Raw genomic sequence first — 61,516 nt, forward strand, 5'->3', positions numbered from 1 at the left:
TTTACGTGTTTTTGAACATGCTGTAACCGATTTAGAGGGTTACGGCTATAAATTTCCGAAATTCATTTTTTGTGGACAACCCTAAGCGACGTAAATTTGACAGCCGCAGTTTTTCACAGGGCCCTTACACTCGCACACAGCGTGTCACAGTGAGGTTGACATCCCGACGGAACTGATGGGAGAGCCCAGGGATGAAGCAGTTCATTTCTGGCAGCCCTGCCCGTAGCCAGCGAGTGCAAGGAGCGGCAGGGTGTGTGTCAAGATTCCCTCTGTCAAATAACCCCCGTCAGCACAAATCCATGATGGGTTGAGGTCAGTGGCGTGGTGTGAATGATCGATTATCGATATTTCCCCATATAAAGCTGTGGTAGAGAATCCATTATTAAGGTGTTGGTTGCGAACACCCTGTTTGTCGATCCTTTTCCATAGGTTCAAATTTATAGCAGATCAATCGATGAATTGAAAAACACGCCACGCCACTAGTTGAGGTGGTGACGAGACACGAGATTATGTTAACCGGAGCTTGCCACACTTAGACCGCGTTCAGCAGAAAGGAACCAAACCATATCGGCTATTGCCATATTCAACTGGGCTATTTAATTTTTTAGTCGAGTCGGGCATACTCTCGTGCGTTCGCGATCATGAATAATTGGACTGCGTTTAGCAGGAAGGACCCAAGCCTCATCAGTTATTGCCAAATTTAACGATGCATTTAATTTTTTACAAGAGAACGTTTGTGCGGATTCTTTTGGAAATTTTAAGGAATTTGCTCCGCACAATGCAGAAAATTCACTGAAATTTACACAAAAATCCGCACAACCGTTTTCATGTACAAAATTACATTGCCTCATTAAATTTGGCAAGAACTGATGTGACTTGATTCCTTTCTGTTTGATTCGGTCCTTTTGATCAATGGCTTTCGAAAGGTGAGGGTGTTGGCAAAGCAGCTCGTCCAATTTACTCCCAATTACCGTCCTCTACTTTGAGGATTTTCAAAAAAGAATCTCTCACGTGTGATGAGAAAACCAATGCTTCTTTCATACGGGTGAAGGGGAAAACTTTGGTGGACGTATTTTACATTGTATTTTTAAAACCCAGCAACACTGAATTTCAGCTACATTAGGTGGCTTAGATTTGAGCTTCATGGTCCGGTGCAGCCCAAATTAGTAGACAATAAATTATGAAATTGAGGAGCTATTGGAGGGGTTCAATCATAACACATTTCTCTCATGGCTCGCCGTTTACTACGGAGAAAGGGGCTAAAGGAATTTTTTCCTTCGGTTTTTCTTTTCATTCGCCGGAAAAAAACCGTCAGGGTCCTTTTATAAATGAAGTTAGGCCGAAGTTCGGAATTATTTAACACCCCTTTTCTCCTTAGTCGCGGACCCCTCCTCCTCTGATAAAATTACTTTTCTGTGTCTCCTTACAGACCACTTTAAAACTTTCGATATTTCGTCGATAAAATATTAAACATTATTTTATTTGGAGCACTGCACACACATATACAACCCCCCCCACTCCATTTCCCCTATCCATCACTTTGGATTGGGCCGGACTCCTTCCTTCAGTCGACAGCAAGACGTATTTGAACACCATATTATCCAATAGGGAACTCCTATCTCTGGCTTATCCATGAGGGAACCTATTTGCATAGGGAAACGAATTTCACTTGTGCTGTTTCTAGAACGAGCCAGAGATAGTAGTTCCTTATTGCAAAATGGTAATCTCACATTGATGGCCCTTAATTTAATGTATTTACGCAAAAGGGGGTAATTGTTGGTTACATCATTAAAAATAAACTTACATTATTTTTTGTGAGCAAAAAGGGTTGATTAGTATAAACATTTTAGTTTTCTAAAATTTGGTTATCTATTAAAATATGCAAGCAATTATTCTATCAGGTACCTCGATAAAAATCAATTATTATATTAAGAAGTCATGATGGGGCACTTTTTAAAGTCTTGAAGCGGTTATTTCTTGTTTTTAAATCGTTCAGATAATGCTTGGGTCCCATAGGCCTATAATAGCTCCTTAAATAGACTCTATCCTGAATTTTGAAAGCAAGGGCAGACACGCAGGAATAAGAATAAATAACTATATTTAATCTACAAAAAATAGTAACAACTTGAAACGAAACAAAACTTAGGATAGAAAAATATTTACAAAAGTGAAATTCATAGCATATTGAAGCTCACAACGTTTGGTAAAGTATGAGAAGAAATGCAATTTATAAAATCTTGCCAGTTATATTGTTACTTAATTGCGTTTGTAAAACTTGATTTGAAATGAGCCTCACTTTGCTCGATGAAGAAAAGCAAAAGCTTACAACTCACAAACTGTTTTTCATTTGTGTTTTTAAGCCTAGTCGAACACGAATATAGATTTTGAAGGATTTTCAGGATGGTGGAATAAAAGCGACGGCTATTCTACTATGTTCTAGATGAAACTGTTTCTATAGAAAAAGTTTACTTTCTAAAATCAGTCTAAATAGTGGCCTCTGGTAAAACAAGCCAAGCTATTATTAATGTAAATTTGTAGGTTTTCACTTCGAAAAATTTAAGAAGATGATAAATAATAAAAAAAAAAAATACATTAGCAAATGAGAATACTATTCTACTTGAGAAAAAAAATATAATACAACTTTTCTAGTTACGCACAGGTATTTCACCAGTATTGCACAAATCAAATGTATGAAAAGATTTGAAGGAGCGTATTCCCTTACTCTCTTTCTCTGGTTCATTTTCAATGCATCACTGCACAAAAATAAATTAACTTTAGCTTGCAATTGTAAAATTCACTACTTACAATAGCATTATCACTTAGTCCGTCTTTTCTTGCACTGAGTGTTGCAGCCAAAGATTTGAAGGGAAATTTGACGTCCTCGTGTCCGGTTTCATACTTAAAATAATTGAATAGTCTGTGTCTCATTTTCAATCAAGCTTAAACAACTTTAAACACACAGACTCAGATTCTTTGCGAAAACACAAGGACTTGTTTCAATCTTGACTGGTTAATTAACTCATACATAAAATCAAAAAATAACTCTTTATTCATTGTTAAAAAACGACTAAAATGGTTTCCGCAAAAGAGAAAAGGGAAAATCATACTGCCAGTGGCAATTATCACAAGTTGCAACACTGGGGCAATCCCCTTTAAATTAACGTAAAACAGTTCTACCAATCAACATAAGTGTCCCCTTCTCTCTATGCTAGTCACAAGAAAGGAAGGCTATTGCTTTATATTTACCCAAATAGCGTAAGTAAATGTGAAATAATGATATACTCTCTCAGATATATTATCTGGTGATACCGAATTTTCCTTTTCATTGATCAGAAGAGGAATTCTGTTTGAAAGTTTTTTTCTCCGTAGATTCCCTTTAAAAGTGCAATTTTTAAAAAAAAGATCACAGTGTACAATTTTAAATAATTTTACCACAAATTTTAGTTTACAGGGACTTAAAAGGCTTTCGTGCTTCCAGCAGAAATCAACCTTCGAAGGAGGAAGAGGAACATCAAATTCATTCTCGGTAACAAGAGAATATCTGCTTGAAAACTCACCTTACAAAATCCACTGCTTGAATCTAGACTGATATTATTACCTTCTAATTAGAAAAAATAGAGTTACTAAGAAAAACATGGTTTCATCCACTTCAAAAATTTCCAGCATTTTCAAGCAGACCATTCTCTGAATACCAAGATATTTTAACTCATTTTGTGAATTAAAAAACACCATGCTTAAACTTTAAAAAGATGAAAAGTATGATGTATAGCATATACAGTATGGAACTGATGTTCATGATTTAACATTTCCAGCCAGTAGAGCTGAACCGATCAGCAGCTTTGTGCGTATACAGGGTGTCTCACGAAAAACGAGCCACCTTGAATATCTGCCGAACGCGTCGGAATTTCGAAAAATGGTAAAAGACGTGTTCGTTTATATCGAAGGGGACACCTTCTGGCGTATTCGACATTTTCCCAAACCGCGGGAGGGGCGCGGGGCGGGGGGTGCCCCACCCGTAAGTCGAACTTTTCAAATGGCACCCCTACTTTTTTATTTCAGAAATCAATTTTACGCAAAAAAACAAGCCACCCTGTCCAAACCGAATGTAAATCGGACAATTTTTCAGTGATTGACAGAGTTTGAAACATTTTTTTCATGCTCTTTTCAAAAATTTCCCACGCCCAATGGAATTGCCGTATCAAACCAAACTCTCCGCCAAAAAAATTCTTAAACATGGCACTTTCGATAAAAAAATAAAAAAATCTGCTGCACTCGAAATCTGGAGCACGCGGAGCCCTTCTTTACGACATTAAAATTCGTTATACCGAACATTTCCGAGGGGCGCTCATCGGGAGGGAGTAGTAAGTTTTAGACAAGAATTATTAATCTTTTTTCTGAAGCATAAGAAACCGTGTCCATGAAGAAGCAGTTAAGTAGAAAAACAAATGGATTAGCTTTTTGGGGGGGGGGGGGAGGGGGGGGGGTCAATGACATGAGCCGGACCTTGATACTTCTGAGGACGCTATTTTTCCGCGGTGCGTTGTTTTTCTACTTAACTGCTTCTTCATGGACACGGTTTCTTATGCTTCAGAAAAAAGATTAATAATTCTTGTCTAAAACTTACTACTCCCTCCCGATGAGCGCCCCTCGGAAATGTTCGGTATAACGAATTTTAATGTCGTAAAGAAGGGCTCCGCGTGCTCCAGATTTCGAGTGCAGCAGATTTTTTTATTTTTTTATCGAAAGTGCCATGTTTAAGAATTTTTTTGGCGGAGAGTTTGGTTTGATACGGCAATTCCATTGGGCGTGGGAAATTTTTGAAAAGAGCATGAAAAAAATGTTTCAAACTCTGTCAATCACTGAAAAATTGTCCGATTTACATTCGGTTTGGACAGGGTGGCTTGTTTTTTTGCGTAAAATTGATTTCTGAAATAAAAAAGTAGGGGTGCCATTTGAAAAGTTCGACTTACGGGTGGGGCACCCCCCGCCCCGCGCCCCTCCCGCGGTTTGGGAAAATGCCGAATACGCCAAAAGGTGTCCCCCTCGATATAAACGAACACGTCTTTTACCGTTTTTCGAAATTCCGACGCGTTCGGCAGATATTCAAGGTGGCTCGTTTTTCGTGAGACACCCTGTATAAAGTGACCCACGCAGTTTCGCTGGTATGCAGACAGTACGTCACCATATATCTTCACCGATGTTCCCCCTTTATCTTACAACGAACAATTTCCTACAAACTTAAAGTTAGCGATATAACTTTTGAGACAGAGCCTTGCTCTTAAGAGGTTGCAAAAATTAACCACCAAAAATAAGAAACTCATGCCAGATTAATATTGCCGGTTTTGCAAGCTTTAAGGCGGGTCTATATATACTTACCTTGAAGCGCGTTAAAACAGTGGAATTTTAGTATACGTGTCTCAGTTTTCGTGATGACAAAAAGTTGTTATTCATTCTAAGGATAGATCTCTAAAGTTTTACCTTGACTTTACTCGAAGCTGGTAAATTTGTCCTTTTTGAGAAGCTGTAATAAAGGTTTTTGAAAATCTATTCTGATCACGATAATTCTTTCTGCCTTAAGGGCTTTTTCAAATGAAATAAGTTGAATAGAGGAACGATAATAAATACAACCTAAGGTAGAGAATCCAAGGAGAGAAAATACAAAAGGTGATGGCGAAGCTACCATCTTGAGATTTAGTTACGACAAAGAAACCTACATCAGTTCTTCAGCCACTAAAAAGAGCTAAACGAAGGCGCAAACACTGCTTCACGCCGCACGTGACCCTCTTAGATATACTTTAATGATTGTGTACATACCAGCAATTATCCGACGACTACACGTAAAAGCCAACCAAGATGTTGGTCCATTCTACCCTTGTCTTGCCTTGTCCAGTCAACAAAAACAAAATTCCCGTAATCGATCCGCAGGCATTGCTCCCCGTGGCGTATGAATGTATGTTTCTCTGCTGTTCCCACTTTCTGTATCTCCTCTATAAACAGCTGTCTCCAATACGGATGCAAAAACGCCTCAGTACTAGCGCATAGAGAAAAAAAAGGAGGTGTTTGTACGAGGTCTGTTAGATTAGAAACCGGATTTTGGTCATAACTAGCTCACAATGTGTCCGAATTAGGTTTTCTTGAGCTTTCCTGATAGCTGGAAATTTATTTAAGAACGCTACGTTCACAGATTTTGTTTATTTTGATCAGTGTTTATTCTGTGTCATCTTGAATACGAGTAAGTCAGGTGCGTTTTGCGATTTTCATCATGCGATCACTGATAGAGCAAAGATACAACATTAAATTTTGTTTTAAACTCGGTATACCTTGTACCCAAACTTTTGGTGTGTGCTACGTAAAGTTTACCACGATCATTGTATGAGATGTTCCCACTATTTTGAATGGGTTAAACGATTCTAAACTGGTCAGGAGTTCGTCAAAGATGAAGAGCATGGGAATCGACCCTCAACGGCAACTGACATTTGTCACGTGGAAGATGTGCGGGCAAAAGTGCTCGAAAATGGTCGTTTCGAGCTTGTTGAACAAAGTAATATTTCTGAAGGCTCTGTACATACAATTTTGATAGAATATGTAGACACGCATCGCATTTCAGGTACACTTGCCCTTGATTGTTGTCCATTGAACGAAAATCCAACCAAATGTCAATTTCCCTTTAGCTGCTTGAACGTTCTAACAATGATCCTACATTTTTGGATAGGATAATTTTCGGTGACAATACTTTAGTGTACGGCTACGATATGGAGACGAAACTCCAATCGTCCTTGTGGGTTGAAAAATGTAGTGCAAGACCGAAAAAAGAGAGACAAGTTCAGTGAAACATAAAAATCGCAAAACACCCTTGAGGTTGCCTTACTTCAAGCCACATACCAACGAAGCTAATTAGGATTTTTCAAATTTGTGAACGTTGCGTTCTTAAATATATTTTCAGCTATCAGAAAAGCTCAAGAAAACGTAATTTGGACGCATTGTGGGCTAGTTATGACCAAAATCCGGTTTCTAATCTAACAGACCTCGTATTTCGGGCATCTTGAAATTTTTCATAGAGTATCTATAGCTTTGATGACGTCATTGGGTACAGCGACGTTTTTATCCTGTCGATTTTCTTGGAAATGGTGTAATTTAAGGGAAAAAGTCATTCTATAAAAAGTGCTTGAAATTATATAAAGAGTTGATTTAAGTAAAAAAATCGGACATTATGGTCCGTTTTTACAGCGTCAACATAACCCTCAACGAGCGTCTTGTTTACATTGATGACGTAGGTGGGTACAAATCCTCAAGATGCAAACACCTCCTTTTTTTTCTCTATGGTACTAGCGTCATCTATTGTTTGAAAAACATAACAGCCGACACAACGCCCTCAGAGTTATCCAGCTTGCTGATGTTTCCGTTCCCGTTGCTGCTTCGCTCTCCTCCTTTGTAAGGCTTTCCGATGATTGGCCGAGAATCCTCGATCATCTTGATTCGGCTGTTGTAGTCCAGCTCCAGCGACTCTGACGTCACGATGCCGGCCCGCTTGTTGGAGCTCTCGGAATTGCTGCAGACAACAAAATTCCAATTTTACTATCTTAGAAGTAAATCTCCCTAGCTGTTAATGCATTCTTTACAAGTTAAAAATATTCATTTATTTTAGTGGATTCGGATTCAGCTTGCAATCCTGATGATAAAAGTATGTGATTGTGGGTCCATGCTTGAGTAATTAATTATTTATGAATAATTGGATTACATTTTGCAATAAGGAACCACTATTTTTGACCCATTTTAGAAACATGATACATGCTATTAGTTTCCCTATCCAGATATGTACTTTCGTGGGAGTCAGAGATAGTGGTTCCTCATTGCAAAATGTAATCCAATTAGAGTGACGCATTTTGCGTGTGATTAATAGGTAATAAATAATAGAAAAATCCTGCCTTTACACGCTTTGTATGAAAACAAAAACCGCAAGTGTGTAAAGACAATACTTTTTCCTTAAGGTTTCCTTTTTCCTCCGTCTCGGATTTGTTACGTAACGCTGGGCTTGACCTCCCCCCCCTTGTAACGCACCGTAACGCTGACTCAACCGCCCCTCCCCCCCAAGAGCGTTACGCTCTACTTGAACGGCCCCTAAGCAGCTGATCGCTTATATACTTAAGATACAAATATTTCCTTCTTTCAATATGCAGCTCTTATCACTATACCTGGTCGACGCGCTGCCCGAAGACGTCAGGTGTGGTGCCTGGATGAGATAGGAGCGGCTGTTGGCAGAGGGAGCGTTGATCGGCGTCCAGTTGGACACGGAGCTGGAGGCCGGCTTGTAGCTGAGCACGGGGGCCGGCGAAGGCGAACTCTCCTCGGGAAGTTCCTCCATGTCACGGTACTCGCGATCGCGCAGGGTTTTGAAGCCGATAACGCGCGGCTTCGTGATGGAGACGTAACTGGTGGCTGTCCCGTACTTCTGGCTGTCGTCGTCGACGAACGGATTCACCGGGCCGCTGTAGTCTTCCTCGTAGGGGTGCTCCAGCCGGTAGCTCGTCTCGTAGTTGCCGGCGGTGTACTCTAGCGGAGGGTCCTCGTAAACAGCCGGTCGCCGCTTGTGCGCCTTCGCCGGTTTCTCGTAGAACTCCTTGTCGCTGTCATAGCTCGTTTTGTACGGCTTTTCGTTGCTGGAAAAAGAGAGGAGGACCTCCTGTTACTCTGAATATTCTTTCGGGAGGTTTTCCTAAATTGGACGTATTTCTACACTGGAAAAAAAACACATTGGATCTAGAGTCCAGACTCTTAAAAACATCGACAAGATAACATACTCTTGATTCAATCAGATTTAAGCTTAAATCAAGAATCAAGCCTCTTAATTTGAGCGGATTTCCTTTTGATTTAAGCTTAACTCTGATTGAATCAAGAGTCCTTTTTCTTGCCAATGTTTTCAAGAGTCTGGACTCTAGATCCAATGTGGTTTTTTTTTTCAAAGTATAAAACAGAACTATGTGCAGGTGGGAAAGATGGGGTGCACTCGTTAGTTCTCGGGCGGTAATATTGAATGGGAATTAAGAAGGGTCATGTGACGGCAGCGGCGATGATGGAGACTGCGAGCAGTCATGAGCCTTGTGGGCCGATTATTGACATTTATGGACAAAGCTATAGACAAAGAAGGCACAAGGTGTATAGAGCGATCCTATTGGTTGAAATGGGTGGTTCTTACAGACTAAGGGGGTAAATGATGGTCTAACTATCGGGTATCTCGTGGGTTGCCGTTAGTTAGTCTATTACCTACGTCCTTTGTCTATTGCAACCACCCGCTTCCACCAACAGGATCCCTCCATGTCCTCTTTGTCTTCTTTGTCTATTGCTTTGTCTACCAATTTCAATAATCAGCCCGATGTCTGCAAAGCTTTAGACACATGCCCACGGCTCATGAGCCCCGCATACAACTGGCACATAGTTCCGTTTGCTGAATTGGAAAAGCGTGATTTTACATCCTGTCAAACCCGTTGCCAAACTTCAAATTCAAATGTCAAACCAAAAAGGGCTAGAAATGTTAAAAGATGAGCATTTTTTTGCAAAACTGAGGTTTACGTAAAAAGAAAAATCTGATGCGTGCGTTAAAATTGTAACGCGGGCGAGTGGTATTAATTGAAATAAAATATGATATTCTGTATAGTTTAAGTTCAAAGGATGATTGTTCTTTTGGGCCTTAAGAAGACCTTGTCAAACCTAACTTGGATACTACTGACATGTCCGCATTCTCCTTGCGGGCTGATTGTTGAAATCGATAGACAAAGCTATAGACAAAGAAGACAAAAAGGATATGGAGGGATCCTACTGGTGGAAGCGGATGGTTGCAATGGACAAAGGTGGATAGACTAACTGACAGAAACTCACGAGAGTCGTTTAGTCAGTCCATAATTTTCTCCCTTATCACGGAAAAAATTAAATTCCTGGTTTAAGGTTTCAGGACATTTGGTCAACGATTTTTTGTCCGCGCACCTTTTTTGTCCAGTAGTTTACGCCCACACGTAAAATAAGCAACGGTGACTTGGTTCAAGCGTTATATTTTAGTCGGTATGTAAAATTATATTGACAATATGAAAATGAGAAATTGAGAGAGACGGAGGTATTGTTATGGTTGCTCATTTTCTAAATGACATGTTATTACTTTCTCCTTTTGAATCATATTTTTAAATTGTCATTGGTGAATATTTGGTTTTATTTCTATCCTTAAAATATTCGATGTACAATATACCTTATATGTGTATAGGTGCTTTTTTGATTTTTTTCTTTTTTTCTTTACGAAATTATTACTTCATTTTGAAAACATTTATATTTTTAAAACGTGACAAATATTTGTGAAACCTTTTCCAAGCGATATTAATCTCAATAAGCCGCAGTTGTGTCGACAGAAACTGTGAAAATGAATAAAAGAGGAAAAAAAACCAAGAAGCACGCAATCTTCAGTTTGAACCCATTTGTACATCGATCTTTTAGAATCAAATACGTCAAGTTTTGAGCGTTCGGTTGCGCGCACACCTCGCTGCAGCACAATAAAAGCACAAATGTAAAAGAAAAAATGAAGGTGCTTTGGAAATCATTAAATCTGACACGGAACCACCAATATTTAAAAAAACACACATTACATTATTATTCTCCTTTGATAAATTAATACGAATTTTTTCCCCATCAATTTAAATGAGAATAATCAATGCAGAGTGTGCAAACATTTCAAAATCATGAGTTAAAAAACGCTGACTATGCGAGGATAAATATTAAAGCCTAACAGAGCGGAGCGGCGTGCTGCCAGCGCTAGAGGCTGACTGGCGCCTACAAACCTAAGTGGATACTTCACGCATTGCACAATGCTTGAAGTATCCACTTAGGTTTGGAGGCGCCAATGCGCGTTTAGCGCTGGAGCAACTATTTCACAATAGAGGTGCTTCACACTATTATACGAAATTGAACTTATAAAGAATGACAAGCATCCTTTAAAAGTACAGATCTTTCCTCGCAAAATAAATCAAGATACTTATCGTACACTGGAAAAATCTAAGAGCCTTTAGCTGAGGCAAATATGAAAGTTTATCCGGCTCAGGTATAACAAGGTGGAAAAATCTTGAAAGATAATTAAGTCCTGTTACACCAAAGAGGTCTACAGAGTTTTCTTAGTGAATTTTGTCTCATGGAATTGACGCTCCCCCATTTTTACCAAAATTCTCAACTATACATTATTCTCCGTTGGACCGAACAGACAAAACAAAAAAACAAGCAAACTCTCATTCTTCCAGGACATTTTACATTTTCATCCAAAAACGTCGTGAGCAATTTTTGTTTGTATTTTCATGTAGGCCAATTAACTTTGGGTCTCAACTGGCACGTGGACCAAAACTCCCGTACCGAAAAAACGCGTGAACGTAAATTACTGGAAAAAACAGGTGCGCCGACAAAAAATCGTTGACGAAATGTCCTATAACCTGGTTTAACAATAGTCAAAAAGGCGATTGCAATGTTTCAATGCAGATTTCACAAGAATAAAAATGCTACTTTAACCACCCCCCTGGTTAAATTAGCTTTCCACTATTACAAAATGTACATTTGAAACATTGCAGTCACTTTTCCTAACAATTGAATTGTTCAATCAGCAATCCATTTTTTTCCGTGTAGTCTAATAGAACCATCCAAATTTACCAATATGATCGCTCTACGATCCTTCCTTCTTCTTCGTCTCTATCGCTTTGTCTATCAATTTCAACAATCAGCCCGTTGCGGGCCGATAACTGAACTTTGTAGACAAAGAAGACAAAAGTTATGTAGAGGGCGCCTATTGGTGGAAGTTGGTGGTTGCACTGGAAAAAAGACTAAAAAGAGGTATGCAATAAACTAACTGACGGCGACTCACTAAAGACCTCGTGGTTAGTCCATCACATTCTCCCTTAGCCTTTAGGAGCCACCAATTTCAACCAATGGGATCGCTCCATACTTCGTATATCTTCTTCACTGAAAAAAAATTCTCGGCGTTTTTACCAAGGTCGATTGGTATCTTTACCATCTCACTTTTTTTACCAATTGTTGGTAATTTTACCAAGACAGACTGGTAAGCTTACCTAAAAACCGGTATTTTTACTGTTTTTGTCAGGTAAGAATACTACTTTTATTGGTAATAAATTCCCGATAACTTTGCCATTTTATCTCGGTAATTCTACCACAGTCGATAAAAAAATTGGCGTTTTCACCAAGGTCCAGTAAAATTACTGAGAAAGTTCAATAATTTTACCGAGATTTCTCGGTAAAATTACCAATTCCATAAATGGTACTTTTACCGAGAAAAAACTGGGATCAAATTGAACCCTGAATTCTTGGTAATTTTACCCTTTTCTTAGTAAATACACCGAGATTTTTTTTTCAGTATTTGTTTATAGCTTTATCTATGACTTTCAATAATGAGCCCGCTGTGCAAGTACCTCTCCTAACTCACCCGTAATAGTTTGTCCGATGAGCGCTCTGCTGTTTCTCGGTGTCGTACTCGTATCCCTTCTTGTGTCGCTCCCTGTCGGTGAGGAGCTGTCCCTCGAGGTCGAGCTCGATGCTGGGCTGGATCTCGAAGTTGGGGTCGAGGGAGTGCTGCGGGTGCTGCGGGTGCTTCTTCTTGGGGCGGCGCACGAGCGTCGGCTCCTCGTACATCTGCAGCTCCTCCTCCTGCTCGATCGGGAGCCGCTGCTTGTAGTACTTGCTCTTGAACGGCGACGTGATGAGCGCGTTGTTGATCACGTCCGGGTTCGGGATCTCCTTCATCGGGTACTTGCCGTGGTGCAGCTTCTTGAACGGCGGCATCAAGTAGTACGGCGCCGCGCCTGGGTACCTGAAAAAATGTGTCTTTATTTTAGTCATTACGCCCATATGGACGTATTTCTACCAAACAGACCTATGTGCAAGTGAGAAATGGACGTATTTCTACCAAACAGACCTATGTGCAAGTGAGTAATATGGGGTGTGCTCGTTAGTTCTCTGGGGGTAAGAGTGAATGAGAATAATAAAGCGCCGGTGACGTCAGCGGCAACGAGGCCCCTCTCCGCGGTCGTCGCCGTCCGCCCGCCTCCGCATAAACTCATGAGCCCTGTCCACAACGCTCTCTTGCCATGCCCGCGGCTCATGAGTTCCGCATTCAGTTCGCACATAGGTCTGTTTGATAGAATGCAATATCCCGCTTTTCAAATTCTTCAAAAGGAACCACGCTCTCTTTTACATTGCTTCATAGGCAGCTTTCTAGAGCACACCCCATGTTTCTCGCCTCCACATAGGTCTGTTTGATAGAAATACGTCCAAATATGGGGTGTGCTCGTTAGTTCTCTTTGCGTAAGAGTGAATGAGAATAATAAAGCGCCAGTGACGACAGCGGCAACGAACGAGAGCCGCCACGACGGGGAGATCGTTGGAGGGAGTCTTTAACTCATGAGCCCTGTCCACAAGGCTCTCTTGCCATGCCCGCGGCTCATGACTCCCGCATTCAGTGGCCACATAGGTCTGTTTGATAGAATGCAATATCCCGCTTTTCCAATTCTAGAAAAGGAATCACGCCCACTTTTACATTGCTTCTTATGCAGCTCCGACGAGCACACCCCTTATTTCTCACCTCCACATAGGTCTGTTCGGTAGAAATACGTCCATATAAAGATTAAATAACACACATCACTGAAAACAAAATTGGTCTTGTGAACCGAATGTGGGGTGTTCCATATCGTCTCAAATATTCGATTTATCAAACTAAATTTTCGGTTCGCGTAACCGAGCGTTCGGCATAAGACCAAACTTTGTTCGTCGGTTCGGTTACACTGAACGAAAGTTCAATTTGACGAACCGAAAATTCAGTTTGACGAACAGAATTAGTTGAGATGATATAGAACATCGAACTTCGGTACATACGACCGAACTTTTTTTCTGAGAGAGAAGAAAGGGTCAGTTCATGGTGATTTAAATCGTATTTTGGTTCAGCTGACCGGAATTTGGTCCTCAGGCATTGCCGAGGACTTCGATTTTCTGAACCTAAGAACTTTGATGTGCGATATTAAGTTAAGTTCAGTGCCTGGAACTGAAGGATTTTTTACTCAGTGCAGGAACCGTTACGCGTAAAATAAGTTCTTTAATGTATGTACAGTATTGTAACATTATGAAATCTCGAATGCCATGTGTTCTTGAAACATGTATACGGATAAAAGAAAAATTAATCGGGATCATAGGATGGCTCGTGTTGGAGGACATTTATCATTACAGTCCAAAACTTTCTGTTAATATGTACTTCACGACGGTATTTTTAAACGTTTTCCTGTTCAAATGTATGATTTGTTTCCAAAATGAAAGTATTGAGTTTTAATTGAGACTATAATAGTACGTTACAAAAAACCTCAAATTTTCTGAACTTATGATTTATTTTTGTGTGAGCCATTAAGCCGTATAACAGGGTTTCGACAGTCAGGAAAAACCGGAAGTTGTCAGGGAATTTAAAAAATTCAAGGAAAAGCTGGAAATCTAAAAGAGAATGACAAAAATTTCAGGGAAAAATCGTTCAGTCACGGTTATTTCCTTTCAGAATGGGTTTGACGTTTCAAACAAAAAATTTTACCTATTAATTATTTTAAATCATGTCTTTTTAAGCATCTGCCATACCCTCAGTTGTCAGGAAATTTTACCAAAACGTGACACAGAAATCAATGAGGTGTCAAGGAATTTCATTTTATAAAGAGCCTCCCAAAATAAGGGCTGACTTTCGCCCCATTTTCGGTATTCGATTCGACCATCGAACCAAGGTTTAAGTGGAAGCTTATAATAACAGAAAACTCAGGAAAAAATTTCAAGATAAGTAAAGGAACCGTTTTCGAGTTCCGGAGGGGCAAAGGGGTCAAACTCCGGCATTATATTTCGCAATTTTCTTGTTGAATAAATGTGTCTACGGGTTTGCTAACGTTGTTTACACGTGTGATTCACACCAGTTCCGACGAATTTCTACACGCAAAATCGAGCTTTAATGTTGAACAGTCCATATATCTATCGATTATATATTTTTTTAAGATTCTTTCGACAATTATTTGGGATTAAAATTGTGCTTTTTTGATTCATGGGTGACTAAAGGCACCCAATATGTCTGTAGTTGTACACCAACAACTACGTATTGTTTCTTAGAGAATCGATTTTTAATGTTAACGAGTCGATATATCAATCACAAATATCGAATTTTTGCGATTTGTTAGGAGAATCAATGATATTTTGGTATTGAAATTTGGTTATCTCCATCCGAGAACAATCAAATTTTGGGTAGGAACACATTTCCGGTCAGGTCGATTTCCACTTGAGTCAAGTTTTCGATTTTCCGCACATTTCCGGTCGAGTAGAAATTAAGATTTTCGATTTCCGGTCGAGTGAAATTTCGAGTGCATAACGAATCCCGTTGATTGTGGTTTCCGGTCGGTCAAAATTACAGGTAAAGGTGCGTAGCCCAAGGCTGTGACTCCTTAGGGGCCGGGTGGGCGGCTTTGGCATTGGCCCAGCTTTGGCTTCTTAATTGCCAGAAAGACGGCCCCCGGCTTTGGATCCTTCGGGTTCAGGTGGTCGGCCCCCAGCTTTAGCTTCTTAGGGTTCAGGGGGCTGGCCCATCGGCTTATCCTCCTTAGGGGTCAAAGGACTGGCCCCCTGCTTTGGCTCCATAGGGGTCAGGGGGCTGGCCTCCGGTTTTGGCTCCTTAGCTGTCAGAAGGCTGGCCCCCGGCTTTGGTACCTTAGAGTTCAGGGGGATGGCCCCCGGGTTTGGCTCCTTAGGGTTCAGGGGGCTGGCCCCCGGCTTTGGCTTTTTAGGGGTCAGGGGGCTGACCCCCGGGTTTGGCTCCTTAGGGTTCAGGGGCTGACCCCCGCGATCGGCTTCTTAGGGGTCGGGGGGCTGGCCCCCGGGTTTGGCTCCTTAGGAGTCAGGGGGCTGGCCCCCGGGTTTGGATCCTTAGGGGTCAGGGGGCTGGCCCCCGGGTTTGGCTCCTTAGGGGTCAGGGGCTGGCCCCCGGGTTTGGCTCCTTAGGGTTCAGGAGGCTGGCCCCGGGTTTGGCTCCTTTGGGGTCAGGGGGCTGGCCCCCGGGTTTGGCTCCTTAGTGGTCAGGGGGCTGGCCCCAGGATTTGGCTTCTTAGGGGTCAGGGTGCTGGCCCCGGGTTTGGCTCCTTAGTGGTCAGGGGGCTGGCCCCAGGATTTGGCTTCTTAGGGGTCAGGGGGCTGGCCCCCGGGTTTGGCACCTTAGGGTTCAGGGGGCTGACCCCCGCGATCGGCTCCTTAGGGGTCAGGGGGCTGGCCCCCGGGTTTGGCTCCTTAGGGTTCAGGGGCTGGCCCCCGGCTTTGGCTTTTTAGGGGTCAGGGGGCTGGCCCCCGGGTTTGGCTTTTTAGGGGTCAGGGAGCTGGCCCCCAGGTTTGGCTCCTTAGGGGTCAGGGGGCTGGCCCCCGGGTTTGGCTTTTTAGGGGTCAGGGGGCTGGCCCCTCGGCTTAGCCTCCTTAGGGGTCAAAGGACTGGCCCCCTGCTTTGGCTCCATAGGGGTCAGGGGGCTGGCCTCCGGTTTTGGCTACTTAGCTGTCAGGGGGCTGGCCCCCGGCTTTGGTACCTTAGAGTTCAGGGGGATGGCCCCCGGTTTTGGCTCCTTAGGGTTCAGGGGGCTGGCCCCCGGCTTTGGCTTTTTATGGGTCAGGGGGCTGGCCCCCGGGTTTGGCTCCTTAGGGTTCAGGGGGCTGACCCCCGCGATTGGCTTCTTAGGGGTCGGGGGGCTGGCCCCGGGTTTGGCTCCTTAGGAGTCAGGGGGCTGGCCCCCGGGTTTGGCTACTTAGGGGTCAGGGGGCTGGCCCCCGGGTTTGGCTCCTTAGGGGTCAGGGGGCTGGCCCCCGGGTTTGGCTCCTTAAGGTTCAGGGGGCTGGCCCCCGGGTTTGGCTCCTTAGGGGTCGGGGGGCTGGCCCCCGGGTTTGGCTCCTTAGGGGTCAGGGGGCTGGCCCCCGGGTTTGGCTCCTTAGTGGTCAGGGGGCTGGCCCCAGGATTTGGCTTCTTAGGGGTCAGGGGGCTGGCCCCCGGGTTTGGCTCCTTAGGGGTCAGGGGGCTGGCCCCCGGGTTTGGCTCCTTAGGGGTCAGGGGGCTGGCCCCCGGGTTTGGCTCCTTAGGGGTCAGGGGGCTGGCCCCCGGGTTTGGCTCCTTAGGGTTCAGGGGGCTGGCCCCCGGCTTTGGCTTTTTAGGGGTTAGGGGGCTGGCCCCCGGGTTTGGCTCCTTAGGGTTCAGGGGCTGGCCCCCGGCTTTGGCTCCTTAGGGGTCAGGGGGCTGGCCCCCGGGTTTGGCTCCTTAGGGGTCTGGGGGCTGGCCCCAGGGTTTGGCTCCTTAGTGGTCAGCGGGCTGGCCCCAGGATTTGGCTTCTTAGGGGTCAGGGGGCTGGCCCCCGGGTTTGGCTCCTTAGGGGTCAGGGGGCTGGCCCCCGGGTTTGGCTCCTCAGGGGTCAGGGGGCTGGCCCCCGGGTTTGGCTCCTTAGGGTTCAGGGGGCTGACCCCCGCGATCGGCTTCTTAGGGGTCGGGGGGCTGGCCCCCGGGTTTGGCTCCTTAGGGGTCAGGGGGCTGGCCCCCGGTTTGGCTCCTTAGGGTTCAGGGGGCTGACCCCCACGATCGGCTTCTTAGGGGTCGGGGGGCTGGCCCCCGGGTTTGGCTCCTTAGGGTTCAGGGGGCTGGCCCCCGGGTTTGGCACCTTAGGGGTCACGGGGCTGGCCCCCGGGTTTGGCTCCTTAGGGTTCAGGGGGCTAACCCCCGCGATCGGCTTCTTAGGGGTCGGGGGGCTGGCCCCGGGTTTGGCTCCTTAGTGGTCAGGGGGCTGGTCCCCGGGTTCGGCTCCTTAGGGGTCAGGGGGCTAGCCCCCGGGTTTGGCTCCTTAGGGTTCAGGGGGCTGACCCCCGCGATCGGCTTCTTAGGGGTCGGGGGGCTGGCCCCCGGGTTTGGCTCCTTAGTGGTCAGGGGGTTGGTCCCCGGGTTCGGCTCCTTAGGGGTCAGGGGGCTGGCCCCCGGGTTTGGCTCCTTAGGGTTCAGGGGGCTGACCCCCGCGATCGGCTTCTTAGGGGTCGGGGGGCTGGCCCCCGGGTTTGGCTCCTTAGGGTTGGGGGGGCTGGCCCCCGGCTTTGGCTTTTTACGGGTCAGAGGGCTGGTTCCTGGGTTTGGCTCCTTAGGGTTCAGGGGGCTGACCCCCGTGATCGGCTTCTTAGGGGTCGGGGGGCTGGCCCCCGGCTTTGGCTTTTTACGGGTCAGAGGGCTGGTTCCTGGGTTTGGCTCCTTAGGGTTCAGGGGGCTGACCCCCGTGATCGGCTTCTTAGGGGTCGGGGGGCTGGCCCCCGGGTTTGGCCCCCGCGTTTGGCTCCTTAGCGGTCAGGGGGCTGACCCCCAGGTTTGGCTCCTTAGGTGCTGAGGGTGCAGGCCCTTGTTTTGCTGCAATCCGTAACCCGTTGCTTGAAGTCAACGAGACGCCTTTAAATGGCCGGGTATGCAAAATGACTGCCGTGACGCACGAATAGTGGTATCAGAAATTTACATTAAGTTTACGGATTGATTTGAAGGCGCTCTTCTGTATCCATAATGAGTGGCCTTGTACAATGAAATTGACCAAAAAGTTTATTATTTTGGCTGTTTAAATCGAGTTGCATATTGGGAAAATGCCGAGGAATATTATTTTGAAATAATATTAAGATTGTTTTTGGTATCTACGTCCTTTTTAAATGAAGAGAGCGCAGGCGGCTGGATCAGATTGTCTATTTTAAGTCCCTTGGTTCGGTCATCTTATTCTGAAGTGAAACTGAAAGAGTCGCCGTTTACAAGATCGCAACTCACGCAAAAACGGTCGTGAATTTATACAGTTTCGCACGGATAAAATGAGTTTTCTTTGATTAACCGTGAATAATCATAATTGAAGAAAAAGTTCTTTGTCCACTGGTCCATTAGGAAAGCGTAAAGCATGGATTAATGGAGCATCGCTGACCAACTAAATCTTATCTGATAAGGAAATTTAAGTGTGAAATTCTTTTTTCCGTCTTTAAATGATCCAAATCCACCAACAAGTTTAAAACACTAAGTGCAAAAATGCGAATCTACTGATGAAGAGTCGATTCTTAGTGCCAAAAACGCGAATCTCGGCATTTCTGCCGTAATTTCTAACAGTTCGAGAAATTATTGAAACTGCTGATGGAGTTTGAAAAAACATCTTATTCTTGCCATCCTCAAGAATTATTAATAAGAAGGGTAGAAGGATAATCCCTTTTACCGACAATAAAGAGGAATGCAGACAGTTTTTTTACTCTCCTGGAATATCGTGTTTTCCGAGATTCGCACTTCTACACTTTCACCATCGAAAAGGTGCTTTAGTATCGTTTAATTAACATTTCCACAGGCAGTGATTATGATTATTCAGTCAGTAATTTTTTTTTCTCAATAATTTCTTCACAAAAATTCCACAGCCCTGCGTTTTTTTTGGTCATGACTTGTTGCATGGAATAACTGGATTGTTTCCTATGTAATTTTTAGCGCTGAGTTCGGGAAAAATATCCAAAAAATTCCATCACGTCAGGATTTTCTGCAAATTCAAAATTTTGGTTTTTATGGGGCAACAATTTCCAAAAAATTGAATTTTTATTTCTTTTTCAATTCAACCATTGATTTTGGTCTGTAGTATCTCTACTAAGTATAAAATAACCATTGCACGTCAAAAAGAAGCCTCAAAGAGTGATACTTGTCCGAATTTCGTCAAATTTTATGCATTTTTAGATGATTTTTATCCCCCAAAAATTGTTTTCCGGTCAGAACTTTAAAAGATACAACTCGAAAAAAATGTATTCCCCTATAATTTACTTCTGTTAGTACCCACTAATCACCAGAAAAAGTAAACACAAGTTTCTAAAACATTGGGAAGAGGGGGGCGGCGCCAAGATGTCATGAGAGCTTCACGCGGCTCGCGGCTTCTTCCCACCCCGCACCGCCACACCGTGTTGCAGGTTCCAAGTTATCTAAGTTTCACACACTTTTTTGATACCTCGATACATTTTCACAGGTTTCAACTTGTCTAGCGTTCTATCACGAGTTCAGTGAGCTTTTATCCTGACTTATTAGTGCTAAAATGTCAGACAAAGCGGTACGTTGTTTGAGATTTGGTTCACTTTTGAGCCAAAAATTCGTAATTTTGGCCAAATGGCTTCCAGAAAGTGCGAAAAGTGCGGCTTCTTCCCGCCACGCGCCGCCGCGTCGCAAGTTTCCTCAAAAACTCTGTAATATCACGTCGCTTATTTTGCACCATCGGCTCACCACTAATGTAACAAAACACATCTGGTGACTTTTCGCACTTTCTGGAAGCCATTTGGCCAAAATTACGAATTTTTGGCTCAAAAGTGAACCAAATCTCAAACAACGTACCGCTTTGTCTGACATTTTAGCACTAATAAGTCAGGATAAAAGCTCACTGAACTCGTGATAGAACGCTAGACAAGTTGAAACCTGTGAAAATGTGTCGAGGTATCAAAAAAGTGTGTGGAACTTAGATAACTTGGAACCTGCAACACGGTGTGGCGGTGCGGGGTGGGAAGAAGCCGCGAGCCGCGTAAAGCTCTCATGACATCTTGGCGCCGCCCCCCTCTTCCCAATGTTTTAGAAACTTGTGTTTACTTTTTCTGGTGATTAGTGGGTACTAACAGAAGTAAATTATAGGGGAATACATTTTTTTCGAGTTGTATCTTTTAAAGTTCTGACCGGAAAACGATTTTTGGGGGATAAAAATCATCTAAAAATGCATAAAATTTGACGAAATTCGGACAAGTATCACTCTTTGAGGCTTCTTTTTGACGTGCAATGGTTATTTTATACTTAGTAGAGATACTACTGATCAAAATCAATGGTTGAATTGAAAAAGAAATAAAAATTCAATTTTTTGGAAATTGTTGCCCCATAAAAACCAAAATTTTGAATTTGCAGAAAATCCTGACGTGATGGAATTTTTTGGATATTTTTCCCGAACTCATTGCTAAAAAATACATAGGAATCAATCAAGTTATTCCATGCAACAAGACATGACCAAAAAAAACGCAGGGCTGTGTTCTCAGGTATATATGTTGCAGGCAATTAGCAATCGCCGGCATATTGTAATCTATTCGTGTTTAATCAACAAAGTAAATAGTTTCAAAGTGAAAAAACGAGATTGGAAGTAGGGATTATTATGCTTTGAATTCAAACATACGTTAGCCCCTTCTTCTTGGATACATGGTGCCAGCTAGCACACTCGCGAGTTCGTGAAATGCCAACAATAATCTGTGTTAGGTTCGGTTAAGCAACTAAACTAACTCCTTGGCAAAGCGGAGAGTATCGCTGGATTTGAAGGCGTAAAGAAATCTTTACCATATCGATGTTATCGTAATTACAATTTGACGAACTGACAAGTATGGAGCTTGCAAATTGCCGGCGATTGCTGACTCCCTGCGACTTACACACTGATAAAGATTTCAGAGATATTTATTTCCATCTTTAAGTTTACATGTGCTCTCTCTACTCTCTTCTAATCAGCGTGTTTGTTTTTTTTATTTTTCTGGTGCACCCCTCGGAATTCTTGGATTCAAAAATCGATGATCTTCCTGGACAACGCAAATCGTCAATTAAAAAATTGGTATCGTTCAAATAAATGGGACACTTGATTCACTTAATTGAATCCGTAACTTAACTTGAAACTCAAATTTACCTTAAATCCTACTCAACCGAAAATCTGATCTAACCGTGCTAACCAAAACTTTACTCAATCGGTGATCTTACCCACCAGAAACTCAAATCAATCGACCAATTGTCCGGCCGAATTTTACTTAACCGGAAATCGACAAACGTAAACTCTGCTCGACCGGAAACGTGCTCCAATCGAAAACTTGACCCAACTGGAAATTCAATCCAACCTGAAGTCTGACCCATCCCAAAATTCCAATTCACTGGAACCGTCGTCCATCCATATATGACGTGACCGGAAATTAACCCAACTGGAAACTGTTTCCAACCGGTAACGTGTTCCTGTCGAAAATTTGACTCGACTGAAAATTTGATTCGATCGGAAATCTGACCGACCAGAAACCACAATCAACGGGATTCGTTATCCACCCGAAATTTCACTTGACCGGAAATCGAAAATCTTAATTTCTACTCGACCGGAAATGTGCCCCAATCGAAAACTTGACTCAACTGGAAATCGACCCGACCGGAAATGTGTTCCTACCCAAAATTTGATTGTTCTCGGATGGAGAAAACCCAATTTCAATACCAAAATATCATTAATTTTCCTAAAAAATCGCAAATTCGATATAAACGATTGATATATCGACTCGTTAACATTAAAAATCGATTCTACAAGAAACAATACGTAGGTGTCGGTGTACTCCAGACATATTGGGTGCTTTTAGTCACCCATGAATCAAAAATGAACAATTTCAATCCCAAAAAATCGTCGATTTTCCGTAAAGAATCTTAAAAAATCGATATAATCGATAGATATATAGACTGTTCAACATTAAAACTCGATTTTGCGTGTAGAAATAAGTCGGAACTGGTGTGTATCACACGTGTAAACAACGTTGGTAACCCCGTAGACACATCAATTCAACAAGGAAAATTGCGAAATATAAATCCGGAGTTTGACCCCTTTGCCCCTCCGTAACTCGAAAACGGTTCCTTTACTTATCTTGAAATTTTTTCCTGAGTTTTCTGTTATTATAAGCTTCCACTTAAACCTTGGTTCGATTGTCGAATCGAATACCGAAAATGGGGCGAAATCTTGGAGGCTCTTTCGGCAACGTTGATGTACCAAGATTGTATTTTGCAAAAAGAACCAAGAACATTGCAATGTTGCTAAGATTACGCATATCATCCTTTTCTTTAAGAGTAACAAAATCGTGTAAGAATGTGAAATGTACATTGTAATTTTTGTCTTAAATTTACAGTTTTTAGATTGTAAAATAGAAACTGTTTATAGACGGTCAGGTTTTTTTTCCCGACAAAGGACTTTGCACAATCTTAGCATAGCAACATTCCAATGCTCTTGGTTCCTCTTTGCAAAATGCAGTCTAAAGGAGAATTTGCATGCACATTTTTGCTTCATCTAGAAGTGCTTTAAGAGTCAGCTCTTACACAGTATTTTTTATACTTTTTTCCGATATGGGAAATAGTATAAAAATAGATTTAAAAGTGAGAAAATTCACCGCCTAGGGACGTCATGGCATTTCTCATTTAAACACACGTCTTGTAGCAGAGTAGATCATTTTGTTGTATCATCTCCAATAATTGTATAATTCATGAACCACGAGTATTCTTGTGTTCAGTTCACTCAGTAGTTTCCACTTAAAAACGAATTCGTCAAATTTTAGACACCTGGAAATTCTCTATGATTGCATACCTGTTCCGATAGTAGGGTTTCCTCAAGCGGTTGATGCTATTGGCGACGGCGGGATGGAGGCCGTAGTTGGCTGGCGTGGATTCGTAGCTGGGTTTGTACGTCTCGCGCATGTAGACGGGCTTCATGGAGGCGTAGGCAGGCCGGTAGCCGGGAGGGTACTCTGCGTAGCTCGGACTCGGCATCTTCGGGCCCCCCGGGGGCGGGTCCGCGTAGTAGACGTACGGGCTGTGCGAGGCCGCTGAGCCCATTATAATCTCCTCCTGAAATTTTACCAAGACTCCTGTCATTGGGCGAGGAAATCGTACACGAAAAGAACATCGCTTCAAATAAAGCCCTCAAGTTTTAATCCGGGCTCTACTGCCGTGTTAAGGAAGAACGTCGTATGAACATTCGAGAGTTGCTAAATTTCCTTCGATAAAATGTTTATTTTCTAGGAAAGTTATGAATATTTTTCCTTGCAATTTTCAGAATCTTTAAGTAAAATTGCGAACTAAATTATCTAAAAAGTTGGGAGGAAAATATTTATAAATTTACCAGAAAATTCGTGTTTTGTCGAAGGAAATTTGGCACCGCCTGAAGGGTTATACGGCGTTTTTCCTTAGCACGGCAGTCTAGTTAGATTACAGGGGCTCAACTTCAGTTTAGACACCTAAAGTTTTTATAAAGCGTTCTATGGTGCAAATTTCTTGATGGAAGACGTGGGTAATGTGAGATCATACACTCAAGTTTTTTCGAACGCTAACTTAGGTGTTCCATACTATCTAAAATCTGTCTCTTGTGGCCGAGGATGAGAATAAGGAAGGGAAAGAAAATAGATAAGAAAAGAACGAAGTAACGGGAGATGAATAAGAGGGATCGGAAGTAGAGGTGAAGGAAGAAAAAGAAGAGGAAAAAGCAGAAAGGAGGAAAAATGAGGGGAAAGGAAGGAGGAGAAACATGAAGAGAAAAAAAGAAAGCGAAAATAAGAAAAAGAAAAAGAAGAAGGAGAAGAAAAAGAGGATGAATATGAATATTAGGATGAAAATAATTAAGATGAATAAAGACCAAGCAAAAATATGAAAAATAAGGGGAAAAAGAAGATAATGCGGGGAGGAGGGAGAAGCAGAATGAGAATTGGACCACATTTTGCAATAAGGAACTATTATTTCTAGCTCATTTTAGTAACGACATATATGCCATTCGTTTCCCTACGCAGGAAGGGGCTTTTGCGGAAGAGCCAGAAATGGTAATTCCTTATAAAAAAATGTAATATAACTCACATTTCTTCCTTTTTTTCCTCCTCTTCTTCGCTTCTGTTCCTTGCGCCTGAGAAGTCCTTTCCACAAGGCTATTTGGATCTGCCTCATTAAATTAAGTCCGGTCTAAAAGATCTGAACCTGTTAGACCAAGGATAAATCAAATCTACCGAAATTTAAGCACCTGCACATACTCCATTGTACATAATTTAATGAATGGAGTGACAAACCTGTGGGAATATGTATCTGGTGCCGGCCGGGGACGATTCAGCGGGACTAGGGCTGGGGCCGAGACTCAAGCTTTGGGAGCTGTAGCTGCTGCCTCCTCCGAACATTCCTGAGAAGGAAGGTGGTTCTGATGAGAACAGCGATGGAGGGGCCGCAGATCCATAGTACGAACTACCCTGTTCAACATGAAAAAAGAAAAATGAACATGGAACCCGGATCAACATTGAGTATGACAGTGACACAAGATCAGTTGGATTACATTTTGCATTAAGGAACCACTAAATCTGGCCCATTTGAGAAACAACATACATGCTATTGGTTTCCCTAAGCAGATATGTACTTTTATGAGAGAGCCAAAGATAGTGGTTCCTTATTGCAAAATGTAATCCAGTTGCCACTATTTTTTGATTGTCGAGGTCGATATCGTTATGGCTCAGACGAAAAAACATGACTTCAAAAATTAAACGTTGAACAATGTCCACCCGTAATTTGCATTTTCAACAGAAAACCGTTTACAATTCTGATTAAAAATGTCAACGGTTATGCTTCTAACCAAGAATGAAGGAAAATTTTGGAAGAAAATTGCCAGGGCATAATTTTGTTAAACTTATAATCGGACACCCTTTGCACATGCCCATACCGGACGAGCTGTTTCGTGAAAATTTGGCACTAAGTTGTTTTCGACGCCCATAATTTCGCGTATCCTTCATTTCTAACTTGATCCATCCGTCATACTCCTAAGGATCTACGCTCATTATATTCACTACGCTCTGTCTACAATTTTGCTAATGCTCGTAAGCAATCAGCAGGCTGATTATCAAAATCGATAGACACAGCTGTATACAAATTAAAAGACTATAAGAAAATCGAGCGGTCCTATTGGTAAAAGCGGATGGTGCAGGACAAAGGAGGTAAAGTCAGAGACTAATGGACCGCGTTAAACAGAAAGGAACCAAGCCACATCAGTTATTGCCAAATATAATCGGGCAATTTAATTTTTTACATGAAAACGGTTGTGCGGATTTTTGTGCGAATTTGAATGAATTTTCTCCATGATACAAAGCAAATTCCCTAAAATTTTCCAAAAAATCCGCACAACCCAGATAAGACATAATATTTTTACAATATTGGGCAAATATTGTCAGTACTGTCGCAATATTTACACAATACTGACAATATTTTGATAATATTATAATCAAAATTATTTTTTTAGAAAATATTTAAAGAATCATCATTTAGTATTTTTAAAAATAATATGTTTACCCAAAACATCATAAAAATTTTTCAAAATATTTGTATTTCAATACTGTAAAAATTTATATCGTGAGAGTATTTTTAAAATATCAGTACATATAATATTTATATTCAAAATATTTATTATATATTTTAAAAACATTTTAAAAGACAGTAATGCATTAGTAAGTATTTTCAAAATATTTTGAAAATATTTTAAACAATAATACTGCTATTCAAAATATTTTTAAAATATTTTCGATATCCTAATCGGTATAAGTCATCATACTAAATGCCTGCCCATAACGAAAAGTATTAAACATAATAAGGCTTAGATTTAAGACGTAGCTCAAATGTGTTCTTTCTGAACAATTATCCATTATTTTCAACCTTATTATTCATAAAAGTTATTGCAGTTGTTGTCAAATTTAATATAATATAATATAATATACATTTTTTTGCCTCCCAAGAAATTGTTGAATTTCCACCTCCTTGAGGTCATTTTCAATGTATTTGCGCGTGATCTCAGTTTATTTCTTTTTTTGTTTCGTTTGTAGTTCATGTACTGTTGTGAATATTATCATTGAATGACAATGTTATCATTCATTCACATCTGGTTGTTTATTTCTTATTTTTCAAATTTCAAATGAAACATTTAAATTCAACTGAAGAAGAAATTCTTGATCTCGTGTGCTTATTGGTCTCCTGTAGAACTTGCACTTAGTAGCTGTGCAGCTGTGAGATTATGGCAATCGCACCTGCATAGTCTTTATGAGGAAGACATCAAACTGCAATCAAATGCAAAATGCATCTCAGAATGTCGATGAAAAATTTAAAGAGAAAAAAATAAATAAAATAATAGAATGGTGGAAATAATAGAATAACAGAGACAAAAGAAGAGAAATAAAATGAAGTAAATCAAATTAATGATAAAATGAAGTCAAAGACTAAACTGAAGTAAAACATTAGAGGGAGCAAGGAGATGAAGTAAAAAAACTGAGATGAAGAAAAAAATAAAGTATAAGGGAAAAAACTAAATGAGGTTAAAGAATAGAATGAATTTAAAGAATTAACTGAAGTCAAAAAAATTATGATGAAGTATTAAAATAAATTACAGTAAAACAAAACAAAGTAAAGGAATAAGAAGTAAATAATTAAAGAAAAAAAATGAAGTGCTTGAAAAAAAAAAAAAAAAAAAAAAAAAATAGAGTGAAGAAAAAAATAGAGTCAGCAAGGAAATAAAACAAAGTAAAACGATAAAATAAATTTAAAAAATATAGTAAAGTAAAAAGTAAAATAAATACACGGACAAATCCAGGCAGATGGAAAATATCCTAGTTGCCCGTCCAACTCGACGTTAAATACCGGTTTTAAGTCACGAAAATACATCGTCTCGTGAAGCTCAATCGGTAGGGTCGTCGGTTAGTGTTAGGTAGGTCCCGGGTTCAATCCCCAAGGTGGATGAAAAATTTCTAATCTGCAAAATCGATTCAATAACATCCCAGTGGTTTCATTATTTTTATTTTTCATGGTTTCTAAAATTATTTCCACAATTAACCCTTTTCCACCATCCCCTAGCTGCGAACCCCTAAATTGATTCAATATTGGTGTAGTATTGTCTCAATATTGATATCCAAATACTTTCCCTTTGAAGTACTGGCACAGTTTTCTCAGCCAAAGTATTGGCACAGTATTTATGCCAAAAGGAAAGATGGTGTACGATTTTAACATTGGCTCAATATTTAACCAATATTGGCCCAATGTTTGCATAAATACCAAAACAATATTGTTTAAATATTGGCTAAATATTCCTGTCTTATCTGGGAAACGTTCCCTCGTACAAAATTCAAATTTCCCTGTTAAATTTGGCAATAGTTGATGTGGCTTGGTTCCTTTCTGTTCAACGCGGTTCAAACAACAGCAGGCTGCAAGAAACTTACTGTAAGTTCTTTATTTTCCCCCTTGGCTCATAACAACCACCTGTTTCAACCAACAGGGTCGCTCTGTTTCCTTTTTGTTTCTTTTGTCTTTAGCTCTAGATACTTTAACGTGAATTGCGTTCAAAGAAATACTGACAAAAAGTTTCCTTTTCCGTGAATCTGAATAGTCTCTGAGAAATAGGTACACTTCAAGCGGTCGGGACACTTGAGGCGGTTAAGAAGTATCTCAGACGATGATATGATTGTGTCCTGCCGAGGAATGGAAGACATGGATGCAACTATTCGAGCTCCGTGAATGCCCGTGTTGCAGCTCCGAGAAAATGAAGGCGTTTTGACTTTCGTTGCGCCCGAAGCAACGTGGCTTGGCGTCACGCGCCAGAGTTTTACTAACTAATAAATGCACTTACTCGGGGATGGTTTCACACTAAATTTTTCGAAATTGATCACAGATTAAACTTGTGACTGGAGGAAAATTCCTATTACTATAAAACAAACATCTAACACCGAATGAAAAAAGAATTTGCGAGTTGAAACTTCTCATCGTCGCAATACATTCAAAGTTGCTCTGATTCGAACTTGTCCAATGTCCATTTAGACGTATTTCTGTCAAACGGAACTAAGCGCCGTCGAAGGAGGAAGGTAGAGGGGGGCTTGGATTGGCGGCGGAATCGGGCGTCGGGCTCATTCCGTCCTATACTCGCAATGCTTTTCCATGGCGCTTAGTTCCGTGTGACAGAACGCGCTATCCGGCATTCTAAAATCCTCAAAAAGAACTCAAATTGGCGCTTAGTTTCGTTTGACAGAAATACCTCCATATTTGTCAAAGGGCTCATCGAGATAGTAGTTCTTTCTTGAAAACCAGCAAAGCTATACACATATTTGTAGAAGATTTACTACTCATACTCAATGTTTTGAAAGTAAAGAACCGACTTAAAAGTTTCTCTCCACTTTATACAGTCTTCATTTTCTAGTTAATTTCCTTCGTCACAATTTCATATGATTTTCTACTGAAAATGTACGCGTTTGAAAAGGTTCGTGAAAGGTGCCCCCCGAGCGTAAGATACAATTGAAATAACCCTATAAAAATTCACAATTTCATAGAAGATTTATTTCTTTAAAAAAAATTTAATTATGTTCCCTTCCGAAATGAGCGACGAATGCAACTTTTTTCATTTACTGAGATACCAAAAAATACTGAAGAATCTCATTAATGTAATCCGACCAATAAAACCTCCCAGCAACTTTCCCCCACGGTTTTCCTGAAAGTTAGCCATTTTTTCAAAATGGACATTCCCAAAACTGCAAGGCAAAAGCAAGGATACCTACCTTCCGTCCTTTCCTAGACAAAAGAGCACGACTGCATTTTAGGTCGCAAAATTTGCACCCGAAAACTGTATTTTTACGAGGAAAGTATTGAGCATTATTTTTAAGTGAAAATTTCATCTACACTGGGCAAAAAGTCTCTTGGATCTAGAGTCAGACTCTCAATAACATTGACAAGAAAAATACTCTTGATTTAATCCAATTTTTCCTTGAATTGAAGAGTCGTATTTTTTCTTGTCAATGCTTTTAAGATTCTGGACTCTAGATTCAAGCAACTATTTTTTGCAGTGTATTTTGTCTTGAATTACATGCAAAAAATAAGTTTAAAAAAACAAAAACTGGGTCAAAATTGCATGATCATATTATTCTGGTCATAAATCGAAATGCTCGAGTCAATTTCGCATTTTCGGAATACAGGTACGTTTCTTTGTCTGAGAAAGGACGACATGCACGTCATGGCTCCTTGGAACTGAAGGAGAAACCCGTCGTGGAGTGCTTTGCGATAAATCGATTGATCTGTCATTTAAATCTATAGAAAATGATCGATTATCAAGGTGTTCACGACGAACATCTTAATAATCGATTCTTTACTACAGCTTCAAATGGAGGAATATCGATAATCAAGCATTCACGCCACGTCGCTGGATTTTTTCTCTCCTCCTTCATGGTGATAAGGTTTATTTCTACCCCTCATACTTTGATCTTTATGAAATTAAACTTCCGTCTGGCGGGATCTTTTAATAATCGAGCTTTAAGACCGTTCTCGCGCGCTGGAAGTAATCTCCAAGCTTTGATCATACACATCTACGACATGCGTTTTACTTGCACGAATGTAATTACCAAGCACGCTTGAACACTTTCACGAGAAGATTACCCATGCGGCTTCTATCGATCATGAGATTATCCTACGGGCTGTCTAATATTCTTGTCCCGAAGTCTGCCACCTTTCCAGGAACACATCGGAGGACACTATAATCAATATCAACCATTTTTCTATATCCTTTAGAAGCAGCTCGCGTGAACACACAAATTAAAAAGCGTTCCTTGATGAAAATTTTGCAACAACACAAACGTAGAACACAACTCTTGTCGTGTTAGCGTTATCTGCTGAGCCTGCTGCAAATTTTTGATTTCGGAAAAAGTTCTTGTCGGAAAATGGCCATGGAAATCTCAATGAATGTTTCGGGAAAGTCTGAAATTTAATCCTATCATCACAATTTGGACGTATTTCTGCCAAACGGAACTATGTTCATTACGATATGAGCCCTGAGACCCATAAGAATACATGCTTAACAGGGCTCACGTCATAACGCACATAGTTCGGTTTGGCAGAGATGCATCCATTTAATTGAGAAATTTGGGCATTTTGAATTGATACATACGAATTACCGCAGTTTCATAGCCCTGCGCAAAACTCAAGATGACTACCGTCATGTATCGAGGTTTTTTGGGTTTCTTTTCATAAAAAAAACTAGTAACCCAACAAACGGCGAAACTCCCGAACCACATATCTCATTTGGACGTATTTCTGCCAAACGGAACTATGTGCATTATGCTGTGAGCCCCGTTATGCATATGTTCTTATATGGGTCTCAGGGCTCAAGTCTGAATGCACGTAGTTCCGTTCGGCAGAAATATGTCCAATTCCGGGTTGGATTGGCGGGTGGAGCTAAACGACGAACTTATTCCGTCCTGAGCTCACAATGCTTTTCAATGGCGCTTGGTTCCGTTTGACGGAACGCGCTATCCGGGACTCTAAAATCCTCAAAAGGAACTCAAACTAACGCTTAGTTTCGTTTATCAGAGTTTCGAAGTCAATACTGCATGCTAAGGAAAATCGCCGTATGAGCCTTCAGGCGTTGCCAAATTTCCTTCGATAAAATACAAATTTCCAGGTAAACTTATGAATATTTTTCTTCCAATTATTTTGCTCGCAAGTCCACCGAAAAGTCCTGAAAATTTCAAGGAAAAATATTTATAACTTTTCTAAAAAATTAACATTTTAACGAAGGAAACTTGGCAACTCTCGAACATTCATACGGCGCTTTTCCTTAGCACGGCAGTATAGGGGATGTATCGGTGCGCCGTGCGGGGTCCGTAAAATATTCCGCCTCTGTTTACTGCTCTTTTCGATACCACAGAGGTACTCCCTGATCCCGGGGCACCATCCCACGCCATTGTCCCTGGCAAAATCCGGACAGGAGTTTCCCCGAGAAATCGCGGCGTTACCGTCTCCCGTCGCCGTTTTCGTAAGAGGCGCTCGGCGCTTGGGGCGTCGTCGCGTCGGCGTCGGCGTCGCATCGGTTACGCCGCGCTTGCGAAACCAGAGAAAGTGTAAGGATCGGTCTCCCTTTCCTTGGACTCACTTTCAGTTTCAACGCTTGTGTTTCAACTCGGAACGACACAGTCGCGGAGTCGTGTAAACAGCCATTCACCCGAGCCGTGCTTTGCTGGTCGCGAGCTTTGGGAGAACCACCGCCGCCGCCGCGCCCGCATTGTCCCGGATTAAGCCCGCGCTAAGTTCCAAAACGCTCCCAAAGAGGCCGAGAAAGTATTCCAACGATTCTGCCGTACTAAAGAAAAACGCCACATGAACATCCGAGAGTTGCCAAATTTCCCCTCCTGAAATATTAATTTTCGAGAAAAAGAATGAACACTTATGCTTGAAATTTTTTGGTCCTTTAGACCACATTGCGAAGAAAATTCTCTGCAAAAATAGACGTGGAATATTCACAAGTTTTCCTGAAAATTCTTATTTTACCAAAAGAACTTTGGGAACGCACGAAGGTTCATACGGCCGGCGTTTCCTTAGCACGGCAGAATTCATCCCGCCTCACGACGCTGCGTCCCGGGGCCGGGTCTGATGCAGGTGCTTCCTTGGATCTGAGATAAAAGCTCCCATCTTCAGGAAAAATTCCGCCGTCACCCTAATCAAGATTTTTCATTTTTCTTCCATACATGCCACTCTATTAATAGGATGCATGATCCGTTTCCCATGATCCGTCTCATGCAATTTGAGTTTTTAATGGTATGCCACTATTGGTAGTTGCATAGCACTGAGAAAAAACTGTTGGTAGTTGCATAGCACTGAGAAAAAACTGTGGGCGTGAAAATCATAATTACGAGCTATATAGCACTACTGTCCATTACGGGCCAAAAGTTACAGGTGGAGCAGACGTTGTGCCGGCCTCTACACCCGGAGCAGTTGGAGCTACGGCTCCAACACCCCAGAACTCCGAGCGTCTGGACGGGCAAACGAACGGTATAATGCTATACAGTATAGCCCGTAACTACAGCTTCCATGCCCGCAGTTTTTTCTTTTTTCATTTTTATTATTATTATTTTTTAGTGTAGAACAGTGGAATTCCATCTCAAGGTTATACAACCTTGACTCAAACAATTAAATTTTTTGCAAAACTATGACAGCGAATTTTTACCCAGAATTGGACGTATTTCTGTCAAACGGAACTAAGCACCAATTTGAGTTCCTGTTGAGGAATCTAGAATATCGAATAGCGCGTTCTGTCATAGGGAACTAAGCGCCATGGAAAAGAATTGCGAGTATAGGACGGAATGAGCCCGACGCCCGGTTCCGCCGCCAATCCAAGCCCCCCTCTACCTTTCATCCCGTATGGCGCTTAGTTTCGTTTGACAGAAATACGTCTAATTGTGCTGAGCTTTACGTGCAATCGAAGGGAATAAATCAGTGAAATATTCAGTCAGAAGTGTCAATTTTCGCGCCCTGGCCCAAGGCCGCTGCTACCTCTTCCTTCTCGCAAAAGACAGCTTGAAAAATGAATAAAAAATGAATAAAAAATCTGTGCTAATAAAAATCGCCGAATCTTCGATGCAATGCATTGTCTCCTTAGAACAAGTAATAAAGGGATACTCACAACGCTGGCGTACTGGTACTGACTAGAGTCATCGTATGGGAACACTATGCTGGATCGGGACTGCGCCTTCTGACTCACATTGCTGCTGGAGGGAGGGCCGCCACTCACTCCCCAAACTCCCGTCAACAGTGACACCAAGAAAATTCGCTGCAACAGGCAAGAGATAAAGCGTTAGTATCGTTACGGTACCACGGTGCGTTCAGAGAAACGCACCACGAAGAAAAATTCAATATGAGCACTCTTTTTCATGTATTGGTACATCTGGGCTTTTTATGTGTTCATAAGATGAACCGATTATTTTCCAAATCAAGTAAGCGCAAAAATTCCGAATGCGAGAAAGACCAGAAAACCCGTTTTATTTGTTATGTTGACAATCTTCGACACTTTCAGCTTTCTCATATGTCTCGTTTGTCTTCTGCTATTTCAGTGATTTCATTTAAAAGACATTAGACGAATTTTTATAGAAGTTCGATTTCGAAAATTTGACAATTACTGATCTCTTCTGCTATATCACGGCAGCGCAGATTCTGACATAATTGCACTGGAAAAACTTCCATCGTGCGGCTTCCCATTTTTCTCGATGAATAAAAAGGGTCACCTAATCCGACCTGATGAAGAGGCCCATCTCCCGCACACACTTCTCCGTAATCGCGAACGCCACGGAAAAGACACGTTTTTGCGGGTGGTGTATTTTGAAGAGGACGATGGAGAGGGGTATGATTTGCAAATTTTCGTGGCCATGCTACACTCGAGTGACGATTCTCACAATTTTCCTCTCAGAATATAATTTCACTTTTCGAATAATCTGCCAGAGGTGCGCCTCGCTAATTGGAATTGTGAGCTGTTGTCATTTAGGTTAAAATGTCTCTTCGCCGGTTTGATGCGCAGTCAAAAAGTTTTCCATTCGCACGAAGCACTAAGGTTTTAGACTCAGGTATCCAAAATTTTCAACCCTAGGATCAGAAAGGGTTGCAGTTATTCATGAAAAATAAAATCTTGAATCTTCATACATGACATTTCAGAAAAATATGAAAAATATGGAACAATAGTTTTTGAAATTAAATGTAAAATTTAATGGCAGGCGATTGGTTTTTGCTTGATGGTGTTTTTTAGTGCGTGTTGCATACCCTGCCCCTGAAAACGTTTCATATGTTTCATATTTTTGACAACTGCATGAAATTTCACGAAATATTTCATGGAGATTTTCAATATTTCATATTTTTCATTTCACACGTATAACCCAGGGATCCGACTCTCGGTACAGTTGATTGAAGTCTTGTGTAAAAAACATGAGCATTACTTATAGCTGACAAAAACCCTAATCATGTGAATTGACCAACCATGTTCTATATTCCGTTTGTCGAACCAAACTTTTGAGTCGTCAAACACAAACATTCGTTTCAAAAGATCGAACTCCGTAAATGAACCGAACGGAGAAAAGAGGTACGGTCACACAAATCAAACGTCCGGTTCCACTTATCAAAATTTCTCTTTAGCAGAGCGGATAGCTCGATCGCTACGGAACACCGAATTCTTTTGGTGAATACATATAATTACTACATTTTTAAAATACTGTAGGTAGTATGTTTCGCGATGCGGTAATTTGATATAAAACTCCAGAGAGTGCCACTGGGCAGGTATTTTCTAACTTTTTACTTGTAAACTTATCGAAAACAACGATCTTATTGCTTCAATGAGAAAAAAAAAACAGTGAGGACAATGATCAGATCGTGCACTAAGAACAAACACATGAATGATGCGAACTTGACAACAGTGCTTATTTCTTTATCCACCTTGCTAGGATAAACAAAGTATGCCCTAAAGCTACATTTTTACGGATGATGTCGCTCTATTTTTATTTTAATTTTGAAATAAAATTTCTGCACGAAGGTTTGTACATTTTGGCAATTCAGAAGAGTCTCCTACGCGGAAGGAAAGTGCGACTGATGAACCGCTGTTCTGAGGGAAACTCACTTTGTCACTTAAGATTTGACCCTAATTTTTAAAGACTGAAGAAAAAACTTAGTATTTAACTTGTACACAAACTTTCTACGCCTTAACGAGCCTTCCTTGCTCCCTGCATCCCAGTCTAATGAGCAGCAACCCGAGGTCTCCGAAAGAGGTTTCATAGTTCAGACGAAGCATATTTAGAGTGGAAAGACAAAACTTCGCAAAAGTGGGAAAAGCTATTCTCAAAGAATACGAGGACATTTTTGACCAGACAGAAGAATACAGAATATCATAACGGATAGTAAAATACAAGATACAGAATTTTAACAAAAGATCAGAGAACTCATTGATGTCAAAAAAGAATTTGGAGGAAATGTATGAAATGAATAAAAAAATAAGTTTGGTAACTGATTTTGACGATGAAACCACATGAACTTGAACATGTGGTTGGATGTAACCACCCCGAGGCAGAAACACCAAAACGTATCCAATAACGTCCGAAAAAACTTAAAATTCAGTAATAGGTACCAAGCTTGAAAAAAAGTGTCATCCATATATTTTGAGACATAAACCGCCCAAAAAAGTGCAATTATGCCGGAGATAGTATGACTATGGTGTGCAGTTAAAAAGACATAGTTACAAGAAGAACGCTATAAAGAAATGTTGGTGTTGTTGAGAAATGGGAAGTATGGACGAAATCCTTCGGCTGTCTTCCTCACGTATAGCCCTTGAAACACCACTACGAATAAGACAAACGGAAACATACACAATAGGGAAATAGAGCGAGGGAAAGGATGCGCGTTGACGACGGCGCAGTGATACAACTATTCGTGCTTGATGGACGTCTGTGCTGCATCTGAAAAATTGAAGGCGCGATGACACGATGCGTTAACTCGCAATGCTCCGATATATGTTATCAATGAGGTGTCGCTCAGATTTGGGAGAAAAGTTAAAAAAAGAGGCCGGAATACGTCTTTCCTGTCTTCGGCTGTGTCGATACCTACTCGAATTTTTCTTTTTTTTTCGGGTTCATTTCTGAATCTTTTTTAGGATGGATTTGCAGACCTACATCTAAAGCTCGTGTAAATTGCATTACTGGCTTGATTCCTTTGGAAATAATAGTGCTTGGATGTGTCTAGTAGCTTTGATTTTTTATTTGCTCTTTAATTTTAGAAGTCTATCGCTTACTTCAATACGTTCAATTTTGCAATTTTTACTATGTTCGATTAATCAACTTTGAACCTGAAAACAGCGTAAACTTGTGCTGTTTTGCCAAAATTTTCTGAGCCCCCTTCCACGTAGGTGGTGCTCTTTCGGGTAATATCGCATCACGCCCTTCAACCAGCCAAAGGTCTGCGCCCTCAGATGTGAGCCAGTCCGACCCTGCCTGAATCTTGTTTTTTATAGATAAAAAAAGAAAAAAAAAACACTATAAGAAGCAGCCCAAACTGTATGTAACAAGGTGGAGAAATGGTGTTGGGTCCAAACCATTTCGCGGGGATTACAAAGCCAAGAAGTTCCAAAAATTATAATTAGAGTCGAAATTAAATTTTTTGAACTCTAATGCGTACCAGAACGAAACTGAGGGGGGAGAGTGTTCAGCTAAAGCATTTTGCGTTAGAATATTAAGTTGGAGTCATGCCGAGAGATCCATACCGATTTGACTCCAACTTAATATTCCAATGCAAACTGCCTGAGTTGAACACTCTCCCCCCTCAGTTTCGTACTGGTACGCACTAGAGTTCAATAAATTTAATTTTGACTCTAATTATAATTTTTGGAACTTCTTGGCTTTGTTTTCCCCGCGAAATGGTGTGGACCCAGCACCATTTCTCCACCTTGTTTTTTATAGAGTTGTCACCTTTTTTAAATGTGCGCCTTAACTTGTGACTAACTATTTCGCTTTTCCTCCAAATGATCTACAATTTGTTTTCCAAGATTTATAATTTGCTTAGGTAAGCGCTAGCTTTGAACCCTACGCCTACCTTTATAAGCCTTACAAGTACATAAGTAAGCCTTACAAATTATTTTATGCTGAAGTACAATTTTTACTTGAACCCATTATTCAAAATATACGTCCCTATATTTTTAGAGATGTAAGTATTGGTCTCGCCACTGAGTGCTAGTCGTGGTTTTGATAGTAAAGCAAGAAATATCCACTCTGTTGTGATCGAGTTTCGCGGGAAAAATGAAATTGCTGATTTAACAATTTTGCAGATAAAAAGAGTGTTTGACATATTTCAATGTAGATTTTACAATAAAAGAATGCTAATTTAACCACTGGTTTTAACTGTTGTAAAATGTACGTTTAAAACACATCGAACATATTTCTTAACACCAATTGTTAAATCAGCAATGTATATTTTTTCGTGAAGTAGGTACGTCCAAAAGGACAACTAAATAGTCCGCCTCGGAACATCGATCTTTGATAAAAAGGAAAATCAGCGAGGCATGTCAACAATGCTGAGACCCGGGTTAATGAATGGGCGAGTGCCCACGTGCAAATCTGCGGAGATGTAACGATGCTATTGAACTCCTGTTACACACCGACACCGTAGCCGCTGATACTCTAAAAATCTCCATTTTATTTGAAACACAAAGATGGAGTGATCACATTGAAGACTCTTAATAACGGTAATTTAGTCATTAAACACTTCAAATTCATATCTTCGAGGAGATTCATAACATGACAACAACGCACTATGGTCCACAGACCCTATTTAACGGAACTTTAGTCAAATTTTGAAGGTGGGAAAAATTAAAGTTTGGCACTACAGTTTTATCATACATACACCCATGGATCGTCACCTAAGTTTTCATCGACTAATAATGATTTATAAGATTGTGACGGACCCTAACAACAGAGCGCGCGACAGGTCTTCATTAGCTGATTGTGGGCCGCATTCGGTGGTGCGTTACAAGGTGTTTATTTTACCGAGTTACGCATCATCTATGTAAATTTTTGGGCAACATGGTTCCACCTGGTGGCAAGTGACTTCCTTTTCACCCAGTTTCATTAATTTTGAACTGAAATTTGTATGCTTTTTAACGCTGCAAACATACGCCAAAAAATGATAGAAATCAGTGAAATTCGTAATTTTTAGGAAGCTCCAACTTTTTTTTAATTCTAGTTAATGCTTTGCGGATTGAAAAATCTTGTTCTACATATCCTTAAGTTTAAAATGAGGCCAATTTAAATGTCGCCTTTTGTCGCCTAATGGTCGAAATGAATTTTTTTCGGAGTGCACCTCCGTGCATCAAAATGTGGAATATTCCATGCATTTTTGGCGTTTTTGCGACTGTTAAATTTTTTATCGGTACAAAATGAAAGTATTCCGATATATTTTGATCTACTGAGTCCGAAAATGACCTTGGTTTTTTCTTATAACCTCTCGCTTTTCCGAAAAAGCGACTTTTTCCCGGGAAAATGAGCAAATTTGACGTATTTTTGCCATAATTGCAATTCATGTTGATAAATTATAGTGGACCCGCGGTAAAGAGATTCTGTTATGTATATTAAGCTGCTAAATCCGAATATGACCTAGGTTTTTTTTATCACACTCCAGTTCTCCGATAATGCCGATTTTCCCGAGCCTTTTGGGTAAAACCTTTTCCGGACTCTAAGTGTGTTAAAAATACATTTTAAAAATGATTTCGATGTGCGATACATCGATTCTTATGCATTCTGACTTGCTAAACCCGAATATGGCCTTAGATTTTTCCTATCATCCCTCATTATCCCGGAAAATTCAATTTTCCTTGGAGAACGAGCTTTTCCGGGTAAAATCGGTTTTTCCGAAAAATTGAAGGGTAATGGACAAAAACGGAGGTCATATTCGGATTTACCGCCTAAAAATACATAAGAATAACCTTATCTCGACCGACAGACATTTTTGTTATTATTTTTATACATGTCAAAATAGGGTGGAAAAAATCTTCAATCTTAAAAGCGCCAGAAATTACATTTGAAGTTAAGTTTCTCGGTCAGGATGTTAATATTTTGTTTAACTAAGATGTAAAATGAAATCAGCGACCCAAAAATCATAAGATCCAACACCTTTTATGGCGGTGCAGTGCATTTTCGAATAAAGTTCCGTTGAATCCAGTCTGTGGACCATAGTGCAACGGTGAAACTACCAGACCACGTATTGCGTTTGCGGTCTTTAATATTCTCCCCTTGCTTTTTATTTTTTTGAAGTAGAACAAATCAATATCTTTACTTGAAATTCTCAGAGAGTCAAAGAGAAGAAAGAACACGGAAAATATCAAGAATTGACGTTGAGTATTTTGCCAATTAAAAATTAAAGTATGGCGGGAAGTTGCAAACCGAGATACGTGGTCTGGTAGTTTCACCGTTGATAAATAATCGCAACCAGGGGCTACAGACTTGATACATTCTTTATCATACTCAAAATAAATGGTACATTTATTCTTATCGCAGTAAAGAAAATACACAATTCTATAAGCATTCACTCGAGGTTTTTGAAGAAAATTATAACCGTCGAAAGTATCAGCACTATCATCACCTTCGGGCCGAACTATCACAAGCGCCATGCGACGGTTCAAAATGTCACCCGTCATTTTATTTTTTAACAGAGAAATTGTTCAACGAGGCTGTTCGACCGTTTCACTTTTTTTTTTTTTTTTTTTTTTTTTTTTTTAAATGAAAATTTAGTGAAACTTTCGAACAGCCTCGTTGAATAATTGCTCTGTTTAAAAATAACAGATTCAACCAACAATTACTCTGTAAAGAAATAAAATGGCGACGGAAATTTTGAAACGTCGCATGGCGATTGTGATACATTGGCTGGAAGGTGACAACATATTCTTGCATTTTTATAGTTCCTCGCAAGTTTGACAGCTCTGCACCACGAAGCTCAGGTACTCGCCGGCGCCTCTCAGTCAACGGTAAACACTCTGTTCAAGTCTACTCTGTCTGGTGCACAAACGTTTAGTGATGGATATTACTTTCACAAACTCCTCGCTTTTTATCGTGATGTGTTTTCTCGGCTCAGCCCTCCTCGCTCAATCTCCTATTGGTTGCAGCGATAAATGCAAGTGCTATTAACTGCTACTATTGGTGCCTTTAGTGATCCAGCCTAGCCCTCGCATCGGCCGCAGGTGCCGATTTCATTTAATGGTCGTTTCGGGTGAATCTGTAATTTTTCAGATGAGCCCTCGGATACATGATTTTTTATGGATTTTAAGGCTCCTGCTTAAGCAGTAACGGTACTCACGAGTTAGTCACAGTGTGTTATCTTTATTAAAAATTATTGCGAATAGCCGACTCGTGCTGCGGGCCGATTATTGAAATTGATAGACAAAGCTATATAGACATTTAAGACAAAAGGAATATGGAGGGATCCTATTGGTGGTAGCGGGTAGTTGCAATGGACAAAGGAGGTATATAATTAATAGACAAACTAACGGCAACCCATCAGAGACCCTATAGTTAGTCCATCGTTTTCTCCCTTAGTTTACATGTAGGAATCACACATTGCAGCCAATAAAATCGCTCCTTACTCCCTCTGTCTTCTTTGTCTATTGCTTCGTCTATCAATTTCAATAATCAGCCCGCTGGCGAGGTTTGAATATCCATAAATATTGATTGTTGCAGGTACGGTTCTATAGGCAAAATTCTCTGGTACCAACTCGCGAGGATTGCCACAGTCCGGAAATGAGCATACTACTTTTTAACGGTTATGGGTCCAAGAAAAGAACCGGTTCCCTAGAAAGACGGTTCGTCTAGTTTCTATTGGTCCTCCTTCAAGGCCGCAAGCTCAGGAAGCGGAAATTCCGTCGAGCATAGTTGATAAGCTCTTATAATTGCATGATCCCTAATGGCGACAACTTATGATAGGTACACAGCTATGAGGCAAAATCGAGTGGGAAGAGCATAGACAGGCGGACGGTCCATAAGAAAATTGCATGTTAATGCATGATAGAAACATCGAAAACTTCCAAATTCGACTCAAGCATGATAATTTAGAGTTTTTCTGCGTTTGTTCATTCAAACGCCCTACTTACAAAAAAAACAAAAGTCTCCTTGGGTTAAATAGAAGACTGCAGAGGTCTCCGAGTTCATTCTATTAATATTTCAGCGTTGATGAAACTTCATAATTTGAAAAGTATCTTTCAACATTTCATTTATTTCAGAGGTTTTCGGCAATATGTCTTTTGGACCGCGATTAGCAGAAAGGAACCAAGCCGCATCAGCTTTTGCCAAATTTTATTGGGTGATTTATTTTTGTATACCGCCTTTGCGATCGTTTCGACCCCCCCCCTCGATACAATAACCGAGTCCCCTAGTTCCTTACCGAAAAGTGACTACCGCGAACTTCTGAGATTTTCCAAAGCGTGTAAAAAGTTTACTAATCCGTCAATAATAATGATTAAAATTTGTTTCTCATTCTGGGGCTCGCTAGTTTATGTGTAATGAATACCAAGAGTCTACGTTTCTTGGTTTTTTTTAAAAAAACCTTAGAATGGGGCGCGCTGATTTAAAATATGCATATATAAGCGGAAGCAAGCGAACTGATTCGAGGATGGCTGACCAGTTCGGCACTCCTTGAATGAGAATTTCACTCACTCCGTTTTGTTCACAACGTTGCTTTGACATATCTCCACAACACTGTTATCCTTTTCAAAAGTTGGTACTCCTTGCTCTGATAGCCGGGGCCACCAGGATAGTGGTAAGTGCAATCTGTGATGAGCCTCGAGACTCATTAGACCATTTGCTAAACGTGGCTCATACAGGAGTCCACTAAGCCCTCTCGTCCCCACGCTCCTGATCACTGCGTCGGCGTCACGAAGAACAATGGGCCTTGGGTCCCAACGCGGCCGATACCCGTACCCCAATTACTCACGCTTCATTAACCATTTCACCGTCACGCTAGGATTCATCCAATTTTCAAAAAAAATTGTTTCGCATGTATTTAGCAATTTTTTTCCTTACTCTCCGTTAAAACACAAATAAAAAGAGACCTCATTCATAAAAATCGGCCGAATAGAAGAGAAGTTACAGTAATCGAAATCCGAAGAAATCAACAAAACCTCGACTCCTCGATACGAAAAATAAAATGAAGGGGAAAAAAAGAAAGTATAAATTACAATTAAATATAATTGACCTCAAAATTTGACAAACAATTCATTTATATACCTAACGCTGAAAAAACTGGGAGAAATTACAAAAAATTTGCCTCTTGCAAGGGGCTTCTTTGTAAGAATTTTGACCTGAAGACAACGGTCGAATAACAGCAGTACTCCATACAATACACGGTGTGCCTGAACGAGTTAAACATTTTTCATACGTCCAAATCGAAAAATCTTTATATTTTTAACTACAATGTTTCTTGAATCGTTTAAGCAAAAAAAAAAAAAAAAAAAATTCCGTCGAGATTCTGGAACGCAAAGGCGCTTTAAAAGTATTCTGGGGCTATAATAGCTAAATCACCGGTAGTAAATTCGTTATATTATTAAAAAGAAATTGACTCCATAGTTTAATTCCTTAGTTTCTTGAATACGATTATTTTAAGCACTTAAACATTTATACCACCAATTTTAGCCATGGGGTGATTTCCTGAGAGCCGATAATATCACGAATTTCTCATAGAACCCCTCAACAGTGGCTTGCTTTTTTGGCAGCCGATTCGGCCATCGAACCGGAGTTTAAATGGAAGCTGATAATAACCCAAAGCTCTGAGAAAAATTTTGAGATGAGTATAAGAACGGTTTGTTGTAAGTAGCGAGGAGAGGCGGGCAAAGCGGCTAAAATCCTATCTAATTTTTACAGTTTTTCTGTTGAATTAATGTTGCCGCGGGCTTCTGACTGTCCACACATAGTTCTGTTCAGCATATCGATACATAAGTATTTACATTTTACATACGTAGAATCTAATTTTCACGTCGGGGAGTTGACATATTTTGATTTTTTCGATTTTATACGGAAAATTGATGGTTTTTCGGGATTGAAATTATTATTGTTTCATGAAAAATAAATGCACCCAAAATGACTATAGCATATTGATTCTTACACATTTGCACTCACAAAATTGGTTGGTAAATTCAACGAGTGGGTGCATCGACCTGGTATATCAAGTTTCTGCAATTTTTTACGGCAAATCAGTAGATTTTCGGGATGTAGATTGCTTACTTTCAATTCATGAATGAATAAAGCAACGACATGGTTGAACTTCTTTGCATGGAAAGACGTTTAAAATAACAAAATCAAGACGTATTTAATGCAATTGCATTTATATCGAGTCAATTTCTTTTCAATAATATAACGGGATTTTTACTACCGGTGATTTGGGTATTTTAGCCCCAAAATACCTTTAAATCGACTTTATCTTCTAGGAGTTCGACAGAATTTTTCCTTTCTTCGCTTAAATTATTCCGTAGCACTTTTCTTCAAGAATCTGATAAGATTTTGCTTGAGGCAGATCAAAAAACTTAAATTCGATCGAATAGCTTTCTACTTTCACAATACACGGTCTCGTCAAGGTGCGTCTTTGACCTCGCAGTGTTGGATCGTGAATTCTCTTTTTATGCTGTTTGCCTATTTTGAAATCTCTGTAAATGAAAACTAAAGGGGTTGATATGTGCGAGTTAATGACGCGCCTTATCAACACATTGTGTTGGAGTTCACTGCTGTTTTACATTTCGGTTGTGCGGATTTTTGTACTTTCAGTGAATTTTCTGCATAGCACGAGGCAAGTTCCGTAACATTTTCAGAAGAACCCACGCAAATGTTCTCTTGTAAAAAATGGAATTGCCCTGTTAAATCTTGCAATAGCCGTTGTGGCTTGGTTCCTTTCTCCTAAACTCGGTCCATTTTGATGGTTCTATATTTTATCTCGGCCAACGTTGGAAGTGTAATTCCACTACCAAAATAGGTATACGGAAATAGGAAATAGGAATAGGAAACGGCAAAAATAGGAATTTATTCAACAGACATTGTACAACTTAAACTTATACCTGTAATATTGGATTGCAAAGAGACGTAGGTAATTGTCATGCCAAAAAACATGAATACTAAGTGGATCGCATTTAGCAAAAAGGAACCAGCACGATTACAGTGTTTCCAAAATCGAGCAAATTCTTATTTCCTTTTAAAAATACTTAATATACGTACAGTATTGAAATTTACACAATTATTTTCCTTTAAGATTAACGATTTTTTGTGGGAAGCAAAAACTATTGGCCATTCTTAAAATTTTTCTAGATCATTATGAAGAAGCAAAATTTTTACAACACTGTAATTGCGCTTGTTCCTTTTTGCTAAATGCAATCCAAATGGAGCTAACATATTTTGCATTCCTGAACAAGTCGCATAAAAGAACGCGATTGGGAAACCTGGTACCTCACAAGTCGTGCCCTCTGCAAGACGCCTGCAATTTTCCATGTAGGCAATCTGCACGAGCGAGGAGAACGAATAGTTGCTGATTTCAACGAAGGGTGAATTTTTGTAGGGTGCCAACGGCTCTGTCGATGAAAGTCACCACTGAAGGAAGAATCTGCCGTGCTAACCAAGAACGCCGTAAATCCATCAAGATTTTCCCTCGTTTTTTGGAACTTAACACTTTATAAAACATAAACCATTTTACCCACGCACCTTAGATTTTCAGGTTAAGTTTTTGACAGTACTTGCAAAATAATTCTGTGAAAAACATTGTCCCAAGGTACACAAGTTGTTCTGCTGTAATACATTTGCTTCCAAAAAAATGTAGAGCGGCGTTTGCGACATTTTTGCGTTGCACGGCAGGAATCTTCTCGTAGTAACTATAACTAATAATCTTGTTGATCAGAAAACGAGGGGCTCTAATCGGTGTCGACGTGGATGACCTGGACGTGAACGTCGTCTCGGAGCTTGGAGAGTGCTCTTCATCCGCTCGTTTAAAGTAAAAGTAAAGTGAAGTAAAAAACATTCCGGACGTGATTTATTTAGCGTGGCCGCCACCGTCCACGACCTTCGTCCTTTCAATTTTGTTTGGAATCTCTCGTGTTGCCAAATTCATAAGCTCGATTTTTCTCCGTTTTGTTCAGTTGCACCCTCAAGCAATACCTACTATCACACTGGGGGAAAAAAACACATTGGATCCAGACTCTTAAAAACATCGAAGAGAAAAAATACTCTTGATTCAATCGGATTTTTGCTTAAATCAAGAACAAAGCCTCTCAATTTGAGCGGATTTCTTTTTGATTTAAGCTTAAATCTGATTGAATCGAGAGTATTTTTTCTTGTCAATGTTTTCAAGAGTCTCGACTCTAGATCCAATGTGTTTTTTTTTTTCGAGTGCAGAAATTCATTTTTTGACTTACCAAGTGTTGCCATCGATTACTTCCATAGGAGAGCTTCCTTTGCGGCATCAATGCGCAACACTTGACTTAACAGCCATCACTTGGAGCCTCACTTTCAACGTGTGTCCCGGACTTGAGGAATTCCGATTCAAGAAACAAACAGGCGAATTGTATCAACATTGTTCGAATACTATACGGAATAATGTGTTTGTTTACAATTCAACCATCGAAACTGCCATGTAAAACTAAGGCGCAGCCTTCAAATCAGTTTATCCAACAATTGAGGACTATTTCGGTAAAAAGGTGTAAGAGACTTGCGATGCGGCTAAGATTGTCCAATTTCTAGAGCGTTTGCTGCAGATGAAATGCATTCACAGTCGAATTATACTTTCTTACAATAGTGAGAGGGAACTCGGAGCAGATTCAAGGAAAAATTCATAGCAGAACGGTTGGATGAGTTACTTACAACTAGAGAATTACGTTGCGCAATTTTAGCAGCATTGGAAGTCTAATAGGCCCTTTTATCGAAAAATTCCTCGATTTTTTTTAACGCGAATATGGAAGGATCCCTCTCTAAGCATCATCTACCGAGAATGTTCGGGGTATCTCACGATGGCAGCGCTGGAGTCGGAGCGGGAACCAGTTCCATTGGCGATGCCAGCGAAAGATTAGGATGAGACCGGTCTCGCTCGTCAGCGTCAGTCGATGCGCATGGGCCCTGACCGTGGGTAATTTATCGGCGCCCTCCGCCCTCCTCCGTACTTCACGCCGGGCGCTCCGCGCTGAGGGATGGCGGGCGTCCGCGCTTTCCAAGGGACAGGTACTGCTTTCCAGCCGGACGGATAGGCCCGACCAGCTGTCTTTCCGCTGTCCGATGGCCTTCTCCGGTAAATATCCACCGATCAAGGTCACTCCCCCCCTCCCGCAGTACGCAGCCCCTCCCGCTATCCACCTCTGGAGTCCGAGTTCATTCTCAGATCAACCGAAATTGCCATGATCGAAATTGCCATTGGGAGTGGGGTTGCTGGAAATTTGGACGTATTTCTGCCGAACGGAACTCGAGGTGGAAAATAAGGGGTGTGCTGGTTAGTTGAGAACCGTAAGAATGAATGGGAATTATGAAGCGCCAGTGACGGCAATGGCAACGAAGCCATCTCCGTTGTCACTCGTGCTCGGCTTTAACTCATGAGCCCTGTCCGAAACCTTATTTTCCCATTCCTACGGCTCATGATTGCCGTAATCAGTTGGCACATAGTTCTGTATGACAGAATGTAAAATCCCGCTTTTCCATTTCTGCAAAAGGGAATCACGCTCATTTTGACATTGTTTCTAATGCAACTTTCTAGAGCATATCTCATCCTCTCAATCCGCCAATATTTCCGTCTGGCAAAAATACGCGCGTCCATTTCTGCTCAAGAGAAAAAGATAAGAGCTGGGTGGAGAGGCCTCTGTATGCCATAGGGGGTAGTTTTTTTTTTATTTTTTTTTTTTTATTTTTTTTTTTGACAAGAGGAGTAAACACATACCTGGTAAAAATTGGCGATAAGAGCTGCGTTTCAAAATACCATAGGAATTCTTATAGCCGGCTAAAGAAGGCTAAAGAAAAGCATATAGCTGGCTGTAGAATGCGGAGAAAATCATACGGCCGGCGGCTATACGAAGCGATAAAAAATTATGCAGCCGGGCTATAGTTTCCTATCGCCGGGCTTTACACTTTATCGCCTGGCTGTTGCTTTTTCGCCATCGATTATAATAGGCTAATAGAAATTCGTGTGCTTTGGAAATCATTAAGTTTGATACGGAACCACCTTAATATTTACAAAACACACATTATATTTTCCTTTAATACATATTGTTTTTTATGAATACAAAAACAAGAACAAAGAAACAAAAAAAAAGAAAATAAGAACAATCCTTACAGGATGTGCGAACATTTCAAAATCATAAGTTGAATAACGCTGACTCCGCCAGATTAAATATTAGAGCCTAACACAAAGCGGAGCGGCGACGCACTGGCGCCTACAAACCTAACAGGGATACTTCACGCATTGCGCAACGTGTGAAGTATCCCTGTTAGGTTTGTAGGCGCCAAAGCGCGTTTCGTACTAGCTGCCCGCCTGCCGCGCCGCAGCGTGCCACGGCGCTTGAAGCAACTATTTCACACCAGAGGTATTGCACAGTATCATACGAAACTGAGGGCGCTCTAATATATTAGGAATGGCTGGCATCCATCAAAAGTACGGAGCTTTCCTCGCAAAATGAAGCAAGATACTACTACTAAAAGAGAGCAGTAGTCCAAAAACTCACTAAGTCCTAGCATCCGTAATTAGTAACGTTTAGCATGTATACTTTATCGCCTGGCTGTTGCTTAATCGCCTTCTGCATACTTCCATGATGGAATTTAGGACGCACAGCAAATAAATTTTAATGCTAGAAATTGGCGGAAAATTTCACTCTATATACAACTCTTTAGTGGAATGATACCTCTGAGGGATATTCTTTTTGAACGTAAAGTTTTGCTTATTACGGCTTTCTCATAAACATTTTTTTATAGATACAAAGATAACAAACACACGAACATAAGACTAATTTTTCGGTTGTATAAAGCTGAGTCGGTAATTTCATCTAAATTAGATCAGTCGAATTTTGAAGCAAACCATATGCCAAAAATTTGATCGCTGCAGCTTTCTTGGTTACAATAACATGTCAGTATACCCACAGTCAAGATACCATTGCAATGTCTCTAGAATATCGTGTTCCAGCGGGCTGATTGTTGAAATCGTTAGACAAAGCTATAGAGAATAGAAGACAAAAAGGTTATGGAGGGATTCTGTTGATGGAAGCGGGTGGTCGCAATGGACAAAGGAGGTAGGTAATAGACTCACTAACGGCGAATCACGAGAGACCCATTGGTTAGTCCATCATTTTTCCCTTTAGTCTATAAGAACCACACATTCCTACCAATAGGAACGCTCCCTACTCCTTATGTCCTCTTTGTCTTATCGCCTTGTCTATCAATTTCAACAATCAGCCCACAGGTTCCTGAAAAGGAGCTAAAACAGGTCATTATTTTTGGAAGCTTATTTTCACTGAGAAAACGGCTGTGGGTTGGTTAAATGGGCGGATGGCTGAGCATGAGGCCGGGTGCGGACTCGCGGAACCAACTTGGAGTTTCCCCGCTCACGTCAGACGTCAGACGTCGCGTCGTGGCTTGGCGTGCGTCTGGGCAAATGGAGGAGGAACCGCGAGCGGGGCGAGGAAGAGAAATCCAAGAAAAGCGAATTCGGGCGGGCCGCCGGGCCGGGCTGGGGTCGGACCCAGAAGGAGGATATACCTCTGATTAGCATTCACCGTTTCATTGAGCACGAAGAAAGTGCGCGAGAATTTAGACATTTCTTGAAAGATGCAGCCGCCGAGGCGCCTAGGAGTTATTGGACTCACTCCCGGTCCAACGACGACGACGACGACGACGACGACTACGACAGCGGCGGTGGCGGTCGGCGAGGACGCGCGCAGGCGACGCCAACCCAGAGCAGTCGAGTTTCGAAAGTGATATGTAAAATATTGTCATGCAATGCAGTTTGAGATTCTGCCAGAATTCGTAATTTCTCCGCAGGCCGGCCGCTCGGCTCCAAGTCCCGTTTACAATAAAAAACTACCAATACTACGCATTCCTCCCAACTATACTCCTGAGAGTATATTAGAAGAAAAGAAGAAGAAGAAGAAAAAAGAAGAGAAGAGAAGAGGAGGAGAAAAAGAGGAGAAGAAGAAGAAGAAGGAGAGGAAGAAAGAAGGAGGAAGGAGAAGAAGAAGGAGGAAGAAGAAGGAGAGGAGGAAGAAGAAGGAGGAGGAGAGAGAAGGAGGAGGAGAGAAGGAAGGAGAAGGAGAGGAGAGAAGGAGAGGAGAGAAGGAGAGGAGAGGAGAAGGAGAGAGGAGAGGAGAGAAGGAGGAGGAGAGGAGAAGGAGGAGGAGAGGAGAAGAGGAGGAGGGAAGGAGAGGAGGGAGAAGGAGGAGAGGAGGAGGAGGAGGAGAAGGAGGAGAAGGAGGAGGAGGAGAGGAGAAGGACGAGAAGAAGGAGAAGGGGACGGAGGAGGAGAAGAATAAGGACAAGAAGAAGGAGGGAAGAAGAAGAAGAGGCAGAAGAAGTAGAGAAAATTAAAAAAAGAGAAGCGCATCTTATGGATTAAAGTTGGAAAAAAAAATCATTTTTCGCGGGACTTGTGAAGAGGGACCCCATCTTCCGGGACAAAATTTTCATTAGGTTTTTGCAAATGCAAAATTGTTGGAAATTCTTGCGCAAGTTTGAACCCAAAATTTGAAAAATTGAAGAAGATATTAGGTCTGAATGTCGGAAAAAAATATTAGATTGTATAAAAAATATGTTAACTGCCTGCGAAATGCAAGGCGAATATTCTCCAAGGTAATTTTCTTACGAGTCTCGCGAATTATTCAATAGAGTAACTTCCACCAGCAGATCCTCGGAAGGAAAATGATTTGCCTTTACCAAAAATTAAAAATGTAAGTTTTGGGAAATTTTAAGGATGATCCATACCTAATTTTAGTTTGTCAACTGCATAAGCAGTATTTTTTTATTCCATATTTTTGATCTTTTACCGTTCCCTTTAAAATCCCACGCAAGCACCTATATACTTTTAGAGATTTTCTATTGAATATTATTCGAGATTCGACGGAATTGCTGATTTGATGATGTTTAGTGGCGGATCTGCGTAAACTTCGCTCTTAATGACAATGTAAACCGTAAGTATACATATGGCCCCCTAAGGAAAGGAGTTTTTTAAAGAACGAGTTTAAATACGGCGCTCAGCCTTCTGAACCGAGAAGCGCTGACTGAAATTATTAGTTCGTGTAACTGAAGTTTTTTCTCCTTTCGAACTCGTTGTTTGTTTCAGAAGTAGCAGAGGTTGCAACAATTTGCAACAAAATCGTTTGATTCTTGCAACTAATAAATTGGCGTGCAGATTGCCTACTCTTTCCTCTTAAGGAGCTATCATTGTTGGAACTTGTTGCAATATTAAGTTGAAACATGTTTCAACCTCAAAGTATTGCTGGTTGCCTCTCTTTCGATTTTAAGGAGCGCGAGAATATTGCAAATTTAGTAATATCTAGAGTCGAAAGAAGTACCAACCGCTTGGCAGTTTTGGTAAGATCTATAGTAAAAATATGAACTTTCAAGAATTCTACCAACGCTGGAAAAGTTCGAAAAACTTGGCACGCTATTTAAAATTCACATTTTTTAACATTTCGGCAATGTTGGAAAAATCAAGAACCTCCGAGATTTGCGGCGTTGATGTAAAAATCAAGACTTTTTGAGAATTTTGTAACATTGGTAAAAATTCACTCTTTCCGATAATTTTGGCAACATAGGTAAAATTTTTAATTTCCTGTCTGACAACGTAAAAAAAATTCAGTTTCGAAGAATTTTGTAAATTTGCAGATCCGGACTTTTTGAGGATTTCGGCAACGTCCGCTAATTTCAAAATTGTCATGTTTTCAAAATTAACCTTTCTTGAGAATTTTCGCTAAGTTGCGGTAAAATTCAGAAATTTGACAACGTTGACGAAATTTAGCATTTCTAAACATTCTGGCAACGTCTAAAAGTTGCAAGGCTCATGCAATACAATTGTTGTAAGCTGCAACTTTTCTTCCAAACGGATCGCCGAAAATCGGCATTTATCGATCAAAAGTTGACTTAGAGTTGCAATAACTTATTACTGAGGAATATTAAAAATCTTCAACATTTAAGGAGTGTTTTAAGACAAACCACGATTGATTATCACAATTAGGCGAGGAGATAGAGAGGTTTAAAAAAAGCGGTAATTTTTGCACTTTAGAGGGGCTGGGGGGGGGGGGGTAAGCAGAGGGGGTAAAAGTGAGGACTTTTCGGAAAACACTACTTTTGAAGTATATAATCTATGGTAAAAAATTCAGCTTTTTTCTAGTTTGTTCCACTAAAATCCCTTCGTTGACTGGACTATTAGTTGCGACTTTATAATCAATATTGTTCCAACTTCTTGCAACGTTCGCATCGAGACATGCTCATTGGGCAGTGATGAATGCAGCCGGTGCTTTTCTTCTCGAGTTCTCGGTGCCAAGTGAAAGAGTCTCGTCCTTCTCGGAGATTCGCGCGCGAGGAAGGAAAAGATCTCGTGACGCGAGTGTCAAAGCTCGAAAAGCGACTCGAGCTAGGATGAATGTGTGATATGTTTTAATCTCTCTATGGCTAAATGTCCCCTAATTAGGTTGGCCGGCTGGCGGCTTCCTCGCCGTTCGTCCGGAGACGACTTCCGCGGCCGAGTGCCGAGTCCCGAGTAGCCAGCCATGATTTCTCCATTAATGAATTCTACTCCTTTTTTCAGCGCCAGCGGTCACTCTCGTCAGTTGTCAACCGCTCTTTTCGCCATTTCAGATGTCGCATGTCGCGAGCTGAGCTGTGAACAAGTTCAAATCGCTGAGCCGCTCTATTGACTCAAACTAGAGCTGCGGCACCGGCTCCAGGCAGCAGTGGCACTGGGTCTAGAGTGTCAGTACGTGCTCGCGGATTGGTTCAAACAGTGGCCGGAGTCAGATGTAGAGCCCAAGGGCCCTGAAAAAATGTTTACTTTGGAGAAACATTATTAGCATTTGAACGCATTCAACCAAAGCTAGCTTGTCGCTTAATCTGCCATTGTAACTTATGGAAAAGGATCAGTTATCAGGATGCTCTCAACGAACATCATAATAATCGATACAGCTTTAAATGGGAAAATATCGATGGTCAATTATCACGCCTTGCACTGGTAAAAAGAACCTCTTGGTTCAAGAGTGCAGTTTCTTGTCGCCGGATTTAAGAGTCTGGTTTCTTGTTTCAAGCGGATTTTGAATTGAATCAATGCAAAATCCGCTTGAAACAAGAGTTCAAGACTCTTAAATCCGGCGACCAGAAACTGCACTCTTAAGTCAATGCACCGCGGCATTGGTCCAAGAAGTTTTTTTTACAAGTGTGCCACTATTGGAGACTCAAACGCAGGGACAGAAAAGGAGGAGAATACTGTTATGAGAAAACTTTACCTTTGGCAAGCTGATGAAAATAGAGACAACAATTTCTATTGACAAAGCTCTAGATATACAGTTGAAGACATACACAATTTTCGCGTGACTTCCTCAAATTTATAATTGAATAAAAAAAATTCAAAATAAAATTAAATAAAATAAATTAACAGATTATACAGAGAATGTTCTGTTTGAAACATAGACGGAGTTCCTCATGAATTTTGATTCCCTCTAGTTGCTGATCGTCGTAATACGAGGGTCATCCAAAAAGTAAGGTTCCCTACCTTGTATCTTCCGAGCGAATCGAGATAAATCAAATCGGTATAAAGCACATATCAGGCATACTCTAAGCTTTAAAACAAGCTCAAGTTTTTGTAAATCGGTCAAAGGATTCGCGAGTAAACTTAATTTTACTGAGACAACCTCCTGTCGCCGCGTGCCCACCTCCGGGGTCAGGATGCACGGAGAGTCGATTATTGAAGACTCGGGTTATCGCCTCTATACATCACAACAACAAGGAATTTTAAGGTTTTCATTAAGTAGGCCTTACCTTACTTTTTGACGTAGTCTCCACATCTTTTTTTGACATTTCTGGTATCATTACAGCAGCTTCTTGATGCCCTCCGCGTATAGAAGCTTTCGCCTTGACTCTAAAACTAGTCATTGACAGCTATCTGTACCTCTGAATCGGTTGAAAATCGCTTCCATCGTGGAAGTTTTTCCGCCCGGGAACAAATGAAAGTCACATGAAGCTAAAGTAAGAAAGTTTGAAGGATTGGGGAAAAATTTCCCTACGCAAAGCAACTGATTTGGAAGTGTAGATCGCTGTCAATGACTGGTTTTGGAGTCGAGGCGAAAGCTTCTACGCGTAAGGCATCAAGAAGCTGCTGTAATGATACCAGAAATGTCAAAAAAAGATGTGGAGACTACGTCAAAAAGTAAGGTAAGGCCTACTCAAAGAAAACCTTAAAATTCCTTGTTGATGTGATGTATAGAGGCGATAACCCGAGTCTTCAATAATCGACTCTTCGTGCATCCTGACCCCGGAGGTGGGCACGCGGCGACAGGAGGTTATCTCAGTAAAATTAAGTTTACTCGCGAATCCTTTGACCGATTTACAAAAACTTGAGCTTGTTTTAAAGCTTAGAGTATGCCTGATATGTGCTTTATACCGATTTGATTTATCTCGTTTCGCTCGGAAGATACAAGGTAGGGAACCTTACTTTTTGGATGACCCTCGTAAATTGACTAACTAACCTTCACAATTGAATACCGTTGGTTGCTGATAAAAAGTGTACGTCTGCAGGAACCACTATCGTTCTTAATTTATGTTAGAGTGCCGTGAGCAATTATTTTGTTTTTTAATTCATTTATTTCTTTTTGTTCAATTCAAATTTTAATTATGCATGTCAGGTTCAAATTCTGAATTTTGCTCCCCTCTCCAACCCCTTGTCTAGAACATTTTGCAAAAGTCTGAACTCGCTCTGTAGAATATTAAGGCACACTTTGATACACCTTTAAAACTCCTGTTTTTTTAGTAAAATTTGGCATAATTTAAACGATTTTGTTTGAAAACCATCAGAAATGTTTACAAAAATTGACCATTCACATCGATATACAATAATTGCGTGCTTTCTCGCAATTAGATACCCAATCTTTCATCTTCAACCTCGGCACCTATTAGATTAGACCAGATTTTTTCCAAGTTCGGATCGCAATTTACCCTGAGCAAATTATCTTAATAGAAATAATGAGATGGTATAGCTGTCCAATTTTTAATCCGTGAAATAGATTCTGAGACCCTCCCGATGATGCACCGAAAAAAAAAGTGAAGTCGACTTAACATTCTGGATGTAAAAGAAGTATTCGAGAACTCACAAAATACTGAATACCCGCTACAGCAGTTATTTTTACATCTTAAAATCATTAAAGTAACTGCTGTAGCGGTTAATGCAGCATTTTGTAAGTTCTCGCACACTTTTTTTACATCCAGAATGTTAAACCAACTTCACTTTTTTTTCGGTGCGGATACCTGCCAATTTCTTCAACATTTCACTGCCATTCATACGCGAATAACTAAACATTGAAGAATGTTAGGAAGTAAATGCCTGATAACGGATACCTGGTATGAATGCAACCGGTTCATGAGATGGTTACTTTCACCGCGACCGACGCATTTGCGCACGGCCAATAAGAGACAGGTGACCGGCCGCGGCCGAGGAAAGACTCAAGGTGCTCCGAGGAGAGCAAAAATACCATCCAATTTACTGATTTTATCGATTCACTGCATTCACCGATCCAACGCTAGATACAGCCACCTGTTCAACGACTGATTTAACGCTTGCAATATTGTAATTTTCACTTCTCATCTATTTTTTTCTTCACTCAGAAAAAAAAGCGGTAATATGAACCATAAAGTTCGATTTTCAATATCAGTCGCACTCCTCGGGTCATGTGACTGCTCTCTCGGCTCTGTAAACTTTATCTTCGGTTCGTAGAACCGAGCGCTCAAACCCAACTGAAAAATGAAAAAATGGGCCCGTAAATTCAATCTCTTAACTATCGCAGGCCTCTGAGTCCGTAATATGTTTGTTTATTGACGGATTCTTATAATATTTTACCAGAATTTATTATTTATTATTTATTTATTATTTTTTATTTCATCCTGTAATTTGTGTTTCAAATTCTTTATTAATTGTACTCAACATATTCCTATTCATGTATTACAAATTTTCGTTTTTTTTAACTCTCTCTCATTTTTTTCTTTACCAAATTACTGTTTTTTATAATTGCGTCTTTTTCCAGTTTTAATTATTTGAGCTTTTTCCTAGTTTGAATTTATGTCGATGTATTTATGTTATGTTATTTATTTTTTTCCCTTCTTTTTGTCTTTTCTTCCCCCCCCCCCTTTCTTTTTTCTAGCGATTGATTTTAGTAAGTTCCGCAAAATAATTGGTAAACAGAGCAAAACCATACGCTAATTTGGCAAACATTTTGAAAATCTAGCAAAAATTTTAGCCATAATAGCATAAACTAGTAATAACATGGTTTCATGATCTGTGGTTCCCAAAACCGAGAGTTCGGTCACAGAAATTGAATAGAACGGCCGATTTTGAGCACTGTACGCACCGTTCATATGGCCAAACTTTTTTCTCAGTGTTTTTTTACCTGTCCTTTGCCACTTCAGAAACAAGACATGAATTGTGAGACCTAGAGCGAGATCATGGGAAAATAAACTTATCTCGTCACAAGCTCTTCAGTAGTTCAGTTGCGTCATTATTTTTTCTTGAAATGACAGTGTTCAGTTGAAAATTATCAATTTTTAGCCTTAAAACGTTATAAATTGTACGTTTAGTTTTCTGAAGTTTTAATTCAAAGACGGAGAGGAAGAAAAAAGGAGAAACGCCAATGGCATGTATTCCGGGGAGGAAAGTCATACTACACGAGAAACTGCTCTAACCTTGCGTTAAAGTCTCCGTGGATATCTCATATAAATGCGATTTCGCGCCTGAATTCTAACTAAGTTCATTCATTAAACTCTGTGAGTGAAACCAGATGAGAGTATTGTAACTGTGATTGTAAAATATTTGTGTCAGCATGGTAGTATTACTGTCACCAACATGATCGTTTATGGCAGAGTAGGCCGCATTAGCGGATCCAGAAAATTGTCAAAAGTGTTTTTCTCAATTTAAACCTATGCTGCCGTGCTAAGGAAAAAAGCCGTATGAACATTCGAGAGTTGCCAAATATCCTCCGATAAAATGTTTATTTTCCAGGAGAATTATGAATATTTTCTCTTAAAATTTTCAAATGATATAAATCTAATTACGAAGAAAATTCTCTGGAAAATTGAGCGGAAAATATTCACAAGTTTTCCTGAAAATTCGCATTCGATCAAAGGAAATTCGACAACTGACGAAGGTTCATACGGCGTTTTTCCTGAGCACGGCAGTATGGAAATATATCGGTTTTTGGAGGGGCCAGGTGATCCGACAAGAATCGATTATTTATCATAGGTTTAAACGGAGGGAATCCGGTGTTGCCAAATTGCTGTATCCGCCTCTGGTAGGCCGATTACGAAGTTTTCATTAGTGAGCGCACGTTTCAATTTGACGTGCGATAATTACTCGTTCGAGGACCCACTCGAAGAGGGCCGTAAAGCAGCATTGTTGTGGCCCGGTCCATTACGCCGCGGCGTGGCGCCGGCCGTAGCCAAAGCTCGAGCCAGATTCATCAGGTTCCAGATGCCGCGCGCTAATTGTCCCACGATGATGTGAGTGTGTGAAAAGCGAGTCTGGTTGGGGCCCAATTTTGGTTGCGCAATCGCGGGCCGCAATCGGAAGCCACCGCCGATACGCATGCTCACAATGCTGCCGTGCTAAGGAAGAACGCCGTATAAACCTTCAGGCGTTGCCAAATTTTCTTCAATAAAACAAAAATTTCCTGGTAAACTTATGAATATTTTTCTTCCAATTTTTCAGGGAATATTCTTTGTATTTTGATCTAAAGTTCCTGAAAATTTCAAGGAAAAATATTCATAATTTTCCTCAGAAATAAACATTTTATCAAAGGAAATTTGGCAACTCTCGAATGTTCATACGGCGTTCTTCCTTGGCACGGCAGAATGCCTCGGCAGTATCCTTCCGATTTAATGACGTCACGCCAAAAATGTTACACCATCCGGGTGTGAGGTCTTCAATAGTATTAGAAGATACTCTTAAAGCGAGTACGGTAACATATCAGCGGGCCGATTATTGAAACTGATGGACAAAGCAATGAACAAAGAAGACATAGGGAGTAAGGAGCGATCCTATCGGTTGACATGATTGGTTCTTATAGACTAAGGAAGAATTGATGGACTAACTGGCGGGTCTTCAGTGGGTTGCCGTTAGTTAGTCTATTACCTGCCTCCTATGTCCATTGCCACCACCTGCTTCCACCAATAGGATCCCTCCAAATTCCTTTTGTCGTGTTTGTCTATAGCTTTGTCTATAAGTTTCAATAATCGGCCCGCAGAGGAGTATAGTTTGGCAATGAAAGCTCCTGCGGGCCGATTATTGAAATTGATAGACAAAGCTATAGACAAAGAAGACATAGGGGGTATAAAGCAATCCTATTGGTTGAAATGGGTGGTTCTCATAGACTAAGGGGGAAAAAAGGTAGACTAACTGTCGGGTCTCTCGCGGGTTGCCTTTAGTTAGTCTATTACCTACCTTCTTTGTCCATTGCAACCACCCGATTCTAGCGATAGGATCCCTCCAAATCCTTTTTGTCTTCTTTGTCTATTGCTTTGTCTATCAATTTCAATAATCAGCCCGCTGATGAACTTGACTAGATAAAACCAGTGGCGAGGCGTGAATGATCGACTATCGATATCCTCCCCCCCCCCCCATTTGCAGCCATGGTGAAGAATCGATTAGTGAGGTGTTCGTTGCGAACAATCTGTTTATCGATCCTTTTGCGTAGGTTTAAATGGCAGATCAACCGATATATCGCAAAGCACTCCACACCACTGAATAAAACCGATAGGACGGAATCGGGGGTTCACGGATGAAAATTTGGCCAAAAGAGGACGTTACAGGCAGGGGCAAGTTCATTCCATTGGCTACGGAAAACCTTTAAGGTGCGCCAAATAGAAATGTTTCAAAGTAGGGACAAGATTTTCGAGAGAATGATTCGAAGCAAACGTGAAACGCACTGTAATAATTTCTGCGGAAAGTTCTACCTTCATTCGTCAAAGTTTTTGTACAATTTTTATAAACATTTTGCGAGAACATTACTCAGAGAGATTTTTTGACGGTGTAAGAGAGAAAAATGTGTAGGTATACCAGTCTACATGTGTAAAAAAAGAATGTAAGGTTGGTTGAAAATATCTATACGCTATCCAGTTTTTATTAAGTATGCAAAGTTGACAAATCAATGTATTTTTTCTTTTAAAAGGTTCGTAGGTATGCACGTTTGTTAGATAGCCCGAAATATCTGTGCGAGGGTTTTTGCATTGAAAATTCATTGATGTTTTGGGAGTATTTTTTATGAATCATCTTGGAATATATTATTAGCTACTTTTTTTAAAAAAAATTGTCAAGGGTAGCCTGAAAATTTCCATTTTCTATATTCCTCATAAATATTATCCTCATTGCTGCTGTATTCTGATGGATTTTAAGTCAAATAATGTGTTCCATTGATGACTATTATTAATTTAAAAGAAACGAACCCTACTGGCACGCTTAAAAATTAATGGAACAGTAAAAATATGAAAAAAATATAAAAGTAAAAAATAAAATAAAAATAAAAACGATACATTTATAGCCATAGCAGGGGCACGAAGTTTCAAGCAAAAAAATCAGTCGCGCAAAAACAACACTCGAAACCGGATCTATAATTAATTATGAGCCATTTAGGATGAGTACGGGTGGGTTTCAAAATCGTCTCAAACCTGAAAGTGTTGAAATATTTTGCCAGTAGAAATGTAAAAAGCATTAGAAGAAAACATTAAATTAATACCTCCGGAAAACCATTGGACCTTGTTTAGCAGAAAGGAAAGAAGCCACATCCACTGCAAAAAATCATGGTAGATTTCACCATTCTCAGACACAGCGGTACTAGTATGGTAATGAAAACCAGACTTAATGGTAGCATTTACCATATTATGGTGAGTATCACCAGGGTTCTAGTGAATACTGCCGTAATTCTCGTTACTTTCACTGAGTAGTATCACCGTGTAAAAAATTTAGTAGACTTATAGTAGATGTTACCATACTTTTTTTAGCAGTAGCCGATCAGCTACTGCCAAAGTTAGCCGGGTAATTTGATTTGTCACAAGAGAACATTTGTACGGATTCCTCTGAAAATTTTGAAAAATGTGCTTCGTGCTATGCAAAAAATTCGATGAAATTTGCAAAAAAATCTGCACAACCGTTTTCATGTAAAACATTAAATTCCTAAATGTTTGGCGATAGCTGATGCATTGCTTGGTTCCATCCTGCTTAACGCGGTCCAAATAACATTTTTTAAAAAAAATTCATGAGAATAAAAAAATTCAAGTTGTGAACTTGAAAGAAACCAAAAGCGAAAACACTCACCCAAGGAGGCATAATCCCAAATAAAATGAGTCACACTAAAAAACAACACTCGACACCGGAAACCGGGAGTATCTGGCTCTATATCGGTCGTTACCGAGGCGTCAGCACATCCCCGAATCCGCAAATCCGCAAAATCGCAAATTCCCAAATCCGCGCTTCCGAAATCGGCACTGCTCCCTCCACCTTGGACGGGCCCGCGCAAAATCGGCACTGATCAGCGTCACGGATGCGGAAGAAATTAAAAATATCGGAGATGGACAAATTCTATCGGGGAAGAAGAGCGCGATGATCGGTTCCGCGCCGTGACGGAACGCTCGAATAATTAGTCGGGAACTTGGAGGCGCGCACCGCGGGAAAAATCGGAGGGGGCTCGTCCCCCCCCCCTTCCCGCACGGGGGGTGGGGCCAAGCTGACGGGGAGTTCGATGGCAAGAGGCATCGGGTGCTACGGTGGCCGCTACCGAGACCGAGACATTGACACTGGAGCTTTTAGTCCCGGTGTTGTCGGGTTGCACGCTCAGAAAAAAAGTTCGGTCGTGTGAACCGTATGTACGGTGTTCAATACTGCTGTGCTAAGGAAAAACGCCGTATGAACAATCGAGAGTTGCCAAATTTCCTTCGATAATGGGCTAAGGTCCTATGTCTCGTATACCTACACATCATGACGAGAGAGCTTTACAAGTTTGAAAGTACAAAAGTTCAAACACGATCAAAAGCTTGAAAGTCCTCTCGTTCGGTGCTTTTAAGGGGGGATTGCGTTTCCCGCGCCCCGAAAATCAATGTTTCGTAAAAATTGGAAAAAGATTATATTGCTGATTTAACAATTTTGTAGTTAAAAAAAGTGTCCGGCATTTTCGATGTATATTTTACAATAGAAAAAATGCTAATTTAATCAGCCCCATGGTTTAATTAGCATCTCACTATTTTGAAATGTACATTGGAAACATGTCGGACATGTTTTTTAACAATTTCATTGTTAAATCAGGAATCCATTTTTTTTTCGTGTATTTCATAAATGATAGACTTGTGAATCGGTCACTGATGACCTCAAATGACCTTAGCTCAGATGACTCAACCAAAACTATGGTCGACTTAACCACAATTTTTATTCAGCCAGCTGTAATCTGGTTGAGCCAACTGTAATTTCAATCGCGTCAGCGGTTTTTCCAGATAGCTACGTTTTCTTCGGTTCCGGAAACGATTCATATCTCATAGTTTTTGCCGGACTTCAACTCCAACCCTAAACAGAAAATTTTTGTTTCGAATTTTTGACCCGAAACAACTTTTTCTCGCTCGTTTTTGAGAAGAAAAAAAACCCGATAATTTAGAAATGGAAAAATAAAGTATTTACTTCGTGCACAGGTCCTGTCGTGCTGATTGGCAAACGAGTTAGAGAAAAATTTCAAGGTGTTCTCACGCTGGAAAAAAATACCCCGGCCTTGGAAGCCGTATTTACGGGCCGTATAGACGTAGCATCCGCGTTCCGGGCTCAAAGGCCGTAAGTTCTGGGCGTAGCACCCGGAGCAATCGAAGCTACGGCTACAGACCCCGGAACTTTCGACCTCTGAGCCCGGAGCGGACGGTATGTCTATATAGCCCGTAACTTTTTTTCGGTGCAGACCCGGAGCCCAAATCGATGAGAGAGGGGTTCTGGGATCAAATTTGAAGGAGGATCCGTGTCAAAGGAAAAGAAGAGAAATGAAAATCCAAAAAGTCACAGAAGTTGGTCGTTTGTGAGAAAAAGCTCAAGTGGCGAGGGACCCATGCAATTTAAACATCCTTCCTCTTCTAAGGAAACTTTTTATTGGTAAACCTTCAGATTTTGAAAGAGCTGAGAGGAGCGAAGTCCGAACTTTCAGAT

The 61,516-nt window shown here is 40.9% G+C and overlaps 1 protein-coding gene across 1 annotated transcript; it reads right to left on the reverse strand.

Annotated features, from left to right (window-relative positions):
• Nucleotides 1–7,042: 7,042 nt before the first annotated feature.
• Nucleotides 7,043–59,957, reverse strand: LOC109039829 (uncharacterized). Its single transcript, XM_019055498.2, has 7 exons — nucleotides 59,657–59,957; nucleotides 33,276–33,422; nucleotides 24,889–25,062; nucleotides 23,424–23,683; nucleotides 12,458–12,841; nucleotides 8,193–8,657; nucleotides 7,043–7,549 (listed from the first exon to the last, which is right to left on the reverse strand). Exons 1-7 carry the CDS (start codon nucleotides 59,666–59,668, stop codon nucleotides 7,336–7,338), a joined length of 1,656 nt encoding a protein of 551 aa, XP_018911043.2. The 5' UTR covers nucleotides 59,669–59,957; the 3' UTR covers nucleotides 7,043–7,335.
• Nucleotides 59,958–61,516: the final 1,559 nt, after the last annotated feature.

The sequence above is a fragment of the Bemisia tabaci genome, chromosome 5, assembly GCF_918797505.1.
Source record: "Bemisia tabaci chromosome 5, PGI_BMITA_v3".
Classification (NCBI taxonomy): domain Eukaryota; kingdom Metazoa; phylum Arthropoda; class Insecta; order Hemiptera; family Aleyrodidae; genus Bemisia; species Bemisia tabaci.

Excerpts from the sequence above, each read along its gene's own strand:
- LOC109039829 (XM_019055498.2), bottom strand. Across the intron at positions 25,063-33,275 it reads AGTACCAGTACGCCAGCGTT|GGTAGTTCGTACTATGGATC; the intron begins GTGAGTATCCCT and ends CATGTTGAACAG. Across the intron at positions 12,842-23,423 it reads AAACCCTACTATCGGAACAG|GTACCCAGGCGCGGCGCCGT; the intron begins GTATGCAATCAT and ends ACATTTTTTCAG.